Here is a 72,089-nt window from a genome sequence, read left to right on the forward strand (position 1 = left end):
AAAATGCTCAGGAAAGCGATTGCTCAAAACTAGTCTACAATATATTCTCGAGTACAAGCACGACCGAGAGGTAATATGGATTCAGACCACATCGAAGCACGATATGCAATAGCATTTGTATAGTATTCACAGCAGCAGAAACACGTCGAGAAAGTCTTTTTCAGCGTCAACCACATTTTCCTCAAGAATAAGAGTTAATGAAACAATGGATTTCAGACTGTACTATGAAAAGACCAACTCACCAACCCCAGAAAATTGTTTACTGAATCTAGTTCCAGAAGGTGGGAAACTAGAAAAAGAAAAAGGATTACATCATAAAGTTCATTCGATTGGCTCCGGAAAAAAAATGACAATTTAAACACTGGATATTTCTTCATAATTTATGAACTACAGCTATTTATCTTTATTTTCGTTTTCGTAAAACATTGGTTTATAAAGGTAGTAACACATTTACATTTGAAACAACGAATGTAGCCAATAAATCTACATTCCACTTTCCTTATTGTGTCATTGAAGATATCCAATAAAACACACAAGTTTGCAATGAAACTAAATTCAACCAAGTCCGAATGCAGATTCTCAGCATACACCAGAGACTGGCTGACTCTGAAAGCTACTTTTCGAGTAGATACAAGGTTCTGGTAAATCTAGTCTCTGGGGAAAGTTTTGAGAAGAATCTAGCAAATAATTGGAAAATACATGGGCGCTGGGGTAAGCATGATTGTTCTGACAGGAAGAAACAGAAATATTATGAAACTCATTAAGTAACGAAACAATTCACAAAAAACGACCCTACATTAACTTTGATTAATGATCTGTGGCAAATTTTCAAAACCAGGTGCAGGATAAATTTATGAAGCCACCTCTCCTAGCCTTCTATCCAAACTCATCTCAAAACCTAAGCGGCAGGTGTGATAGCTGAAATATGGAATGCATTATTTAAAGTATTAAAACACTTAGATATGAGGACACCGCTTGTGTCACATTGAGGTAAAATTGTAGGTAATCCGGGTTTTCCTGCAGGGAAAAAAAGGGACTAGTAGATCGGCGGGTATAAGCGCAAAAGACTTGAACGTGAATAGAATTCAACCTGCGGACCTAATTCAAAACGTAACCTTTTACGACTAACCACATTTAAAACAGGGGCAAGCAAACCTAATGAAACTACTGGAGATCAGCAGATCAATTTTAACCTAAAACAGCAAACCGACTAAATTTAAAGTACAAAGAAAAACATGAACATTATATAACCTACAGGAGCCAAAAGACAAAATGTAACCTACAGGAGAAAGCAGACCAAAGGACCAAATGTAACCATCTGGACCCTTGAACGAAATTCGGCTGAGAAAGATCAACTGATTAAATTCAATAGACTACAATGAATGAACCAAACAACCCTATGTGGATCAACGGACCAAATGTAACCCTGCGTGGACCATCGGACTAAAGTGTACAAAGTGTAACCTGGTACCTTGACTAATGAATCAAATATACGATAACTGACAAACCTAGGCAGACCAAATTTCACCTCCCTGGACCTACTGTCCGTATTTAGCTTAAGAGGATTAACAGACCAAATTTAACATACACTGGCCAGCTTTAAGTTTAACTTACGATAAACACCAATATGGCCCTACCGACCAAATTAAAACATACTTAGAAAACCTTAAATTTAAGCCACATGGCCCACCAGACCAAATTTAACTTCAAAAGGCCAATGGACCAAATTTAACTTCAAAAAGCCAATGGACCAAATTTAACTTCAAAAAGCTAATGGACCAAATTTAACTTCAAAAAGCTAATGGACCAAATTTAACTTCAAAAGGCCAATGGACATAATTTAACCTATGAGGACCAAATGGACTAAGTGTAACCTGTATAGACAAAGACCAAGAGACCAAATTTGTCTGTGAACCAATACACCAAATTTAACCTACAAGGACTAACGACCAAATTCAATTCAACAGACCCAATGTGACCAATGCAGAACAGACCAACTGTAATCTAAAGGGACCTACAGACTGATTATCCTACATGGGCCAAACGACCAATACACAACTCATGACAAGTGAGAACTTGAAAAAAAAATTGCTATTGCTTTAATTAGTTGAAGCCATTGTCTAACTGAATATTCAACTCTGTATTAAGTTCGAACGGCTTCATGGACAATGGTTTGAAATATGATATATTCTAAATATGACTCCACGAGCAAAAATATACAAATATCAGAAACCAAAGGGTATTGACAAATAAGTACGAAGCGGTGGACGATTGACTGATTGATTTATGGTTACTAAAACTGGCGGTACAACAAAGCGGTGGACGAAACATTCACTGTTTGGAACATACAGGAATTCACCTAGAATTATCACGTGTAGTTTAATGCATATCTTTTAATGGAGCTCTTACATTTTTTAACGGATTTGCATATCATTAAAGAATAAAATATCCTAAAACTCCATTGAAAGAAGTCAAGTCAAAAGTAGGAAGACAAATGGCTGTGAAATTAGATACTTAAATTAAGCACAGGGAGCAGTAACTCGCGAGAGTAAGACATTCATAAAAATCGATTGGGAGAGTTTTGTGCTTTTTTCTTAAATGGTTAAAACAAAATTAAGGCGTGGAAGGTTGGCAGAGGTACTGTCTGCTTCAAAATTCTCCCCCCCCCCACCCCCCCCCAACCTAACCAACCACCAATCCGCAACCCACCTCCAACCTCCTATATTCCTCTGCAAGCTTGAGATTAAATAAACCAATTCTCTCTCCCTCGATTCCTTCTCCCAGTTAGTAACCTCTTCTCACTAATCTCCATTTGTACCAAATATTGGAGTCTGCCTTGTTTAGCTCGAAAACCGCTTAAAATATGAACGAGGAAGGAAAGGCATTACTCTCACCACAGTTACATGGTAAACGGCTTCCTACATCTGCTGCACGAGAAATGCATTGCAAATTACTTCGTTTTACCGTCAAACTTACCGTTGAATGCAAGTCTTGACAAGAAGCAAGTTCCATCAATCTTATTTCTACCGATTTCGGCACACACCTACGGACTATTATGGAAAGTACATCGTAACTCTCCAGTTTTGTGAACAGTGGTCTACCCCTGTTCATGTGTTTCTGCCAATAGGTCGATAATATTGTTTAAATGCGTCTTCTGCTAGATTATGCTTGCAGGAAAACTTTTTGCTATTATCTTTTGATGAGCAGCTCATTAATTCATTACGCCATCTACCCAAGAATTAAAGTCCAGCAAGTATGTATCAATATTAGCGTTTATTTTTAACCTATGCAAACATTTCATACAGTTAACTTTTGCCATATATTTCATCTAGCTCATTTTATTTAGTCGATATATTTCAACTCATATGGTTAGTTTTTATCCAGTTGGATTTTACTTGGTTTATTTCTGTAATTAGACAATACTTAAAAAAAAAAAAAAAAAAAAACAAAAAAAAAAAAAAAAAAAAAAAAAAAAAAAAAAAAAAGAAAAAAAAAAAAAAAACCCGAGTGCGCTACTCACGGAACAAGCACAAGTTAACCACCTCGAGAACTCTGGTACACAGCAGGAACCTAACCAACTTAGTTAAATCCTCCTAAGTTTTGGATGGAAAATTTATTCTCCAAAATTTGCTAATCTGGTATTCATTCACAAGATAAGAAAGCAACATACCACGACTACCTGTTTATGCCACACACGCGCGCGCACACACACACACACACTCACCCACACATCACACAGTTGGGGGATTGCTCACCAATTTCATTCCAGTTTCGTGATCATAACTAACATGCACTAGTATGAAAAATGTAAGATTACTGAACACATGATAATGATCATCAGATATAATAGTTTAGAATGACCTAATGACATTTGTTTTCATTTGACCGTCGTCTGTACGGGGATTTTTAATATTAACCGGAAGATCAGAACAACGATGAGCAGTTTTCGTCTCTCTCAAGTCATAAAATTCGGGAAGACCAAACTTGTACAGCACACTTGATGGCTGGGTGAATTATCGTTATACCTTTGACCTTCTCCTTATAACCAATTCCTAAAAGCCTTCCTTATCATATAAGCTCTCTTACAAGAGACATATTATAATACATGTGTTGTGCTATGCCTTGTATAACGAGGCGCACTGTGAGGTTATTTAGACCTGCGATGTTATACGCAAGTATCGTGTGGTATGCTTCCCATCTTCGTCTGAGATTGCGACGATAATTTCTAAGTCAGTATCTTCTTTGGGTATGAAGGCGGAGATGTTTCAAACTCATGATGATAACTTAACAACAATGTATTTGCGAAACTACATCTCTTGAGTAGAAGGCAAGAAGGTGGTTATGAGAACCTGATTCTAGGAGGGGAAGTAGAGTTCTAAGATACAAATGCATTTACAAATCATAGGAGAGCACAGCTTAGCTCAGCATACATAACATACAGACAGACGAACATGTGAGAGGAAGTCACGTAGACGTCTATGGGTTATAGGTCGATAGGTTCTCAGGCGAAAGCACTGTGACCTGTTTGACACAACAATGGATTTGATTATCACAGGGCGTCGCTGATTCAATAAGCCAAAACCTAGCTTGCATCCTATTTATCAACCTTTATCACACTCCTTGCTAACTCAACAGTGACCCCTTAGGTCATTATCTTATTTATATATGGAATATAAATACTGCTAAATGTAACCCTTACACATGCACTATACAGTCCGTACATATCTATAAAAAAACAATAGGTTCTCTGCTGCAGACCACAGGCCACAGGTCGTTCCTTCGGACATACTCCAATTAAACTACAAAACTCCTCAGTTTTAAAAGGGAAACCAGTAAACATTATGCAGGCGCAACAAAGAAAGAAACGAAACTTGCCTTTTCCCAACTTCATTATAACTGCAAAATTGGCTCGGGCAAACTTGCCAAAGAATTGCTTTGGGACATAGTAGTGACCGGCCCGCAAGCACAGCTGTCACTCACTAGTCACTACTCTTTCCAACTTCCAAAGTTCCAAGCCGGCAAGCCGTTTTCTCCCAAATGACGATAACTATCCCCCTTCAACCAATCACGGGCGTCCATGCCAATCGCTTTGAAGCGGGTGTGGAGAAATCAACACCGATTGGCTGGGGAGGGTAATTGTCTCTATACTGGTTGGAATAAAACATTAATTCTACATCTTTTAAGCCCAAGTCCAACACCGTTAAGCATAAACTTTGTGGAAAATTAATGCATTTTAACTAGAACAAAAATATAAGTTTTGGAATTGAAAAATTATAGCTTAGGAAATAGGGCTTTTTTATTTTTGCAATAGACGGAACTGTAGATGAATTTGCAGTTTTAGAAAAAGCAAACTATTCTCTTAATGCACGTCAGGTACTTCGAACACCGCTATCAATCGGAAATTACATACTACTAATTGTAAGTTTGTTTTTTTTCTCTTATTTTTTTTTCTTTTTTGAGCTCTCCTATCAGCACTTGCTTAGTCCTCTCGTGTACCAGTATTTATGCGTTACATTTTATAGCTTTCTTGAGTAACGTGTTTTCGTCAGCTCTAAAAGTTACCGGTTTTGCCTCGATCTGTCCCTCCATCTTTTTAGTTTTCGAGGTAACTCATTGAATGGGAGTGAGTCATTATCATGGAGTAGGTGTCGCGTGCTTGAGATGTTTCAAATATCTTGATTGCATCTTGCACCATTAATCTGCATTTCGTCATATTCCAACGCACAGTTATCCTTTCGATGGTGTATAACTTGATATTTCTTTCATATTCTCTATCAATGTTGGTTTTAGAGGCAGCAAAAGTGCTTCCTCAAACAAGGAATTAATGCAGATTGCCTAAAACCTTGGATACAAAGACAATGAGCTGGTCTAAGATTATTTTCCCGCTGTTTGGCAACTACATAAACAGTCGTATATTGTCATAAGTACTATGATTAATGAAACGATCTATAAGGTAAAAGTACAAATTCTACCTGATCTCCCCTGTCCTGAATGAATGGTCCATGAAAATAATCCATAAAGCCTGCATTAACTGCAGACTCCTTGAAGGAATGATGGCTTGGTATGTACATACGTATACAGCCTCAAAGATAAACCAAATCTAATATTCCGTGACCTGAATACTGTATATAGCACATTAAAGGATTTGTGAATGTTATTAAAAATGTTTAATTCTAAATATTCAAGTAAAATATAAAATTCAGCAAAGAAAGTTTATCCCTGTTGAGCATTTGCAGTAATAAGTTTCAACGAAAAGTACCAACCTAAATTGGACCACGTTTTTCATGTGGTTGATTCGTTGTGCCCAAAATGGAAATGATATCAAATGAAACTTGGAAAGTTAGTTGGAACTAAGTACAAATTTCAATGCGGTAGTCAAACATCTGAAGAAAAAAATTATAGATTTTTTACTCAAGTTCTGAGATACTTCCACGTAAGTCGTTTGTTTTTAGCTACCAAGATTTACAACGTGAAAAAAACAGTTTAAGTAACGCGAAATTCTATTCTACAGGAAACGTCAATTCATTAATGATTAGCTGTCCACATATAAACGTTACTGGTTACTTTTGCGGAATTCGTCAGAAGGTTGTTTTCCTTCGTGAGCACTGTTTGGAACTTATGTTAATTAAGCCTTTCCTTTCTTTCTGAGCAGCCCAAAAACTACTCTAGAAGCCAGAGAACAACATTAATCACATCCTTATAAACTAGAGCATAACATTCATCTATTCTCCGGCATACAAATAATATCAATGTATCACTTACTCAAGGCTGTCAGCCTACTTTCTATCTGTGTTGAATATTCCCCCAGAAAATGTCTTTTTACTTAAACTGGGTTTGCTGGTATTTGATAAATATTTGTAAAACGTGTCTAGGCAGCTAAGTGCATACTTCTAAAAATGCCGATTCCAGTAGTTTAATTTAGTTATGCGGATTAACTGCGTATTTCAATAAATTATGTTCATAATAAAGTAGGTTGGACTTGTGCAAAACTTTGATGGAGGTCTACTGATCGGAGACTATAGGTATGTATTATTGTTGTCGAAAGTATTTAAACCACAATACTTCTGTACTATAGGCCTAAACTGAAACAGCCCGAAAGTTCAAAACATATTCTTTACCGATTTTTTGCATTGCTGGTGGAATTATTTCCTTCTTTTAATAAATACTTTCCAAATCCCATTTAGGTTTTACGCCAGATTACGTGTAGGTTACAAGTTAAGCAGTAGATGCTCCATATCTTCCTTCACTTTATCTCGCCATCTAATGTTCTGTCTCCCTCTCGATCTTCCTCTAACAGGTTCCTCCCAAGCCCTCTTCACTCTCTCCTTGTCATCCATCCTCACCACATGCCCATACCATCTCAATCGGGACTCTTATCACCTCTGTGATCTTTACGAAGCCTGCATTTCTTTTTATTTCATCATTTTCCAATCTCTCAAGCAGCGATATTCCCAAAATCCACCTCAGCATTCTCTTCTCTGTTCTCTCAAGCTTTACTTCCTCCTTTCTTCACAGAGCCCATGTTTTTGCTCCATACATTAACACTGGTCTTAGCACTGTTATATATCTTGACTTTTGGCTTGATTGGCATTTTCTTATCACATACCACTCCAGCTACCTCTCTCCACTTCCTCCATGCAGCTTTTATCCTACTGTCAACTTCGGTCTCACATCCTCCCTCTAGGTTTAAGGTAGATCCTAAGTATTTAAACTTTTCTGCCTGTTTTATAATCAAGCCTCTTCTTTCTTGTATTACTATTCTGTCTCTATCTTCCCTACTGATCAGCAAAACCTCAACATACATCCAATAATAACAATCGCAATTGGCCTTGTACATTTTATCTTTGTTTAAAGTTTATCTAAGATGAAAATAAAATGCGCTGTTAAATATAAAAATACATTAAAGACGAAGGATCAGTATTCAACCCTTCAGAACCCGACAGACCCGAAACCAGATCTGAACAACCAACCATGTCCTAAAAGCTTCTGATGCAAGGAACTCAAAGCAGGAAAACCCAAAGAGGCTCTAATTACACTGTCCCTCTATATATTACTACTTATAATAGAAAACCGACCGTAAGAAGCTAGGGCTGGTTCTGGAACAGGCAGGGGGGCTGAAAAAGAACTATTAGAATTCACTATCCTATTAGTACCATTATCTCTATTTTGGTTAAATTACTAGTCAGGCTAGAAATATGCTTAACATACTAGATGATAACCTGTCCACTAATTTCTTGAATAACTAACTAATGTTTCGTTGTCTCCTGACCAAGACAGACATCTCTGACTAGTATTGCACTGAACCTTCCTACACGAAATAACGAAAAGAACATCGATCATGTGTGTGGGTACTCATCCTACGCTTGAAGGGCGTGCAGAGCCGATGAGCACCAACATATCGAGCAGTAGAAGGCTCGATCGTCGAACTGTAGATGAAGCAGAAGCAAAGGCGTTTGCAGACGGCGACGACATTTATTTCCTAACTTATCCATAGGAGTACAAAGTAGCTATCCAAAGTGAAACGGGAGAAATCGTATTTTGTAACCAAAATGTGAAAACTGAGTGGGGTCGGGCTAAATGACCAAAAGTTCGCCTGATGTGGGACTGATCCGCACAGCATGGCGAACAAAAAAACAATTGAGGAATGAGAGACAGGGCCACTGGCTGGTATTTGCGGCAGCGTTGGCCAACGGTAACCACAGGTAACTCATTTGACAGATTTTACCTGCAGTGTTGGTAACGCTGACAGGTAAAATTACCCACTCAGTGGGTAGATATGTGGGGATATAGTTCGGGCTGGTCAGTGACCAGGGATAATTCAGGTGTTCAGGGAGTGTATTGCAATATTACAGTTTAATTACAGTCGACCGAATAAATATTACTTTGAATTCTTGTTCAGCAGGTAAAATAACATAGGAAAACGTCAACTGCCATAGCCTACTGTACCGCGGAATGCGGGCTTAGAATTACCCCCATCTTAGCACATCCAACCAGAGCTGTGATCCACTGTGGGTTCCAAGAGTAGTGCCATGGCCCACAGGAATCCTAGAAACTATTACCCAGAAGCTCGAACTGTGGTATACTGCACCCAAAATGGCCACTGGAACAAATTGCAGCACTCCCATCATGTCAACTCGTTGTGTTGGGTCCTCATATGTTAATAGGTAAATTAAGAAAATAACACACAGATAAAGTTATTTTCCTAAGTTCACAAAGCCCGGAGCACCCGAGATCACATATCGTCGGACAGAGATGACACCGACCACTCAGTTCCAGTGTTGAAGACTTCTCAAGAACCTGGCTGCCTGATAAATAGGGAAGAGCGGGGCTAGTTGCATCGCAGGTAAGTTGCATCAGTGGGCATAACTGGCAACTCGGCGCCTGTAGTAGGCTGACAGGCAGTTCAAATGTGTGTTGGTCGGTGCGGACACAGCTACGAGAGAGAGAGGCGAATTGTGCAAGAGCTCTTTAATTTATGATAAATTTACTGATTTCGACCTCGGCAAGTATTTTTTATCAATTTCACTATTTTTCTTGTACCTCATGTATTTATATTAGTAACAGTGTTTTGAAAATATCTTTATAATTCTGTTCTATATGCAATTATTTTCCTTACAAATTTGCATTAGAATGACCGTTAGTACATATCTAGCTGGCGATCAAATTTTGATTGTTGTCAGGGGGCAAGTTGAATCATTGGCGATGGGGCAAGTTGAATCATGATTCAACTTGCCCCATTAGTAAATTTATTACATTACTTTTGATTAAAATATTCTTATGCATTCAACTCGTTTTATTAAATTCAGAAATGGTTCAGAACTACAAGAGGAAGACTGAACGTGGTTCAGCAACAACCCAATTAATGCAGGAGGCTGCTGATTTTGTTCGAAATAAGAATAAATCAGTGAGAGAGTCCGCACAACTGTTTGGTGTCCACTACTTAACCTTACAACGATTTATTCACAAAACCTCTGGTAACACTGCTAAAAACAATGCATGTGTAGGATATGCCAAACCAAGACAAGTATTTACATATGAACAGGAGGAAGAATTAGTGTCCTATCTGAAAACAGCAGCAGCAATTTATTTTGGTCTTTCTCCGAGAGAAGTCAAGGAACTGGCTTATAAGTGCGCCAATGAAGCAAAGATAAAAATGCCTGATAATTGGTGCAATGATAAATATGCTGGAAAAGACTGGTTTTCAGGTTTCATGAGGCAACATGGACAAGTACTATCAATTAGACAACCTGAAGCGACAAGTTTGGCCAGAGCTACAAGTTTCAACAAACATAATGTAGAGTTATTTTTCTCCAAGCTGTCTTCTCTCATGGATAAATATAAATTTGAACCTCAAGACATATGGAATGTTGATGAAAGTGGAGTAACAACTGTTCAGAAACCTCGTGCAGTGGTTTTGTATTTACTTATCATTGAAATAATATCTCAAAAATTATAATTTGCTTATGATTCAACTTGCCCCTCATACTGATGCAACTTGCCCCGCAGATGGGGTAAATTGCATCAAAAAGATTTTTAATTATATATCACAATTAAAGATAAGAAATTATTTTTATTAATATTTACGCATGTGAACTCGATGCTGAGGTCTTGTATATTTATATATGACAACTGAATTTCAATTAAATGAATGTTACACAATTCTGTAAAAGGAAATGTAAAATTTGATGCAACTAGCCCCGCTCTCCCCTACTTAAAACGAGCCCAGTGACCACCGACATGCTAGTTACGAACTTACATGTATTCAGTGATATAATTGGAGCATTATACACTAATTATATTAAATGCGACAAGATACAACACCTTATTAGTCCAAACTTGAGATTATCAATGCTAACTATTCATAACAGGGGGCAGTAATATTAGTTCATGATGCCCACTTGGTACATAAACTTAAAATCAAAGGTCCTCGTATGGGTTAGTACCGTCAGTGCATCTCATGCGGTGCACTGTAGGCATTAAGTTTCTTCACAGCATACCTTCAGCCCTAAGCTGCAACCGCTTTCACTCCTTTTACTGTACCTCCTTTCATATTTTCTTCCATCATACTTTCCACCCGTTGCAGCGCTGAATGACCTTATAGGTCGGAGTGCTTGGCCTTTGGCCTAAATTCTATATGCAATATAAAAACCAAAGGGGCTGGTTCGAAGGAAAAACTTTTTTTTTTCGTAAATCTGGTTCAAAACTGACAAAGAGACTCCTATATCAATAAATGGAAGCAAATACAATGGGTAAAATTATGAAATTTTTAGTTCAAACATGTTCCATGAACTATTTTCACCAATTCCCATTAATTGTGAAATTTAAGAGTAATTAATTAACCTTCGCGTAGACCCCACTGAATTTTTTTTTTTTTTTGAAATCTGTATTACTGTCTATTGCAAGTGTCATCTGTTAACTTAGTTTTTCAGAGCAACGAATCCAAGATTTTTATTTTTCTCTATCAATGACAGTAAATCCACATATGGCCTGTATCACTAGGCATTGGATTTCAATATTTGGAGAAACTTTGGAGAACCATCAACACAAGAAACTAAAAGCCGAAATCGCTTCTATAATGATCAAGCTTCAGTCTATGGATCGGTCAGAATCAACAGTTATTATTTTTAATTTAGATGAGACACCACAAGCTAGATTTATTACACATACAATGCCTTAGAAGTGTTTTGAGATATTACCATTGCTAACTGCCCATAAAATATTACCTTGATCTAGTTCATTTTTTACCCTATAGTATTGAAGTTTTCTTTTACCAAAGGTGGTGGCTGTAAGAATAAACAAGGCATTTTATCCTTTAGCGATTTTACCCCAAAACCGCCACCTAAAACAATGGAAAGAATCGTCATTTCCTTGGCTGCCTAAACCCTTGAAGAATTTAGTCTAGAGAACTAGCTAACCTCAAAATGTTATAAAATCCAAAGGACATTCCACCATTCAATTCTGAATCTTGGGAAAACAGAATTTAGGCCAAACTCCTGAGGATCTTGACATGTTTTAATCTAATCTTCCAATAAAAAAAATAGGAATTACTTTGAAAAGTAAATAGATGTTTGTAATGATCACAAATCTCTTATAAACACACAGTATCAAGCATTAAATTCCCAATTTAATATCTCATATCAAACCATCTGTTGCACAGGAGCATTGGCTACCTGAAAAGGTCGACAGGTCTTTGGAAAATAAAATAAACCATATTTCCTGCATCTACCTCTTGCGTGGGGCGGCCGGACGAATAAATTCAAGCCTTTGGTCTGCCTATCAATAAGCTAAAATCTGTCGAGCCATGTGCTTTCACAAGGCTTCGTGACAACTGGAATACTGAAAAAGAACAGTGAGTACATGCGCGACTATGGAACTCATACATAGATTTAATGACGCTGTGGATGTTTTAAATGGTTTCGTATACCAAAACTTTATTCTGTATTGAAAAACGCTTTTCACATTCTTACAACGGTTTAACTTAAGAAGGTTCCACTACGAGAGCTGAATGTTCTAATTTTGAAGTAGGGGAAATATTCAAAATATATGCCCAGTAGTCGATTTATGGCAAAACTGTTAAAACTTTTCTTTCTCCCACTTGTCAAATCCAAACAATAAAAAGGCTTTAGCAAATCACGGCAGAACTATTGGAAACTACAAGGGGTTTTTTGTTTCACCATTCCTGCTGAAATGATCTATAGTTATCTATCTTACATAATTATGGACAGTAATGATCTCGGAATATTCGGGTCTCCGATGAAGACTCAAGTCAATAGATTACTCAAGCCACTAAAAAAACTAAATATGGAAAATAGATTTTTATAATAGCTCTATCTCTAGCTATAGTTGATCAGCGAAAGATTAATAAAGCTGAACACTTAGTAATGCAGCTAAAAGCCTGCGATTATCAGCCAAGTAATGGTGCATTACCATTGGCAAAAACACCGTCTACAACCAAATCAACCCTCCAAACTAGGCCCCTAACATTCCTTTTAACCAAGTACCTTCCCGACGAAGTGAATGAAATATGATAGTGAGGGAAAAATCTAACTTCGACTTTGTAAGCCTTGATGGTGAAGTGTTAAATATGTAATGTTTGAAAGATACCGTATTATCTACAAGAACTGTTGAGAACACTAAAACTTGCTTTGGACTGAACGATGCATTACCACTTGGATTAACTTAAAAGAAATTTAGAAAGCGGTGTATGTATTAGGGCTTGTGCCTTGTATGATAAGGCGCCCTATGAGGTAATGTTAGACTTGCGATAATTTTACGCTAAGTCGGTTGGTATTGCACTTCCATCTTCAATGGAGTGTCTTGGGGTTTGTAGATCACTTACGAAGTCGGTATTATCTGTTGGTTTATTACGACGATTGTGTTTTAAAATCATGGTTCGGTGAGGAGGTTCTTGTAGAAAACACGAAGTATAAAAATAGATATATTCTTCTGAAGTTTTACATGATGAAAATCAGGTATGATTGTACAAGTCTTCTAATGACGATAGCTTGATCGCTTTTCTGCCAATGATGATGGCTACTTCTGTTCTCTACATGATAAAAGCTTAGGTAAAGAGATACAGGTCTTCTAATGACGATAGCTAACTCTGTTCTGCTCGTCTACCATCTCTGTTACAAGTTATGAAGGAACAGACAGTAGTTCGAACATATGAACATACATACAAATGACATAGTTTCATACGAACACACAATCAAAATGAGACACGCTACAGATCACGTAGGCCGTTTGAATTATAGATCGGGGTAGTTGTCTCAAGCAGGGAGCTTGGACTAATATTTATAAACAATTGAATGACTACAGGTGACGGCATGTTATCTTAGCCTACATACTTATTGTATACGTCATCTTTAGCGTCTCTAGTCTGATCACATTCCTGCAAGCAATCTTTTATATATATGGACTAACATTCCATATTTTTATTATGTAAACACTTACATCAGCTCGGTCAGCTACCAAAACCAACTACTGAATATTACTCAAACTTGACTTGCATTTGACTTATAGGAGTGTGATACAGACACTATGTGAATATATATATATAAGTAAATAAAAATTCATTGTGTACATGAATTGATTCAAGTAATAAAATATAAAACAATGATATTGGTAAATAATAGTGATCACGTGATATATAATGATACAGTTTTTCACTTCATCTCATTAAGATACATATGCTACAGAAAATACTAATGTACTCTGATAATTGCATAGAATGAAGATTAACATGATAAAAATCATATTTTAACTGATAAAAAATTTCATATATGAATTGATAAAATTATTAATGTTTATGCTGATTGATTCGTTGATTTTTATGCTAACTGTTACATATCTGATTCATTAATCAATATACTAACTCATATATAACTGCAGATATTGGTAAGATAAAAGGTAACAGATTGATTATAGGCTACCTGATTTGTTTATACATATGTATATGGATTCATATAATTATGAATAATATATGTGCACTTTAAATAGATTCCTATTGCGTACACGCAAAGATATATTTCGATTCCGTTATTTATGATCATTTATATAATAGATTCCTATTGCGTACACGCAAAAATATATTTCGATTCTGTTATTTATGATCATTTATATATATAGGATACATGATACTTTATATATATAGGATACATGACCGAGGTTATACTACTTCACTTTAACTAGTGTTCGAACAACTTTTCGTCCATTACACAGTTCCAGACAACCACCTATAGCCAAATGAAACGGCCGATTTCACAGGGTTAAAACAAGGGGAAAAATTTGCCTGGGGCGGGCCGTCCAACGTTCTATTTTGCGCTCATACTTATTCTCTGCATCCTAAGCAACACGATTACGTTCGCGATGAATAAAAAAAACATCCCCAGCACGAGTCCTTCGCCAGCAAAGTAGAGTTGAATATCCTTCGGGTCGTAATTGTCGGAAGTATGTCCCTTTCGTAGTCGATTTCCGACAGTCGCTGGAGCGTTCCGCATCAAAACGAGATTAACGACGAGATACGGTGTCGGTCGAAGAAGTCCATGAAATTCCTTTCACATTGTAGGCGGTTGTTACTTGACTGTAGTCGTCCGCGCTGCGACGAACGATTTTTTGAAGTTGCGATGTGAAACTCTCTCGTACTGCAGGATACTGTAACCAGGTTCCATTAATCAGCCTGCAAGTGAAATTATACTTGTCACAAGGGCAAAGTAAATTCAGACGACATCCAAATACAGGGGAGGGAAGAGAGCCATTTAGACCAGACTAAACCCACATGAATTCGCTGATATTTTGGAATTCAAAAGAGTCCGCTGTACAAACTTTTTTATCCATGGCATTAACAATGAGTGAACCTATCCAGGTCTATGATGACTTGTAAAAATATCCATAATTATAAAAAATAAATATATATCATCACGAATCTCAAAGAAAATTCGATATTACTGGTAGTAAGTTACTAGACAAAGAAGTGGAAAACGGAGCTAATTGTAAGATTGCCAGGCAACATAAGAGTCAAAGAGAATATTAATCATGATTCTATGTGCCCTAACAAAAGTTTCATATTCAATTTTCTCGCGCATATCCTCTGAGGTTAATTTTTTAAAAACTTTATTAATAGGTAGGAGATGCAACGAAAAAAAACCCACTATGTAACTAATTTCTAAATAAACTTTGGGTTTTTCAAGAAAATGTGACATTTTCCCATGAATGTTTTACTTGAATTGTAATAGGCTAATGTTGCAAGTAAAATATTTCATTATATAGCTTGATATTTCTAAATGTCTATGAGGTTCAGAAAAATTAATTCATTTTGTTGTTATAGAAATTCTATTTGCTTATTTTGTTATTAATTTTAAAATGATTGCAACTCCTTAGCTAAAGTTGCATTGCGCATACGGATAGACATGTCTGCCTTGCCCATGAGAAGTTCGGGCTAGGCATTCCTTTCTCCAGTCAATCTGCTTTTGCAAGCGCGAGATGAAGCCTGTGTAAGCAGATTATTGAGGTTAAAAGGAACAAATACTGATACGGCAATGATGACGTCGTCACTTGGCAGGAGATTGCTCTCAGCCAGCTAAGAGTTACGTTACTTGCTGTAATAAATACGACTTTAGGATAAATTTATTATCTTTTAATACTCGACCCACACGAAAAGAATGTCTGAAAAAAAAACAGTACCAAAATTGAACAATATATTAGTTTCATGTTGGAAATCTGCATAATTGTAATTATGTTAAATTAAATATTCCTTATTCAAACTATATGAAAAAGGTTTCCATACAAATTCTATATATATTATTAGCCATGTATAAGATTCATATAGGAGTTATTTCATAGATAACATTTTCACTTCTAGACTTCCTGACTTTAAAATCTCTTTTATTTTATTTTATTTATTTATTTATTTATTATTATTATTTTTTTTTTTTTTTTTTTCATTGACTACGAATATAAATCACCGGGACAGACAATATGTCAGTAGGTTTTGGATATGTGTTTGAACTTTTAGCTTATTTGTCATTACTAAAGCGTTAAGTTAGAGTTCAAATCTTTACGCATATATATTTGGATATTTAATTAATCTATGGTTACGTTTTGCTTATTGATTTTATCGTGATTCCTTTTTTATTATAATTTGTAACCCTTCCGACTTCTTACGGAGTGTATTATATTGACTCCACTTGTATCCATATTTATTTTATTTTTTATATTTATTTATTTATATATTTTTTCATATATATTTGATAAATTAATGGTTGGCTGAATATGTGGAAAGTGTTCTAGCGGCGTACCGTATAAGGCTACTTGCGGCATCAATTCTATAGATACAAGATATAAAAGATGAAAGGTATTTAAAACCGCGAGAACCGCTATAATCCAGTTCGGATCCAATATCACGAGTTGTAACTCGTAAGACATTGACACTTCCTATTTAATTATCAGTTATTCTACCAAACCGATTGAACTCTGGGTGATAAAATATATTGGTTTTCTTAATGGAAAGGAATTCACACAACGTGTTAAGGAGATTATTATTGATTTACACCACCCGAGTCACAGATTATTGTGTTGAATTCCATATTTACTGATTTAGCACTCATAAATATTCCTAACGCACTCAATTGCGGTGTTTGTTCGTGCTATTAATTCTATATAACGTGTCAAGGAACTATTAACACTAAGAAGTGTTTATTCCCCTCTGTCAGACTCGTAATTCTGTTAATAATTCTACGTATATTCTTTCAAGGATTGATTTGGCACAGGATAGGCCCTTAAACTGACAGGCGTCTTAGTGTGTCCCTTGTTTTCATGACACGTGTTACAATCAGTTATGTGCTTTTTATATATGTAAGCATTGTAGGCCAGTAAAAAAAAACAGTGATTTGGCTTTCTGTGAAATAGTAGGGAACCTGGATGACGGAATGCAACCAGTTTATGACGATTGGTATGAAAGAGATTATTATTACTACCTGGTCGTTAGTCATCTGCTGTGTTCTTCGGGTTTTCCTCGTCACAGACCTACATATAATATTACATTGATTACATTATTCTGATACACATACTTTAAATCTACTTTTGCTTTAGGGTTTCTGCTCGAAGTGTTTATTGGTTTTGCTTAGCTGCTGACCTTGTTTCCGTTCGAAGTGTTTATTTGGTGTTTATTGTTTTGCTTATCACTGTTGACACTTGCTTTGTTCAGTTTGTAACAGTTCTGCGCTCCAACCCAGATATTCAATGCTCGCGATCTCTTGGGTTTAAGGAATTTTCTTGTTTAGATACGGTTTTTAACAATAGGCACGGCTGTTTCTATATCTTTTAGTCCAATTAATGGTTCCTTGCTGTATGGTGCGGGATTGCGGGATAATGCGTCAGCTATGATATTTGCTTTCCCAGGTAGATATCTTATCTTGGCTCCAAAGACCTGAATGATCATTTGTCACCGAGTTCCTTTTGGACTGTGATTAAAGCCTTTGAAAAAACTCGGTAAAGGACTCATGTTCAGTAAGGACTTTATCAGGATAAGCCATAGATTATGAACTTAAAACGTACTAGTAAGTTAAAGATACCTAGCCCTTCCTTGCCTATTACTGCATATTTACTTTCAGAGGGCTTTAGTTTACGTGAATAAAAAGCTATAGGGAAGAACTGTTTATCATATTACTGAAGTAATACCCTCTTACCCCTTGGTCTGAGCGTCTGTTGCAATAAAAAAAAATTCCTTATTTAAATCAGGGATTTTTTAAGTTAGGTGAGCTGCATTTATTCCGCTTTAAGATATCGAACGCCTGTTGATGCTTTTTAGACCATAATAAATCTACGCTCTTCTTCGTAAGATCTGTTAAAGGAGCTGTCATGATGGAAGAGTTACATTATTTACATACGATTGTAATACCCACTATTGCTCAAAAGTGCTGTATCCCCCTTTTACGTTAATAGGTACCGGAAAGTTATGAATAGCCGACACCTTACCATGGATTACTTTAAGACCTTGACTAGACACATAAAACCTAGATAAACATGTTCGGTTTTTAAAAACTCACATTTATATATTTTACTCTGAGACTAGCTCTAGTTTATGTGAATGTACTTCTAAGGTATTAGAAAAGATTACAAGATCATCCATATAGGCATGTAGGTTTATCCCCTAAAAAAAGTCTCCAAACACTATATTGTAATTGGGGCGCAACGTAAGCCGGAGGCATACGTAAAAATTGATAATGTCCCCTGAGTGCTGAAAAACGGTGTATGAGGTACAATCACTTAGGTAATGGTATCTGGTAAAAGCTTTTAAAGTAAGTCCAAGCTGGTGAAAAATTTATTCTAACCTAACAGAGATAAGATGTCGTCGGTACATGGCACTGGAAACTATCGGGAGTCGTTTCCTTTTTAAGCGACAGAATCTACGCAGATACGCCAGTCCGATCTTTATGACATAACGTTTGATGGGAAAAATTATATGGGCTATTTGATTTCCTAATGACTCCTATTACTAACATTTTTCAACTTCGTCATTTATCTCTATTTTGAAATTCCATGAGAGTCTATATGAAGGTACGTACGTATATAGCTTTATGTTTGTCCTTAGACCGTATTTTGTGTTAAATTACATCCGTTTTTTTCCTCCGAAAATCACTCGCTAGTGGAGAAACTTCCTGGTATTCAGATAAAAGATAAAAAAAAGTTTCTGCTGAATCATCTCTGCTTGAATGACTTTACTGATATTACTTAGATAGAATATAAGAGAGATTCATCCACGACTGATTGGCGGGATTAAAAATTAGCAACAATAAAAAAAAAAATGCGATATTTATATGTATAGGTTTTGTGGATTACTATATTAACTTGTTGCTGCGAGTCAACTGTGTCTAGGGAGGGCTTTGTTCGCGGAAATCGTTATATTTCAGAGTGTCGGTAAGGATTAAAATTTCATTTTCCCAGCAAAAGTCTTTTTACACGCACTAAGACATTCGAGGGTGCATGCTTCTCGAGATTTTGCGTGCAAATTGCGACTGCTGTTATGGGAGAATTCTGTTGGGTCATTTGAAACAATGTTACGATTTATGAGACAAATGATTTGTTCTTTTATATAAGTTATTATTTGATTAACTGTCTCATTTTTGTTCAAACGGATTTATATGTTTGAAAGGTTTATAGATTTTCCTTTGATAACACCTCCTTATTTTGCAGGATGTAAGATAATATTTTGTATACCCACCTAGATGAATCTTACAATTACACTAGATACAGATCAATGTTTTTTATAACTATAGAGGTATCTGTAAACGCTCGCTTATCCGGACTTCTCATTAGGGAAGTTCGAACAACAGACGGTGAGTCCGTAAATACAGGATATTACGTGTACTAAAGGAATAAACAAGATATTCTAATTTTTACGGCGGCGTACAGTGGGCGGCTTTATCCACCACTACTTATAATAACTTACGTATTCAAAAAAAAAAACGAAAACCTGCTCTGAGTTACTTTATAACGGTCGTGTGTTTTCATAGGGAAAAATCCTTTTTAATTCAAAAGATATCGGTATGTATGATCCAACATCGCTTTTCCCCACTCTGCTAGAGTCGCTTATTGTGTGGAATTTGCTTTGCTTTGAAAACTTCCGGCAGTTTTGAGTGACTTGACCGCTTGACTAGGTGACACAGTCACCGAGTTTGCTTGTTTGATTCTGAACGGGCTACGTTTCTATTTCTTTTTTGTAATAAATTAGGATCCTTCTCTTTATTACCATCGGCAACGTATTGTGTGTTTTAGCATTATGTTGCTGGTTACGTATAAAGCAATGGAATGACGAACTATTAGGAAACTGAGGCGATTACTAATAAGACAAGTTATCACTACTGCATTCAATATTAACTGTTTGTACTTCATTCTTTGCTAAAATTTGAAATAGTGAGGGATCCTGGTCAGCGCATTTAGCCTGATGAAAGTTTTTACAGGCATGGTTAATTCCTTGCAATCCAGCCATATTTTTAAAGTTAAGTTGAGTCATTGAGGTTCGATATTTTATATAACTCAAAAAACTGCAAGGCTAAAACTGCGATCGGGACTTTGCCAAAGGAGCATGTTTATTGTCATGACCCGAAATAGTGTTACCTCTAATTTATATAGATTTGTACGGGTGGTTCCACTTGTTTTTTGTGTGTTTTTCCTAATCACTACGGTGCTTAACGACCCTATCCATGCATCTGTATAAATACAGACGTCCACTGCGTAAACGCATATTCACTGTTTAATATGATTTGTTACGTAAGGGATTAATAATCACCCAAATGATAAAATTATCATAGTATATGATTATGATATTTCAGTAGAACTTCTGGAAACAGACACTCAATGATAAAAAACTCGCAGTAGCGAAATCTCAATGATGTAGATAATTTCTGTAAAAAAGTAAGATAAGAATGTCTCGTAACTTCAGCCACAGGAATAACGAAATTCGACCTGCAAAAGGAAACACTCAAAGTTAATCCAAATGAATAAAAAAATTGTACTTAGCTTGCTTTTGTGGGAAGTCACGGTGTTCCGATAACGACACACGGCCGTTGGTCTCCTTCTCTATTTAGCGGATGACCTGGTTGGCTTGAGTTTCCTCCGTGCGCGTTGTTTCGATGATTCGAGCCCTTGAAAGATCCGATGCTGCAGACGCGTTCGGTTTGTTTCTTGAAGTGCGGAAACGCTCACTAACGATGTTTTCCTTGAATGATTCTAATGAGAGACGAAGCTTCCGTTGCCGTAGGAAAAGGACACGTCGGTTTGTTTCTTGAAGTTATTCACTAAACGATGATACTAAGTTGCTTGACGAATCTTGTTGTTTTCTCTGAAGTCGCTCACATCAACGATTGATACTAGGTTGCTTGAAGAATCTGCTGCTTTCGTCGTCGTTGACTTCATGATTTATTATTCTGTTTTTTCTTCGTAGGACGTTGTAGAGTTCTTCTGGTCCACTGCCACCAATATTAGGGCTTGTGCTTGTTGATAAGGCGCCCTATGAGGTAATGTTAGACTTGCGATAATTTTACGCTAAGTCGGTTGGTATTGCACTTCCATCTTCAATGGAGTGTCTTGGGGTTTGTAGATCACTTACGAAGTCGGTATTATCTTGTTGGTTATTACGACGATGTGTTAAACTCATGGTTCGGTGAGGAGGTTCTTGTAGAAAACACGAAGTATAAAAATAGATATATTCTTCTGAAGTTTTACATGATGAAGATCAGGTATGATTGTACAAGGTCTTCTAAGACGATAGCTTGATCGCTTCTGCCAATGATGATGGCTACTTCTGTTCTCTCTACATGATAAAGCTTAGGTAAAGAGTTACAGGTCTTCTAATGACGATAGCTAACTCTGTTCTGCTCGTCTACCATCTCTGTTACAAGTTATGAAGGAACAGACAGTAGTTCGAACATATGAACATACATACAAATGACATAGTTTCATACGAACACACAATCAAAATGAGACGCTACAGATCACGTAGGCCGTTTGAATTATAGATCGGGGTAGTTGTCTCAAGCAGGGAGCTTGGACTAATATTTATAAACAATTGAATGACTACAGGTGACGGCATGTTATCTTAGCCTACATACTTATTGTATACGTCATCTTTAGCGTCTCTAGTCTGATCACATTCCTGCAAGCAATCTTTTATATATATGGACTAACATTCCATATTTTTATTATGTAAACACTTACATATGTAGTATTCCAGAAATCCTGTTCTGAAAATCAGATTAGTATTAATTTTGCATAAAATTTATGTCATCTCTGAACTCTACCAACACGTACCACGTCCATCCTAACATCCTTGCGTAATTGTAAGTTTAGTTTGATACCAAGATTTCTTTGCCTTCATTATACCACATTTTCATTGCTGTGTGTGTAGCTCTCTGACATGATACTGAAAACATTACACTTAAAATATCTGACGGTTCACGGAACATTTAAAAATAAATAGTGTGCTTCAGAGTATTATAAACTGACAAAACTCGTGTCGAGATAATACAAAGTCTCAACATCTGCTAGACAAGCCGCAATATATGGCTCTGATTTCGCCGTGGTTAGTACTAGCGGGTCTCACTATTTACAGAGGCGATCGAAACGGCCCACGAAACAACCGAAACTACCCTTGATATAATTGTAAAGTTGTTTAATTACTTTTTATATTTGTTTTTTAATTGTAAACTTGTTTCAACAGTAATTAAACATAACATCGACTGGCATTTGTTTTGTATTGTATGTATGGTGGCCGCTAGTTTTTGCAACTAGCTACGTAGGCTACCTAGCCATTGTACTATTACAGTACGTGTTATACTCCATTGTGATCACGTGACAATATAATTAAGCACTATTATTTATTGAATAAACCCACATCTGGACATAGTATTAAAGTAAAACATGACATTATTAACAGATAAAACTAAGTTTTGTCTGGCCCAACTTTTAGTTAATTTATTGCCCACCTAATTATTAACAGTTTTGATAAAACTGAGGTTTGTGATGGCTTCCTCGGACTGTTAATATAACAAGTAGAGTAGTATCTTGATGGGCTTCTTAAATAATTATATTACTATTATTATATTAAAGTGGATCAATGGCATCTTTGCCTTCCTCACGCTTCCCTGTTAATGGCTATACTGACCAGGCTTCAGCCTATTTTCAAAACTATTTTTAGTAATTTGATAACAGGGCTTCTACACGCTTTACCTGTAATTACCTGGGCAGTGCCTCCTCATATCAGCATAAAAAGGCTGAAAAGGTTCAGATTCTGTCAGTTTTTCTGATTGGTTAACAATGAAAACGTCCTAAATTGACAGCCAGTTACATAAAGTGTGACAATTTACGCCATCTCTTTAACGAGGCCAACCAAACCATAGTATTTTGGAGAGAATCAGGTATGTTTGTAGATGGCAGTTGTAGATTGGCTAATTGTCGAAACAGTGGCCTGAAGCACCTGTCTTCGAATGGCAAAACGTCAAAGGTATTATGTAATTCCAAAAAAGTTTGTTACTGGCTGAAATCAATAAGAGTTAAGCCACAAGAGATGAAACAGGTGATTTGAGTGGTTGTCGATAACAAATAAACAAATGAACAAACTCAGGATACTGATGATTGGTGTAGAAGGCAAATATTAAGATGTCATAAATTACTTCCAATAACAGAAGTTGAAAGGTGGAGCCAACAACCAAAACAGATTGGTTCTATGCGAACGCATTGAGAAGATAAATTTACCACCTACTAGAATGAGATTTACGAAGCTTCTACCTAGTAGAATGAGATTTACAGAGCTGCCCGTGCCCATGAAAAGAATAACATTGGACTTAAAACTTTTTCAGGTAAATCGCTAACGTTTTTCTTGATTTTTATAAGAACTAGGCATTTGCGACAGATAATATTATACAGAAATACTACAAAACACTTCCTTAACATAGTGAACCAAGTTAAAATACGCTACACTATTAATGTCCATAAATAAAAGAATACCCAAGATTCAGCTATACTTATTAAAATTCATATTGGGAAACCCTCTTAGAACTTTAATACTACCTGACCTACCGCCTCTGCCAGCTAAGACGACTGTACCTTGCGCTTGCAAAGAATTTTGGATAGACTTCACTGCCTCAAGAGTGAATGGTATTTCTATGTAAGCATTCCGCATCGTTCGTCCCCGCGAATACGAAAGCCACCAGGAATTGGGGCGTCAAATGTATTTCGCCGTGTTTAGTACGAGCCCCTGGGGGTTTATTATAGTCGTCCGAATAAATATTACTTAAAATTCTTGTTCAGGAGGTAAAACTGCACAGAAAAACCGCAACTGCCATAGTCTAGGCCGCCGCGGATTAGTAATATAGATCTACCCACAAAGCTTGACAACACCAAATGACAAGTAACAGAAATAAAGGTTTCACAAAAATCAAGGTTTATTAAAAGTTACTTTTCAACAAAAGCCATAACTTCAAGAGCCACCCCTACCTTCGTTAAGCCATATAGCCGAAGCCAAGAGCCGAAGGTTGTAATCTCACGGTATATAAGGGCACCACCATTTAAAATTTAAAATTCAAGGAACTCTTAGAAAATTACTCATGAACAAACATGTCGAAGGTAATAGGAAGAAAGTACTACAATTACTTTTTCATGGCTTGACTGAAGGGAAATAATCTGAATGAGACAATTCTTGTTATTTTAACTAAATTGATGGAAATCTGCAACTTTTTTAGATCATGCCCCGCAAAATATGCTTTCAGATCACTAACAACAGATGTAAAACTAATAAACTAAGCAAGGTTACAAGTTTAAACAAGCCTCTGACAAATTATGAAAACTCACAGCATAAGTGAACACCCTTATTATCTATAAAAAAAAAAAATATTTAAATGCCATCAAATTTAGTTAAGAAATAATTAGGAACTATATAATAGTTATTTTTCAAAGATAAATTAGCGCTGGAGAATTATGAGCAACATATACCTCTGAATGTAATTAATTCCAAACCATATTACAGTACTAAAATAAGCTAGAAAATTTTATTCGGTTTAGACTTCTCAGTCACTGTCAACCCTAATTTCATTGGTGTTAATACTTACGCACTGTTTTACAAGGCATTCAACTATATTGTTGCCTATGAATCTATCACTGTAGACCATAGGTTTAGGTAAACGCCATTGGCCATACTACAGGACATTTTTCAAAAATATTTTTAGAACCCTCCCACGGAAGGCCAAACCGCTACCATATTCCTCTAACGAATGTCCCTCACAAGTGGCGAACCATCCAGCTAAAATTCCCATCGCCACTGTAACATCCTAACCAAAGTTGAAAGCCACAAACACCCATGAACAAAATAAACAAACGCAACCCTAACTCACCAAAACTTCATCCACTAACGGATTATCTTTGAAAATAGGAAGCTCTTTACACCACTCACTGAAAAGAACAAAATAGCAGCTAATTACAAAATAATGTTCGACTTTACCAGTTAAAATAAAAGGACCCACGAAAAAGAGCATGACAGTCAAGTTCTCTGTGGCTCTCGAGTGTCCTGCAAAGAATTAACGCCATCTGTTGTATTGTAGGTTATTACTGATTTTCCTCTCTCTCTCTTCTCTCTCTCTCTCTCTCTCTCTCTCTCTCTCATTAACGAAGACAACTAAATAAATAAGTTAATCAAACAAATGCAAGTCTTGGAATACTGAATGTCGATTACCTGCAAAATATACAAAAATCTTGTTTATTATTAGACGGCTAAATGGAAATACGAAATGCACCGCAATTCCCTACACACAAATTGAATGCCATTGAAGAAACTTTAAATGTAGAAAAAATAAAAGCAAAAACAGCTGAGATTTCTTAATGTAAGAAAAATAAAAGCAAAAACAGCTGAGATTTCTTAACAGCCAAAATCATGTTCTTTCAAGATGAGTAAATTATTTTGAAAATATATTTGATTTAAGGCAATGACTATCGTACTCTCTCCAGTCTATGCCCATCGTCCTCTAGTCCAGGGGTTCCTAACAAAGGGCATCCATACCCCTTGGGGGTATGAGAACCACATGCTGAGGGTATGGAACTTGATCTCTGGAAATTTGTATATATTTGATCTTAATGTGCCACTGTACACATGGGTACATTTTGTAAACAAACAACTATATAAAATTATAAATGCTTTTTATTTTCTTGTATGTTCTGTTCCTAGCTATTCATACCTAAAGTATGTATTAATCTAAGTACCTATATTAAGTTATATTGTCAGCAAATAGGACTTAAATAAAGGGGGTATGGAACCATACTGGGCTATTCATTGCGGGGTCTGAAGTCATCAAAAGATTAAGAACCCCGGCCTGCTCTAGTCTAGTCTTGGAGGTGTTCTACTTACGTTTGTTTGGTCACTAGGAAAGTTCGCATTTGTCTGACAGTTTCAATCTTACTAAAAAACTGTAGTGCAGTTGCTATAAAGAAACTTATATATTATTTATTGGTGAATAGGCAAATGACGAAAACTGTCTCACGTAAGAGTATTATATGTCGTTTTCCTAAATCTATATTAGTGCAAGAATTTAATACATATATACGCCCTACACACACACACACACACACACACATATATATATAATATATATATATATATATATATATATATATATATATATATATATATTATATATATATATATATTATTTTGGACATTTGAAACCTTGGCCAAAGATAGAGAGTCAAGTTAGACTCGGGTTGGAGGTCGTATGACGTCATCGAGAAGTCTTGGTGAAGATGTTTTCTTTTCGTATATGCTATAATCAATAAAACAACATTAGAGTAGTGTAGCAAATTGATAAATTTGGATTTTAAGCTGAGAATTTTATACCACCTTTCTCCAACACACGGGCACTCCAGGTGAAGACGAAACTGATACACTTGATTCCACGCATTACTCTAATTGTTTATACTCTTTTTCATTTCATTCACAATACTAGAGTGATCCGTTATTCCGCTGCTTTCATATCACAACAGTCCTGCTAGGAAGCGTTCCACCCACCGGGTACTACATAATTCACTGCTTAGTCGGCATATGACACGACCAAGTTTGTGGAGGATTCCAGTGCATTTTCGACTCAGCAGTTCAAGACTAGAGCAGTGACCATTTATTCCTCTCTGGATTTGCCTCACCCAAGGAAAATTTGCCTGTTGGACATAACATTTAGACTTTGCAATTACAATAATTCAGATTTTATTGGTAAAATGTCGATTATTTTATTTACGCAAACTTATAAACTTATTAAAACATGTAAAATGTTTAGGTTAATAAAACAAACTTGGCTGTAACCTTGTCCGGCATGCTGTCATTATATTGAGATCAACTTATCCGACATAAATTACACAGAAATGGTGGACAAACAAATATGTAGCTAGAAGCAAAAATAGTCGTATGTTCACATAGATTCTTACTGTGAAAGAACTTAACATGGACCTCTTTCTTGTTGAGTGTTTGTGTAGTTATCTGTTTGTTTATGATTGCTAATACTTGTTTATTTCAGTACTACTTCAATTATTTTTCTTACTACTTCACTCTTCCCCATTCGCTTTTCCTCTTCTTCTCAAATACTTTATTAAACGAGGGAAGTTCCCCTTATATATTCAATAAAATAATTAATAATAAAAAATCTGGTTCCCGACTCCTCAACATACTGACAAATTTTGTTACTAATAAACCATTTTCGCTAATGGGATGGATCCACGGGAAAACAAGACGAACAGCCACTGCATCGTCCATTCTTTAGCTGTTGAATTGACTCGGAATCCCCAGGGCATAACACTTCCACAATATCTGCCACTATATAAATAGCCCATCAACAGCACGCTTACCTATTTGCCTACCTCCCTGTACATATGTACTACCTCTAAGCTGCAATCCGGGTTATAAAGGCTATTCCGTTCCACTCATTTTTTCCCTCCATCTGATGCTTTTTCGTCATTCAATCTGTCCACGCGACCAGACCATTATCATCTTCATAAACTGTTTTCACGTCTGTTTTTTCCTTTATGGTCTTACACGCATAAGATGAGTTTCTGAAACTTCTCTGTCCACATGACCAAATCATCTCATGAAATTCTGATTCACCTTTCTAGCTATGATAATGTTTAGACGGCTTCGTCTTATCTTTCTTCCTCTTTCAACCTTCCTTACTCTGCGGATGTTTCACAAACAGTAATTCATACTATACCACCACACTTGAATTCCATAAGTAAATGCTGTCAGTTATTCTTATTCACATCCCAACTGTTGCTACTACTGGTATTCTTCCTTTCATTCAGACCTTTGTATACAATGGTTCCATCCTCACTTCACGCATTCTGTGACTCACCACTTCTGTCATTGCATTGTCATTCTTTACATTTACTTTCTAAATGGTTATATGAATCCACCACTTTCATTCGCCTACCATTCTTACTGACATTCATTGCTCCATTTTCCTGGTTTTCATTTACCCAATAACATTGCTCTTGCTCTTGCTAGCATGACATTAAATTTCCTCTTATTGCAAACACCGCCATACTCGTTCACAGTGCTTGAGGCTTCTCTTCATTATCATCAGAGGCATAATCATCTTACTCGAATTTCATATGCATCATAAATTTTAAATTGAATAATGTCCCTTTTCCTTACCATACACATATGTATATACATCCCCTGTCCTTTTCAGGGCCTCTCATCCCACATTCCACAAAAATACTGAACTAAACGAATTCAAATTTCGTCCAAAAATGTCATTTGCAAGAGGGCTCTAGGAAGCCTGAAAAGTTCATTACAACAAAACAATGCCTTTGAAATTCTTACAAATCTGAGATACTACATCTCTTCTGTATTCTAAATACTTTCAGATATTTCTGTCTTAAGTTTTCGCAAGCAAATGGATCTAGTAATGGTTATAAAAAGAGCATCTACAAAAATTATTATCAGAAGGCATCGAAGGGCGTTCCTGGGTCTGAAATCAAGGAGGAATCAGGGGAGTGTCACGACGTCGTCTCCCGCGCAGCTATTTCGTATCTTCCGACAGGCTGTCTCTGTTCAGCCAAGCAACTGCCATCTCTCCAGTGAAGGCGATGGCAGCAATGGTCATACCGGCTGCCCAAATCACAGCAAGGCCCTGGAAGGAAATTCGTTTTGTGTATATTAGTAACAATTTCAAATAAGCCGGGAGACAATGGTGAGAATATATTTGTAAACTCACGACAAGCGTAGGGACTATTTCGAGAGACTGAATGAGTATATGATATTCGAGTAATGTTTATGAGAAATGATTAGTTTTCTAGGCTTCCTCGAAACAATAGATATCTGTAACACTTTGAAACGCTATACTACTTCCACAAAAATCTTGAACTCGAAGACCAACCCGATGAATCCTCTTTCTTTTCAAAAGACTTAGCTAACAAAATGACCGTTGACGTCATGAAGGGAAACTTTTGACAGGGAGCGTCTTACATGGAAAACTATTACAGTGCTATGAGAAAGTCATGTAATAATTTGCCTTCTTTGAGAAAAAAATCGTTTCCGTAATTACAAACAAAAGTTTTTAAGGGAACAGTATATAATACAGTTTAAATTCACGATAAAAAAGCTAAAATGGAACCAAGAACCGAAATCCCCCAGATATTGTACACACACCATACACATAAAGTGATTGATTGAATATCTGGTGTCATAACGACAAAATGACTTTTCTTAAAAAAATATAAAATGGTATGAAAAATACATTTCATACGTTATCAAACTAATTGAAGTCATAAAAGCTCTCGTGACAGTACAGTGTGCCATTCAAAACAAACTACATTTTGTTAATAAGTCCAGCCCCTTCTATGAAATTAAATATATCACCAAGGTAACAATTTACTTCCTCTCTAAGAACACTAGAGAAGAGGTAATTGCCGTCGCCCTCCCGACATATAGAGAGAAATTGGCTCCTTAGGTCTCCAAGACTAAGACACACAATACCTGCTATAGGAGACCTGGGGTTGATTGTTCATAAGAAATCCAGGGGTTAAACCCGTGGTGTGTCCAATCCTCAGGCGAACAGAGGGCAGTTTCCCATCTTCTGAGTGTGTTATTGCAGATCCATGAGAGAGATGTCTAGGTAATTTCCAACATTTTCTGGATATTGACAACCTAACTTTCCCATGGGTTTTGATAGGCCTCCCTTTTATTCGCAGTGTCTCTCTGAGGCTTTTAAGCAGCTGCTCTCTAAGCATCTTTGTGAGTTTTTCGTAAAGGTTTTGGTACTTGCGATGCTCTCTTGTCTATATCTAACTTCTTGCAGAGTGCTCTTGATGAGGGTGCAGACTTACATGGTCGGTCTAGATTTTAGGGCAGCCTGTGACCCTCTGAATCACGAAGCTCTTATCTACAAAACTAAGATTATTGGGAATTGATGGATATTTTATTAATATTTTAAATGGTTCTTTTAATAGGCAGAACCCAATGGTCTGTGTTGATGATGGCCAGTATAGCAGCTTTAGGAATGTCATTTCATGTGTCCCTAAAGGCAATGTCCTTGAACCTTTGCCATTTATTATCTATACTAGTGACTTGTTGCAAGGACTGGAGAACAAACCTATTGCATACGTCGATGAAGCTACTATTGTAGTAGTCGTTCCTTCTCCTCGAATGGAAATCTGTCATGGATTTATGGATGGAGTAGGCTTTGGGGCATGAAGCCTAACCCTTCTAAAACTCAAAGTATGATAGGTAGTCTATCCAGAACACCTTTGCCTTTGCATCATGATTTAAACTGAAATGGTACGGTTTTAAATGCAGTGACTCTCTTGAGATTTTAGGTGTAACATTTGATAAGAAATGAACTTTTGAGAAGCATGTATGTAATATTGCTTCCTCGGTTTCTCAAAAAAGTTGGTATCTAGTGGAAATGTTTGAGAATGTTTCAGGATGAAGTTATTATATCTAATGTTTTAATTTTTCTTCTTCCTTGTTTGAAGTACTTCTCTCAGACTCTTGGACAGTTATGTCATCAGTCTAGTTTATTTTTCCAACTCTTAATATTGCTTTGTGGAATAAACGTAAAGTGAGTTCATTATGTGTTTTTGCATAAAATGAACTACAACGACAAACATCCTTTGCATCATAGGCAGGTTGCTGCTGTTAATCTGTCGTTTTCTAGCAACAGGACTAATACTACTAAGTTTGCTAGGAGTTTTATCTTCGGTAAAACTAAAATGTGAAACAGTTTGCCTAGCGCAGTTGTGGAGTCTTTTGATCTCTATATATTTAAGCTGTGAAGACAAGAGAGAGAGAGAGACAGGTAGCTGGGTACTGATGCTTTATTGCTTCTTGTTGTTTTAGATTTAGCTGGCCTTATACCAACACGGGGTCTTGCTCCTAGAGCAGCCCGTAAATGCTTTATTGTTGTTGTGTTGCTTTAGATTTAGTTGGCCTTATGCCAGCACGGGCTCTTTCTCCTAGAGCAGTCCGTAACCTTATTGCCCGAGCGCGGGGTATACAATGACAGGTGCGGACGGATATGTGTCACAGAGCTTGAAGCACTTTTAATCAAAACAGTGAAAGAAGCCAGGAAAAGCTTCTCAACGACGCTGGCTAAGGAAATCTGTGCAGAGACCATGAAATATGAATTTGATATCCATGACTGCCTCCTCGTCGAGAATTATCGCTATCTCCACGATCATAAACTGTTAACTATTTAGTTGGCAATCATCTTTTTCTACTGCTAAACAACCTTCCTTTCCCCTCCGTTTTTCGGCCGCCTCAAGTCTAACGACGAACACATTTTCGATTTCCTTATTGGCTATATAGTACCTCTGACTCGCCAGGACTGAGCTACTATCGATCTTTTTCTCCTACTGATGGGTACCTTAGGGCTTAAAGGGGTTTGTAACCTTGCCTGTTCACCTTTCATTTCACATTTGAAAACCCATATCATTTCACTTGCATAATCCATTGATATCACAACAAAGGCTCACCACATATCCTTAAAATCACCTTTCCACCTGCAAAATATTCAATGTGACCTACGGGCGGCTCTGTGAGCAAGAGCCCGTGCTGGAATAAGGCCAGCTTAATCTCAAACAACAACAACAACAACAACAACAGGGGTCCGAATGCAGAGATCGACAATTTGTGTTTCTTTACAGACATATGAATGATAATGTGCACAGACGTAGTCTGCGTGTGTACATATTTATATTGGCGGAATGGCCAGAGAATTCTACATTGAATTATATACATTTGAACTTAAGAAGTCGTTGTAATGAAATAAAAAAAAGCACTGAAAGATGTTATCTTTACGAAGCGAGCAACAAATTCATTCCTGCTTCCTGTTGAAGTATCCTAGATTTCAGGAGTATCAGTTTTATTTTATATTCCTTGATATTTATATATTTATCTTTTCATATAACTTTTCTATCTCCGCGAGCTGACTTCCCTTTGGAGCCCTCTTGGGTGTATAGTCTGTTGACTCTGTCCATAAGGGTTTTCTGCTAAAGATTAAACAAAATAAAGCAAAAGTAAAGGAGTCAGTCTTTCTGTAGCATCTGATGCAGTACTCTTCACCAAACTGCCTGTCCTTTCATTGCCTATCATAATATGTAGTCTGGTACCACATGCATACACATAAGAGATTATTGCCAAGATGCTAAGAAAAAGAAAAACAATAAAGACAAAAACATTAACCAGATGTTATGCGCACTAAACATTACTGTCATTACCTAATGCTACGATGGATGAAAATAGATGTAACTACAAAGCAGACGCTACGCATCTACGGAAAAAATAATTTACCCAAATGCTGCCAATGCCAATGGGATCCATTTTCACGACTTTCATTGGTGGATTTGCACAGGCCGTTATGTTGTAGCTGTTCCTGAAGACCCAGAACTTATACAGACCGGCTTCTACTATACGGTGAATTCTGTTGGGAGAAATAAAGATTATAATAAAAAATAAAGAGCACGTTTCCACAGACTACAAGGCGTGATCTATGGTCAAATAGAACGTTTTTTCACCAACGAAAATTAAAATAGATACACTACATTTTATTAGAAATAATTGTTCTGTGGTGTTTAACATGTTAATTATTTATTTATTTATTTTTTAACATTTTCATTCTAATAAACGAATCATAAATATCATATCCTAAAATTCCTGTATCTTTAACTCAACGCAAAAGACATTTTTCAGATCTTTTTAGACATTTCCATGCGGGTTTCCTAAGTCCCAACAAGAACAACAACAGCAAGAAGATGAACAACAACAAAGTAGTTTGTAAGTTTAACTCACCCAAACAAATAAAAAGTTCCCTTTACGAAAAAGAGGAACAAAAGTCAGGTAATATATATATATATATATGTATATATATAATATATACGATATATATATATATATATATCATATATATATATATACATATATATGTATAATATATACATATATATATCTATATATATATATATATATATATATATTATATATATATATATATATATGTATATATATATATAATATACATACACTATCACAGAATATCCGCTGCCTAATCTCTGTGCTTACTTAGAACAGGGTCTAGAATCTTATGCTGTGTGGGTAGATAATAGATAAAGTCGTTTGATGGAATGATGCCCTGTAATTAACTTAAGCCTATATGAATACCTCAAACTTGTTTTAATGAACTTAGTGTGATTTCTTGCATGATAAATAACTTTCAAGGGATCACTGTTGCCTTTAGGTACTCAGCCGTATTTTATCTGTTATGAAAGCTCAAGTATCTGGCTGCTGTGACTTTGAATTCTATGATTGGTAAGTGAAATAACCAGGCATTTGGAACGCTCCGTCACAATATATATATAAATGTAATAGCCACAATGCCCTCTTAACTTCCCAAATTCTTTGCTCTTACTTGGATACGCTTGCCACTACAAAGCCTCGAGATCCGACTTCGAACCTGCGATACCATAATCACGACGAGGTCACCTTGCCGACCTGACCACGAGAAGGCTTTTACATTTACATATGTATCTGGTAAAATGACCAGTAGATTCGACACACACACACAAATATATATATATATATATATATATATATATATATATATATATAATTATATATATCTATATATGTATATATATGTATGTATGTATATATATATGATATATATATATATATATATAATATATCTATAATATATATATATACCACATACATACATACATACATACATACATACAATCTTAAATGCAGCATACAAGTAAAATTCAAGAGAAAAACTATTTCTCTGCATATTTTAACAAATATAATCCCATTGAATAATAAACCCAATAAAAGGTGAGGGATGAGCAGTGGTTCATTTTCTGTTCCATATCCCTGTTTCCACAATATTCGGAACCGGCCCTAAAATTTCTTACCGTTAACACCCCTCTACTATGAGATTCAGGGCCTCTGTAACACGGTTTTTTTCGCAATAACTTTTTATCTATGCATTTCATAATATAACGCTTATTCAGAATACATATTATATCAACACATAAATTTTGAGTGTATTCTGCACTACGTAGGTTGAATAAATTTGGTACTTATAATGTAAAAGTGACCTTTTTTGAAGACGGGCCAACTTACTCAGAGAAAAGGTTTCGAACGCACTCGTTACGTAACTTATGACATCATTTCTTCCCTCTTTCTCGATGGATGATTGGCTGTACGTAACGAAGGCTAAACCTCTGCAACAATGACATACAAATTTAAATACAAGCAAAGCAGTACACCTTTCTGAACTCTGGCCAACCTCCCCACTGATAATTGTCATAATGAACAAACCAACAAAATATGTTAATAAATACAAAAACACTTCGATTATTAGTCTAACTCCCAAAATAAGTTTCCAAAGAAATTACAGTCTACTTTATAGGTCACAATCAGATTGACAAGATGTAGGGAATAGTTGGTAATTACCAAAAACATAGTAGACAAGATGATTTGATAACTGCTATATCCAATGTCAAGCAATTTTTATTTATTGGCTATCTACCTATTTACTGAAAAAAAAATAGCCGGTACCGTATATTGGCTTTAAACCTTCACCAATAATTATCGTCAGAATGGTGACTTCATGAGGCTCCACCCACTTTCGCCTCGTTATAATTCCGGATAACACTGAAGGCTACCATGGGCATTGTTGGATTAGAAAATTTAACTTCTGGCTATAAAAACTAATTTCTCGAGTAGTTGTAAGAAGTGCTAAACGATCCTCAAGGATCCCAGCAGTTGGTTTAAACGTTTAATTCATGTATATTACTGCTATACTGTTGCGGCACTATTGCTACAGTAGTATTACTACGCTAGCACCCACATCTATGTATCGTTCCGCCATTCATAAAGTCTTTGGGTTTCAGAGCCGATGGCATTTCTGTCTGGTGGATGGGCGGGGCAACATTTAGTCAGAAGGTGTTTGTTTACCTTGCTTACGTAATGAATGTTTTTCGACTCTTGGCTCGCAATCATTGGCCATGGCGTCGGCTAGTTCATTTTTACTCTATAAAAATCAAAACTATCGGGTTTAGGTTATTGACAATGATGACAAAATTTGTGTGTGGTTGTAAAATATACATATGTCAACTTTCAGCTATATCCGATGCTTTGACAAGGCGCAAAGTCCAAAAAACCGTGTTACAGAGACCCTGAATCTCATAGTAGGTACTTTCCTCTCCAAAGCCCTTTTGCTGCCTTTGCACCGAGGAGCACCCAGGAATTATTGCAACTTGCTACACCTTGCAACAAACAAGGAAAGAAAGGTAACCACATACCCGAACCTATTTTACCCAAATCTTGAGTTACACTATGTGCTCTCATTATCCACTTCGAAGATAGGCCTACAGATATATCTATAGCGCGATCATTCCTGTGTTGCATATCAGAAGGAAACGGTAATTTGTGGCTCCTCTGTGCAAGAATGCAGCTTCAGCTTGCTGATTCAGACTTTTACGAGGCTGGAAAACATCCTCCGACCTACAACCACGGCTATCAAATCATCTGCCTATTATGGTTGCTTCTTCAAGATAGTCTTCTAGCTATTAATATTATTTCCTAGCTTTCCTATTGCGTCAATTAACGCGCTTCCTGATTCAAACCTCTGCTATCTACTCACTTGCAAGCCAAAGTTTTTTTTTTTTAATGTATACAGTATGGAAAGTCCTCCTTTCACCACGGCAAAGAACTAAGAAAGAATATCGATATATCTATTAGATTTAACTGTTGAACTGCAAATTCCTTACAACCTTTGACACAATAAATACAACAAGGACACTTCACATCACGGCAGAGAGCAAACAGTTCAAAGGTACATACAACGAAGTTAGTAAAACCACATCCTTTAACTGAGTGAGCGAGCATTGTACCGTCTTTATTCTCAAAACAAACTGAAGGAAGCTCTCTTACCTGGCATTGATGGCTGGTGTGAGTGGGCTATTCTTCCGGTTGACCATGGAATGCTGCGTCGGGATGAACTTCTCTTTAGCTATGTAGAAATCACATCTACCTGTTGTTAAAGCGTTAAAAGAATATTAGACAAAATCATTATATTCACACAAACATAAATCACAAAATGTAAGATTTAAAATCTGAAAATTATAATACTGCAAGCAAATCTATTAATAACAAAATCATAACTACAAAAATTTAAAAAAACAAAATCCAAATAAATATGAAAGTATAGATATGCAAATTACTTGCAGAATTTATTATAGAAAGGTATAAAAACTCACCATAATACTATATACCACCACCCTACCTGTCTTAGTGAAGTACTCGTTAAAGTACAAGAGAGAGGTTGTGACGTCGAATATTTGGATGTGGCCTTTGTCTCTAACGAGAGAATAATAGCTCATGAAATCTTTCATCTTGAGGTTCACATACCGTCCGGCCTTTCCCTGGTCGTCGAGATTCCTGAGGTCTCCTGAAGGAATCCTCTGGGGAATAAGACAACAGACGGTGCAGCGAAACTTGACATGAAAGGTTGTACTTGACTGTTCATGATTTTAATGGAGTAATAACATAATTTTACCGTTAATCGAGATCTCAGTAATGTGAAATTACATTGTATACAGAAACGTTTTTGGTTAACTTCATTTTGCCTTCTTACTTTTGTAGTTTTTATTTCAAGAGCATATCGTGACAAAACACAATCGTCCAGTTACGGAATGATATCAAAACAAGCATTACAACATGAAAAGTAATGTTATAATGATGAAAACCAAACATTACTTAGCTCATGCATGTGATTTGTCACAGACGAGTTTTGCTGCAAACAAAAAATCCGAAAGGGTTGATCGTTTAGACCTAAGATAGGCTGAATCAACTGTCAAGCCCCGTGCAAAAACTTTAGCAATATCTGCCGCTTCATATATACTTAAATAGTCAATGGCTTGAAACGCAGTGCATCAGTCATCCTACTCAATGTGCCACTTGCCTATTCCATGCAAACACTTGTGCTTCCTTGATACCAAAACACTTATTTCTTATATTTCTTTCACATAACCGAGCCAGAACTTTCTCGGTCTCCTTATCCTTCCTCTCAACACTTATGGATCATATTTACTTTTCACTTACTTATCTCAGTCAATTCTATCCATGCTACAAAATCACTACCTATGCTACAGTCCTCGTCGCATCTTGGTAGCATCTACATCCCAACCGTTCAATATATAAAAAAGGTGCAATTAACTCAATATCTTTCTAAGGTTTCAACGCTTTGCTATCCTTTATATCCATATTTTTTTCCATAGAGGAGTTGGCTAAATTCTTGTATACATTCTAATTGCTGCAAACTACAAACAATCGTCTTATCTCACAAACCATCCCTTGGTCAATGCCGTGTCATTGACCTTTCTCTCATCCTACCGTTATCAGTAACATTTACTCCCAAATACGATTATGAATCATACATTTCCATTCATCCACAACCCATACTGGCATTCATTGCTTCATATTAATCCTTGCAACCTTACGCTTAGAACGTTCAGTTTCGAATTCCACCTGATTACCCGGGAAACCTGCACTGACATCTCTCATCACCACATTCATAAAACTATCAAACAGCCACGGACATATCGCGCCTTTTAGTGGATCCCTTGTACTCTTACTTAATCAATCACATCTCCATCTTTACATATGAATACAGGCTTTGCTTTTGGCGAGAAAAATCATGATGGCTCTAACTCCATTACTTTCTACACAATACATCCTCAACAACTTCCACGTCGTATTATCAGTTCTAACATGTACTTCAGCTTGGCCCATGGATACTATGAAGATCCTTCTCTTGTATTCACAAACCTTCCACATAACTCCTTGCCAAAACAATGAGCCATTCGCCCTCTTCCTTGTAGTAACCAATTTTTTCCCAAAATCAATCCTGCTTTTATCTGACCTACTTGTTAACTAAAGCTTACCAATATGACTTCCTAAGTGTACTACGTAAATAATGTCATGCCCTTGTAAGTGTTACAATCGCCTCTATCACCTTTTTCCTCATAAAAATGAAATCTTTCTCTCTGACAAATACTCACACATCTTGGTTAACTATTCAGTAGGACTACTGCTCTACCTCATCAACATGCACTTAATCTCAACAACCAGTATCCCATTTACATTCTTCAACTCTTCTAACTTACATTTTAAGCAGACACTTCCACAAACTTGCTAAACTTAAATTAATCCCTTCCACTCTTACATTATGCATGTCTGCCTTTCTTATATCCTCTGCATTAAGCAACTCTTCTGAGTAATCATTCCATCGTCGCTGGTCCCTCCATTCGTATCCCTTACTCTGAGATTCATTTGCTCACTAACCTTCCTCTCTGCATTTATTTCCCTAAACAAGAGAAGAAATAGCTCATGATTAGCCTACCCCTAAGATATCTGAGTAAGAAGTATGATATTCAATTATCAACTTCCTGTTCGTTGCTTCGATGGCGTCCCTGACAGTTTGAATTGGATGCGGGATGTATCTCAGGGCCATCAGTGACTGAAGGTTTCCCACATAACAGAAATTCAGCAACAGGGCCAAGATTGCCCACGAGCCCAACAAAGGTCGATTCCAGTTCTTTTTCACTTTCTTGCGAATAGCTGGAAGGTAAGAGTACGGTACATGAACTTTATTTATTAAATCAAAACATTTCTTTCGATTTTTTTTTTCACTTAAGGAGCAGCTTCTGACTTTTGGCTGCCAAGGTTGTTTAAAAAGAGGCTCTAATTTTCACATACACTACTTCTGAAAGTATGTTACAACAGCCACCTGTGGATATCATAAACGTAAACAGAATCAGGACCTACAGAGAGGTTTGACTAGCGCATTAAACCTGGTCCTATTTTTATCATTTTTTCCAGTCTCTTAGTCCCCAACTGCATAGCTTCTGCCTGTTACTTTTCGTCCGTTTCTACTTTTTCTTTTCAATGTCGCCTGTCATATGAAAACAAACTCTTTGGGGAAGCTCCATGAGTCTATAAATTTGAGTAATTGGTCTGGTTAGACAAATAATATATATATATATGTGTTTGTGTGTGTGCGTGCGTGTGTGTGTGTGTGTAAACAACACAACAGTCAACGTCACATTCTTACAGTAAACTTCCAAAATATCAACTGATGCATTCATCGAGGTCCAGCAGCAGGCAACAAGTAATGTTTGTTTCATTCCTTTTGCAAGCCAGTGTCTGTAGTTTTGTCTAGTTAGTCGCATGACGAATTAATGCAGACATTAACTTTAGTGCAGGACTAGTTGGCACGTACTGCAATTATAGCAAAAACGGCAGCCTAATAAAGTGCCATCCATAGAATACAAATTTAGTGGATTGCAATGAGCACAACACTATTAAGATTTCACGGTTCACGCAAAACACCCATCAATTTTACGATCTGAGGAACATTCACGATAGAGGTGATTACTTAATGACATGAAAGGGTCTCCATGATCGCAAATAATAAACAAATAATTAACTGAATCTAATTCAATTCCAAAAGTGATAATCTAGTTCCTGAGAAATCCATAACCACAGCCATGGCCCACGCCAGTCAACTGACCACTAAGGGATATTTCACTGCTGACGTCAACAGAAATCCAACGGGGGACAGAGGTACCAAAGCACTTTGGAAAGTATAATAAACACTAGATCATGTTGAACACGGGGCAATCCCATTTTCTTTGTCCTCTAGCCCGCTCCATTTTGGTTTATATAACTCGTCAATGACAGACAGAAAAACAATAATGAAAATAATGCTCGTTGACCTGCATTTGTCGGTCGTGCTGTGGCATAATTCCATGTTACAACGGTCTTCCGTTCTGCACCTAACTGATAAATACTATATCTACCGAATGTGACTTGTAAGATTTGTAAAGAAATCATAAGAAGTAAAAAATACCAAAAGTAAACGTACATGTAAATAATCTATATATATACATACTGTATATATTATGTTCTTCAAACAAAGTCTATATTGATGAATTACCGCCATTTAAAATCTGTAACGCAAACAATTTGTAATTTTTCCTCCTAAAATATACCCAACATTCAATGTCATAACCGACTTAGTCTTTTCTTAAACGTTTCTCTCTCTCTCTCTCTCTCTCTCTCTCTCTCTCTCTCTCTCTCTCTCTCTCTCTCTCTTTGCATATCTTCACACACAATGCTGTACAGTGTTTCTTGCTGAGGCATACGAAAAATTCATAATCATCCAAATATTTCCATATTTTACAATGCCCATAAAAGGAAAATGGCATATCGTGACTTTCCCTAGACACTTGACTTCTTTTCAAAATCAACGTGATGCCTTCGCTCTGATAATATTTAAACGCCGATATATAAAAAAACACACACACACACACAAAACGGAGCATTCGAAGACTTCAAAATCCAACAAGGCTTAGTAATCCACCAATCTAAACTTACTTTAGTATCTCTCAAAATTAAATTGGTCGTTGCTAATAACGAGGCCCATCTGTGGCAACATTTTTGTAAAAGTCGACAATGACGTTTTGCGTCAACTCCCCAAGATGCAAACAAACGAGACAATATATACCCACTAACTTTGGTTAATTGGAGGTCGAATATAGTCGAATAAAAGGCTCCCGAACTTGTGCACTAGTCTCGTAGGTGGATTCTCGGTGAGGTCAAACACGAAATGAGCCAGACAAATGGCCAGGAGGCACAGGAAGAACGCTCCCCACACATTAGGGTTGAAAGGCATAAGAAAACCCCAGGGGTCGATCTTGTCGCTTCCTCTGGCTACCATGAAGGACAGGGTGTCAAAATAGAACGGAGTAGAGAAGTCTACGACCTGGTTTCGGCTCTCAATGACCTGGAAGGGTCCCAGCGCCATGTCGACCTCCTGAGGAAGAGTAAACAAGCTGAAGTGAGCATCAGAATGAAAGGAAATTGCTACTATTGATGTAATATTCAAATTAAAACTTTCTTTAGAACGGGATCAGACACCAAGGCTTTCTTTGAGATGGCTTATAAGCCTGTATTAGATAATGCGGCAATGAAATAGAATAAAATTATATTATTTTCAAGAAGTAAACAAAATTAGGCATAAAATTATACATTAGAATTTGAGAACATCGCCACAAAGGTAAATTTTCTCTTTCAATCCTAAAACCTGAAAGCTGATTTCTAAGACTGACCCATAAATCAGTCAAATACTAATCAAGCTGAGGAGCTCATTGTTTAGTTTATATCAATACCCGGATATGATAAATATGTGGCGACGCCAAAGCCTCCAGTGAGCCACCAATGACATATAAACCAACCAATGAGGCATTTTTGCTTTGTATTACTTTTTCGGTTGTCTGAGAAGAGTGAGTTATGATTTTGCCTTTGTTGGGTTCACATCATTCACCCTCTCTGCTTCTGCCTTGAGTCCTCTTGAGCCGTCCTAGGTTAAAGAGCAAATCATTACATCTCCTAGACAAGTGTTTTTGGGACAACTAACGTTAAATGCGAGAAACATACACACGCAGACTTAATGATACGTATTCCGTCACTGCCCAACTGAATCATTTAAAAGCCTGTTTCAGTATGTGATGAAGGAGAGAGAGAGAGAGAGAGAGAGAGAGAGAGAGAGAGGGGCGGTTAAAAAAAATGGAGGGAGACTATGAGTCCATTTCTATGTGCTAGATTTTAGGAAGCAACTTGTATTTACTTCAAAATACGACACAAAAGCTACACAAACAATTTTACGTTTTGAAAAATATGATATTCAGATGCATGCAGAGCTTTTCAATAACGTTTGTTTACAGAATTTTGTTTAACATGCAATGGTAACGTTCAGTCACAAAAGACACTGAACGGTTTCTCCAAGGTATATAGAATAAGAAAGTTTATATACCTTGGGTTTCTCAAAACAACTCAAACTTACGAAGTACATAGAAATAACCCCGTATGGATTTCAATCTGACAAATGTAAACATTATAATTCCGTCGATAGACGCAATTCACTTATAACTTAGAGCTCACAATAGCTAACTGTCAAGACAGATCATGCCAATGAATTGGAGATTATAAAGACGCCTAAAAGTTTGCGTAATTTTGGTGATAGTCAGTGAACCTCGCAGCTTAGACCCTAAGCTAGATTTAAGCATATATATCTATATGTATATATATATATATATATATATATATATATATATATATATATATATCTATAATATATATATATATATCATATCTAAATATATATATATATATATATATATAGATTATATATATTATATATATAGTTATATGTATATATATATTATTATATATATATATATATATATGTAGGTATGTATATAAATATATCTGCACCTTACCCATACGTAGTCATTTCTCACAGAGCTACACCCAACTTAGATACTAGTTTGGTGTTTAGCTAGCATATCAGCTCCCAACACTGTAGTTTTGGAGTTTTATGCCTAACAATCTTTCGGTCACTGATTTCAGTGTTTGCCAGGACCACCAACAGTGTTAACAAGGAATACCAACCTTTTCAAACACCTGGCGGATCATTCCATTCCAAGATCCATTGGGTAACCGGACTCCAAAAGTGACATCAGGAGGAACTACCTGCTTGTACCTGCAGATCAGAAGAGAATATTCCGTTTACCAGCTTTGAGCAATTTGTCCAAATTTACCTTGTGTGTGTGTGTGTGTGTGTGTGTGTGTGTGTGTGTGTAGCTAAGACAACGAGCTGCTTCATTTCAGAGTGAAATCCTTCCACTGTGCTTAAAAGAACACATAAACTGTGTTTAAGTGTGTAGATGGAGAGATAGAGCAACTGAACACACTATTACTTAATTCTCATAATTAATATTTTTCCAACCAGGTCATGGGCGACTATACAAAGAAAATAAAAGACAAAACTATATTGCAGAGATTATTCGAATTACTTAAAATAAATAAAATTTAAACAAATACAATTAGTGAAAAGTCAATGTACACGATTGCCAAATCTAAACTGACTGCACATTGTTGCAATGAAAGTGTTTAAATACAAATTTAGTTTTATTGTAAATCACAACAAAAGTCAAAATGAAAATTCTTTTTGTGAAATATCTTGCAATTTATCTCCTTCAACATAGATCACGATAATTTTCATTTCGTTGTTTCGAATTTTGCAACATCCTGTAACCTTAATTGGTGAAAATCACTTAAATCTGGTCCTAGAACAATATTGCTTTCTTGAGACACTATTATGCCTCTGACCCTAAAGAAAAAGACCAAGGCGATAATTCGGTCAAGTTTGTCATGGAAATGGAATCAACCATGAAGAAAACTGGACAAATAATAATAATAATAATCTAAGCACCTTTCATCTCTGTATGTTTTCGACAAGTGTTCAAACTTCAAATATAAATGGTCTACAACCGCAACAGAATCTCTTAGGAAGTTGACATGTAAAGCCAACAGGTTGTAACTTTTTACTTGTCTTTCGTTTTACATCTAAAACTTTTATCGCTTCTGCATTTTTTTAATTATTTAGTTTCTCTTATATTGTTTGTAGCTACAAGAAGGAAGCGAATATCACCGTAATACAAAGGCTTTGGATACTATAGGCTTTTATCAACTTGTTAAGATTCCCTTCCTGGATCTCTGAATCAACACAACACAACAACAACAACAATAATAATAAAAGTTGGAGAAATATACCACAAATGCATCCTGGTAATGTTACAGAATGTTATTAAAAATTATATAACTGTATACTTATATATATAGCGACACTGCAAAGGATTTTATCATTAGGAGTGTAGCCACAGCGTCGAAACTGACGATAAAGTAAGAGAGTCAAGATGGATAGTCCTTATCCTGAGGACGTCATGCATTTCCCCGAAAATAAGACTAAAGGTACTCTATTTTTGTATATTTAAAAAAAATGTATGCATGAATATGCTCTGAGCTTTGCATAGTAAGGACTATCAGCATCGTTATTTTCTTGGCAAAAAATAAAAAGGATGAAAAAAAACCTGACAAAATACGATCTTAACGCGGCGGTGTACAACGATAATAATATTTACGTGAAATTCAACTTCGTGGAGAGAATCTGCAGCACATACGACATCGGACCGCCGATCGGGAAGTTGGTTGGGATTCCCGCCAAAACTATCGCGGATTTCATGTCCTCCAACCTCAGCCGAACGTGCGTAGGCCACGAAACCATCGTTATGACGACGGATGGAGCTTCCTTGAACCTGCAGGAGGAAATGAGTCCATTAGTGATTGCATTACTTTGTTATGAAAATGAAAACGTCTAGGATCCGATGCCTCAGAATCTTACTGACGGGGTTCGCTGGGTAACATCGAGTGTTTCATGTTGAAAGTGTTTCTCTACCACATTTTATCATTAATGCCATCATGACTGACGTCGCTATAGCTGAAAGTCATGGCATCGATGGAGTGCATGCTGAGCTGAACGACCACTTCGCCGTTCCAGCCGTCTCGCCAACAGAAACAACCGAACAGGGGTTACCTGACCAACACTTAAAAGCATCCGCCTTGAACTAGTTTTTTGCGCTGTCGTAACACTCCCTCCATTGTTTTACCATCCAGTAGGACTGAAGAGGGATACGGAGCAGTATCCGAAAGTCTCTCCTAGTAATTTTTAACACTGGACAAAAATATATGTTTAACACTACTGTGGCTTATAATTGTCAATATTATACCCTCGTTACGGAGGTTCCTTAGTTCAGTGCCATCATTATTACTATTTTTCACCAGACACAGAATATATAATTTAGCCAAAGACCAAGCACTGGGACCTATGAAGTCATTCAGCGCTGAAAGGGAAATTGACAGTGGGAAGGTTTGAAAGCCGTAAAAGGAGGAAAACCTCGCTAGAGAGGGTGAAAAGTCAGATGGAAGGAAGAGAATATGAACGGAGGTGCAGTAAAAGGAATGAAAGGGGGTGCAGCTGTGGGCCGAATGGAAGCTGCAAAGACCATTAAGTAATGCCTACACTGCACTGCAAGAGGCGCACTAACTGGGTATTTGGGTGAGAGCGCTGTCATAATTAATCATCGAAATTTCACAGAAAAATTAGTTTCGGTATCGTGATTATGAACAATTTTAGTGTTACAGAGATCAAGACAACGCATAGTACTTATAAAAACATATCGAAATGTAATCCATTTCGATTACAGGATAAAACTATATACACACAAAACAAGAATAAATTTTGAACACACATTTAGCGGAAATTCTGAGAACATTCTACAATATTCAACATTACTAGATTGGAAGACCAATGTTTTTAAGGGGGTGGTTTGCGAGAACATTTTTTTTGCAACTTTTAACGTTTTCCGTTAGACCTAACATCAAGCGGTAAAATTATTTGATTTTCGCATTGCTCTAGAGAGGAAGTCTAACTTGTTTATCGAATTAACGTCAAGTAATTAGGAAGATAAGGGATCTCAGTTTTGTCATAAACATTGCTGCTGAACGAAGTTTGGAAAACCTCGTAGATCATCAGAATTCTGATGTCGCTAATTAATGAAAATCTTCAAGTTCTCAGAACTATATAATTAACGAAAAACGTAGTTGAATTCCCAAACTGTCACCGGGTCCCGGAACCTTCCCTGAAAAAAGCAGGACGCCAAATCTTAAAAACTAACCATAGAATCTTCTTGAAAATAATCTCATTATGTTTCCCACACCCAAAGTAAACGGGAAACAAAGGTGCTTTTATTGAACTAACCGAACCTAACGGTATGAACAAAAAAAAAAAAAAAAAAAAAAAAAACCGTGGCTAGTGCAATACTAGTATATATCACGGGAATTTGCATCGCGGTTCAAACCTTATTACAATTCATTCGCCTTTGTCAAGTGGTTGTGTCTCCGTTGGTGGGGTCGAGTCCTAAATTCCTTCCCAGGCTTATTTTATCTTTAAGCGCCTTTCCATACTTACAGGTCGCCTTCAGATAAGGGCCCGAGGTGGTGTGAGGGAGGCTTAATCACCGACCACCACTATTATAGTAAGTATATACCGCCATAATCATTTAGGCTTCCTTCTTTCCTTTAAACAGTGTAAATTAAGACCAAGGAAATGGAATTTTAGGTTTAAAATAACGCTTTCTAATGATTTTCCCAAAGGATCTAGTACGCTTAAACACGGAGGTAGAAAAAAAGTAACATCTAAAACTTGCAGATAGAAAAACAAGGCATGATCTGACCTCCAGCTTACAATCTACGGTCAAATAGCGCGTTGTTTCACCAACGATATTTTTATAAATACGTTATATTTCATTAGAAATAATTGTTCTGTACTGTTTAACATGCACATCATTCAATTTTTACATTTTCATTCTAATAAATAAATGATAAATGTCCTATCCTAAAATTCCCGTATCTTTAACTCAACGCCAAACACCTTTTTGAGGCCTTTGTAGGCTTTCTTACTCATCCCAATATGAGCAACAACAGCAAGAACAACAATAATAACAAAGTAGTTTATAGGCTTACTCCCCGAGTAAGTGAAAAATAGCTAACAGTCATGGCTAATAATAATAAATCGACATACATTTTTTTTTACTAATTTTTACTAGAAATTAACTTGCGTTTCGACCGAATTCGTTGTTGTATCCCTTTTGAATAATAATAATAATAATAATAATAATAATAATAATAATAATAATATGAAGGGAGTGGACCTAATTTTAATTAAGTTCTGTTAAAAAGTATGGCAGCATCAATGGAATTGATTTTATGCAAAGTCTTTTCAGATGTTCTCACTATTATCTTCAGGGCTGATATCTGGCAAGAGCTGGCCGATGTACATAATCTGGATCAGGAGAAAAGCAATAGTTTAAAGTTACGTTTTATTCTGGTACACGCGGATGTAAGTTAAAAGTGTCGTGGTATATCCGTAGAGTTTCATGACGTCAGCGTCGTTCTCTACTGATTGAGACTGTGGCGTAGTCATTGAGTGGTAAAATCTTTGCAGAGGTCTTTAATAGACATCAACGCTTCTAACCGTGTCTTCGAACTATTTTCAAGGCCATTCATTTTAACAATGATGATAATAATAATAATGATGTCGCAATACCATGAGACACCAGAGTAGAAGAGAAAGAGAGAGATAAGACTGATAAGTATTAGGACCTGAAAATAGAAATAAGAAGGATATGGGATATGCCAGTGGAAATTATACCCATAATCATAGGGACACAAGGTACGATCCCAAGATTCCTGAAAAGGAACCTGGAAAAACTAGATGCCGAGGTAGCTCCAGGACTCATGCAGAAGAGTGTGTTCCTGGAAACAGCGCACATAGTGAGAAAAATGATGGAGTCCTAAGGAGGCAGGATGCAACCCGGAACCCCACACTATAAAAACCACCCGGTCGAATAGGATGACTGTGATAGACCCAAAAAAAAATAATAATAATAATGTGTGTAATATAAATCCACAATTAGTAGGTATATTACTATGTAAAATGAACAAACAAATACTTTCGAACACCGTGCATCAGCGTTAACGTTAAAATGTAAAGAGAGAGGGTAGTTTTCTTATGGAGAGCTTTTAAAAGGGGGGAGAGGGGCGAGAAGGTAACAGCCCATCACCGAAGTGCTGGTTCGGGTGTTGCTAGGTTATTCCAGATTCACTTTTTAGTAATATACTTTACTATATAACAGTGGATTTTTATGACACAGATTGTTTTTCACAAGATTGTAAAATTCTTAACAACTAATAATAATAATAATAATAAAATAATAATAATAATAATAATAATAATTATTATTATTATTATTATAATAAATCGACATCACGATTTTATTACTTGTAGGGAAATAAATCACGTTTCGGCCGAATTTGTTATTTTATCAATTCTGTATAATAATAATAATAATAATAATAATAATAATAATAATAATAATAATAATAATAATAATAATAATAATAATAATAATAATAATAATAATAACTATTGAGCTAATACGGTTCAAGGTTTCCCCTTTTAAGAAGCACAAAGCATCTGTGGGAAAGTGATTGATTATCCCCTGCCGAAGGTTTACTTCGAACTGGACGACGGTCATGAATTTTTTTCTATCTTAATTAAGCAGGTCGTTTCAGTGGCAATTAGTATTAACGTAACCGACGGTGAATATAACGTGGACAGCGCCAGCCAATTGTCCAGTGATAGAAACCCTGAGAAGAAAAATGAATAAGGTACTTCCAGTGACATTCCAGCTGACTTATATAAGAAGGTCGGGCAAATAAGTCTGGGCGAAATGAGTCCGTCACTCTGGAAAGATTTCAGTGGTTAGTCCTAAGCATTTTTTGCAAGGCCTCTATTGAAGTAACTTAACGTTTTCGTTCAAACGCTCCATCTTCAGGGCAGGTTCTTATCTATTTAGAAATTAAACAAGACTGGCCAGTTTTTCTTCTCTTTTCTCCCTTTTTTAATTCCTACAATAAGGATTTATAATTTATTTTCTGTCAAATTCTGAACAGTAAATACACCCCTACAAGATGGGAAATTATGAAGCCTAGATGTGGATTCTCTCTTCCCCTTGGAATGTAAAAAAATCGCAAAAATAAAAATAAAGAATACAAAATGAAATAAATATTCATATAAAAAATAGATTTACATAAAAAACTACAAAAACCTCTCAAAATAAAAAAAACAGACCTTATAAAAATGTTATATAACAATCCACTAAGTCAAAATGATATATTAGCAATTTTGTCTTTTAAATACGCTAGGACAGGAAAATGCAATAAAATGCAATATCTTCTTACTATTATTTACCTGTAGTTTGTATAACCAGAAATCCGGGCAAAGCTTTTAATTCTCTCGCCGCTGTTCTTAAAAATCGGCAAAAGGAGAAGTTCGTAAGTGTTTTGATTCACAATACTAAGTCTACAGACTTAGTGATTCGGATGAAGTATTGGAAGATATTCGACTTTGTCCGATTTCGATCTGGTGAGACTCAATTCGCCCTTCCCCAAACCTAAGTTTGGCACCAAACGCCAAATCGAAATGAAGATGGGACACGGAAGACAGAATCTCTTCCCAAAATCTCCCAATAGCCCCAGATCCTACAGAATAATAGTAACTGCACATGGAATTTCATGAGCGAATTTTTCCAATAGGGAGAGTACGGACACCAAAAAACTTTTAAATATTACCAACCTTTATATCAATTAAATTCATGATATAATGAGAAGACTGAAGTTGACTTAAACAGAAGAGCAAACGAAAAGAGTTCATCCTCCTGTTTTGAGATATATTTCTGATATACTCACACGAATCCTGCAGGATCCTTTCTAAGCGCTTCCAGAATATTAGGATCTTTAAGGACTTCCCTCAGTGGTCGACCCATTGTTCCCAGTTACCGCCAAAGCTACCTGGAGAAAAAATAAAATGAAAATCAAGGCAGCTGACGAAAGCGTTGAAATTGCAGGATCCCGTGACTGCAATGTCTTCTAATGATGCTTAAGGGCAGAAATTTCAGTATTGAATTAGAATAATTAGATAGAAAAAACTAACGCAATGAAACCTGTTCCGTTCGCTGCTCACCGACCGTGAGCTGAAGCTGAACTAAGCTGCCTCATGAGGAGCAGCCGACTATAAAGAAACGTCCCTCGTTAGTCACGTGACTCAGATGAGTCTACTGTTAACTAACTATCGATATCTGATAAGATCAATCCATAGGTTCTCTTTGTTTTAATTTGCCACAGACTATTCGTAAGATTGATGGGACAGTGAAAGTTTCCTGGAGACATTCTTTATTGATTAATAACAAGGCCAGTTGACATTAGGTTCCGGTCCTTTTTCCTTTCTTCAGGAAATCAGGGATTTGACTCTTCAAGTTGTTATTATTATTAATGCATTGAGCTGGCTTTATGCTAGGACGGGCTGTTGCTCCAACGAACAGATCATTGCTTTTGTGTGACTATCAAAAACTGCAGTGCCACACAATTTTTTTTTTTTAATTAAGGCTAGGCTATTGTAACTTGCTTTCAGTCAAACATCCATCGTATATAATTTTCAATACGTGTGAGAGAATCACTGATTTCAGTGTTAGCCTGAGATCCAAGTTTTGATGCCATCAGGAACTTGAAACTTGAAGCTTCTAGTCTCATCGTGGCTGTTTTCAAATTAACTGTCTGAAGGTATAAGGAGAGAACGCAGATCATTAACTACTATGGTTTATGATAACTGGGTAACTTTTCTCAAACCCTTGTTCTATATTGACAATACCCACTTGGTATTAGACCAGACGAACATTGGACGTTGCCCTAATGGGAGAGGTGAATGCCCGGAGACATATAAACGAATGCCTGGAGGCATATAAACGATCTGTAATCCGATCATATGTGCTACTCACAAACAACGGATTTGGAGACACGATAAAATTAGAAATAGGCAAGTTTTATGACCGATACTGCAAGCAAGAAAACACCACAGACCAACACGACTATATGACAGTAGAACAGATAACTATATATTACCATACTAACTTTTACAACGAATATTACATCAACAGCAGCAACACCAAGAAGATTATTAAGAGGGGTGTCAAGCCACGAGCCACCTATACCGGCATAAACATACGGATGTATTGCAAGCCCAACCTGCTTCTTGCATCACTTGTAATGAAAAATAGCACTGCGCACTTTTTATTTGCCCCGAGGAGGAATGCAGTCCATCCAGAGAAAACTAGATTAGCAGGACATCTACTACTCTCCGACGAAGATTACTTCCCCACAGAAACAAGAGCCATCTTCCAACACTGCACCGACAAACACGGCATGACACCATCGTTACAAGACCTGATAAACAACACTTAAATGAAATACAGATGCAATTCATATCGTCTTCTTCTTCTTTATCTTTAGCTTTTCCCAGACTTATATAGGATCGCTGCTTATTAGTCTTCTCCATCTTCTGCGATCATGCACCATTAGTCGTGGTTAATCTAATCCAGATTCAGATGCAATTCATATCGGGACATAACAATAACAGAAGCAGTAAGTATAGCAATAAGCAAAATGAGTTTAAATATCCAAGTGGAAGCAGACAGAGGTTTGCCACCCAACCGCCCAAGAAGCAGGGTTCGCTGTCAAGGTCACTGTCAAATAGAACTACGGCCAATCGCTACAAAAGAAGAAATCAATAATTTCACTAGGCCTAAAAGATATAGAAATAGAATGTAAAACCAGTACAGTAATGTAGTTACACCATGTAATAACATAATGCGTGAATAACTAACCACCCTTGTAAATTAAACATTGTCAATAAAAGCTATGGTAACTCCCCTAATCCTATCCTGCCGTCACCTTAGAGTTATAAATAGAACAGAGGATGCCACTAATACGTACCTACACATACACCTTTTTCCCAATGGAGAAATTAGATTCAGATTAAAGTATAAATTGTAACGTAAGAATGAATACTAAATACTGGTGTATATATATATATATATATATATATATATATACATATATATGTATGTATGTATATACATATATATATATATATATATATATATATATATATATATATATATATATATATACACACACACATATATATATATATATATATATATATATATATATATAAATATATATATATACGTGTATATATATATGTGTGTGTGTGTGTGTGTGTGTGTGTGTATGCGTGTGTGTATCAATACATATACCAGTACTATTTAGTAGCATTCAGTCATACGAGGTGCGGCATATGATATAGTCTGAAGCAGCTTTCTCTATTGAGGAAAAGATATATATATATATATATATATATAATCTATATATATATATATATATAATGTATACATACACACATTAGTATTTACTATTCAGCCATATGTATCACTGCGTGTTATAGGTAATCATGATCGCAGCCTTTAGTGGTTTATGGTTTTGTTACGTCTTCAAGCTCACTAAAATAGGTATTCACCAAAAACAGTCTTCTATATTAAGTACAATGTCTCCTCTTCCTTAAAATATCTGCAGTAGAATACAATCAGTTTTCGTTGTTGATGGTTAGTCAAATCCACTTTTCACATCCAATCATTGCTATTGACACAGTAATAATGTTCATAAATAATAGCAAACTGTAATGAAGTCTACTTCCGGTAGTAAATCTAATTCGAAAATTTCCCCTAACGTCTCAAATTCTAGTTATGATTATACTTCCAAAACATTTGAATTCATTAGTGTGTCAATTTTGAGTTTCCAAGCGTTTGTTGTTCGTTATTGTTTGATATAATCATAACATGTTTCATTGTTTTCCCATTCTAATCTCATTCTAGAAGCTACCGCCGTCAGTGATTGATATAACGATTCAATGTTTATATAACACACACAGTTAAAAATGTTAACAATCTTCCTTGAACTGGACGCGGTCTTAAATTCTGATGTTTCTGATACTATATTAGACACAACGAAGAACAAACAGCAGGCAACTATCTACATTCACAATGCATTTCAAACCACTGGGTCCTGTTTCTTCGACTCAGCACACAGCTGATATGTTCCACAGGAATGGTCTATGAATAACCAACTGCTAGGCCTGTTAGATATCTGCACAGATATATGAGACTTTCTTCTTATAATCCCAATATTTCTCCATAAGTTTACTTTGCATTCATACCTGGTATATTGTTGACCTTTTTCTAAAAACCACATCGGTAGTCTCACACCACGTTTTCCTTGTATGACTATTTTGACCTGATAGTTTTAATTAAGATTTTATGGCAAGCTGGAATAGTATTGTGCCTCAGTAGTCGTGCTTGGCAACGCATCAATCATAAATATGAAAACTGTTCTAGAGGTTCAGCAGTTCTTCTGGTGCGTTGTCCATCCTTGGAGATTCTATGACTGTTCTCCACACGCATTTTGGTTAGCGTTTCTGTATATTAATTCACGAATTCACGACCGGTTGGTGATACACCATGTGTTTGGCTTTGTTTATTCAGAACCTCGCAAAATATTTTTCTTATATTCTTCTAAGTTCCTGCTCCTGAAATCTAGTAGAGACTTCTCAGTCTTTTATGGTCTTTCTTTTTGCTCGGTACCCAGAATTTACCTCCTCTGTGCCAAGGGAACCTTCTTTTAATTTCCCTCTCTCTTCGTCGATTTGGTTCAACAGTCTATTCAGTGCTTTCTCTTCTTCCGACGGATTTTTGTTGCTGTTGTCCTTTGTTTCCCTCTGTGTTATTTTATTCATCGCTATTGGTTATCTACTGAATCTATTTGTTACTGTAAATATTTCTCTTTGTTTTCTGCTCGGTATCCAATTTGATTTTAATACCATTCCTCTCATTTGTTTGCATTTAGTCTAACTATTAATTACCAGATTACGGCAAGTCATAGTTACCCTCTTTGAAACATCTAAGTCCTACGTTCCACTGTGGATACTTTGTGCTGAAATCGAATTCTTATGAACATGTCATCAGTATTTACAAAAGAAGTCAAGTGTTCATGTCCGTTGTGGGCTCAGATTGCTGTCAAATTCTAGTGATGTAGCCAGGTGTTATAACTACATAATGACCTGAAGGTTATCATGAAAGTTCTTCATTTTCGCTGTCTTCTCTCGGGTATATAATGCTACCTTTATGGACAATCCAAAGAATTTACCCCGTTCTCTGGTGACGGCAATCCTTCCATTCACTGAACTGAATACTCTATCGAACAAATTCTAAGCCGTGGGTGCATTTTAGGTTACGTAGCCGCATTTGATTCCTCTGCCCGTGTTCCCACCTACCCTGTTACATACTGGGTAAAATCTTTCCATGAATTCAGTTTATGAGGGTCTTGTTCATCTGGAAGGAACGAATATCAAGCCCAAGGTTCAGCCATTCCCTTTCATCTGGAAGTTTTATTTACTGCCATGATCATCGTTTAACCAGTTAAACCAACGATGAACTCCCTGTGCAGATATTTTACCCATCGGCAGCAGCATCGTATACATTCTACAGTGGCTCATTAGCAGACCATCGATACCTTCCCGCCCACTTCCACCCTACAAGTAAACACACTACCTCGAATGTACGTGAGCAATTCCTAGATGATAAAAGCCCTTTCGTCCCAACATTTATACCAAACTTTTTAAGTGAATGATTGTAGCCCGTGGAATCTCAACCGATTTAACTATTTCTTCTTTGACAAATAGCATTAAAACGCACAACTAGGTAAGACTATTGCATAAATGAATGGAATCAAAAGCTACCACTTTTGTTATTTGACTCCGTTTACCTCTTCATTATTTCGCTACATGTTCCAGTTCATCGTGCTCTGGCGATCCTACAAGGCTTAGGCCTATGCAAAAGAAAGATCAAGAATCCACAGACGCATTACTGCCGCACTTTGTTTTAATTTCTCGTGTAGGTGCACCGACGCGTCAGGCACTTCTTAAGATCCGCATAAGTTTTTTCCTAAATACCAAAGGCTTTTTTTCTCCACGAATTGACAGACAGTTCCTCTTTTCGCATTCTGCTTCGCTTGGACTTGTCCTTCGACCTGTCAGTCAACTTCAGCGGGACAAAGAATAATGCACCATTTTTTTTTTTTTTTTATTTAGGGTCCAAAGGCGATCAGTGTGTTTCCAATCTTTGTTTACCCAACGAATGTGACCTTCAAGTTCTTCCTTCTTTTATCAGACAGGGGAAACGAAAGGGACAATCCGGTTGTCAATTGTTAATAAATGGGTGATGAATGAATTTGACCAGTGGGGATAATAATAATAATAATAAAGCTATTCCGTGAAAACAATGACAAGGAATAAATGTCACAATGTCCCTAAGGCTGATTTTCCCTTTGATTTGCCTGCATTTTGAGACACAATGAATGATAACACAACAATTGCCAGTTTCCGCCTGGAAATTATTGTGCGCGAATAAACGCTATTGATTTAATAAAGGTAACTTGAATACAGGCAGATCAATGGGGGGAAAAAATACACAATTTTCTGTATTCATACTGCATTGTTTGCTTCCTAACATTAATTCCTTATTTTTGAGATTTTATATATATATATATATATATATATATATATATATATATATATATATATATATATATATATATATATATATATATATTTATATATATATATATATATATATATATATATATATATATATATATATATATATATATATAAAGGAAACGTGGAGATGTTAGGAGACACAATGTTAGACTTTTGTCCATAAATCTTGGAAAAAAGATAATCATTTGCCAAAAAAAAAGAAATAATAATAAAAATCTTAAGGCGCAAATAAAAAAAAGAATTTGTTGTGAATTCAAATATGAATATTAACTGTCTTAAGTAAATATCATGGGCATCTGGCGTCACAGCACCAGTTGATGGCACTGTAGAGAAAAAAAATATCCTAAAATTTACTACTTCGAAGAAAAGATAAAAATGGCTGAATGAAACAACAATATCTGAGTAATGAAACCTGTCCCTAAAAGGAAGGAAGGTTGTAAGTCAAGAGAACATTATTTTTAGGTGATTTTGTGCAAATATAGCAAAGATTTTACATTGCTGAAACGAAGGTCGTGTGGGAATAGCAAGAAGCAAGTGCGTATCGGGACTTGGATGTGTGTGTGTGTGTGTGTGTGTGTGAGAGAGAGAGAGAGAGAGAGAGAGAGAGAGAGAGAGAGAGAGATAATCTACCCGATTCTTCAAACTAGCACTCGAGCAACGTTTATTTTTAAACCACCACATTTCTTGGTCCATACTTATGCGCCATTTATATCATTGAAATATGAAACGATCTTCGAGGCATGAGAAACAAACGAATCCTTTACTTTTGGTGTAAAGCATCATGGGTAACTTTTTAATATTTCCTATTTAAATTCAACTAACAAAAATAATATATTGAAGGGAGCCACAGATTACACCTTAAGAACCTCGGACGTAAGGAACAATTTCCCGAACTTGCGACTCTTCCTCTCGACCAATCACCGAGGACTCCTTGGCAGCTTTTAAGGACGTATAAATATTTATCAGGCACCTCCTGAACACACCATGAGCTGCCTTCGCTTCGGTCGTCTCGTATTTGGCGTTGTTTCAACTTCTTTGCTCCTCGTGATATTTTACATTAGTTTTCGTCATCTTGCATATTCAGCCACGCATAATATATATATATATATATATATATATATATATATATATATATATATATATATATATATATATATACATACATACCATACATACATACATACATACATGCATATATATATATATATTTGCTTCCAGCAGGCAGACTTCTTTCTTACAAACGTGCAGTTCAACGTAACTCAAACCACTTCAACAAATTACCTCTTGTTCCATGAACGCTTTCTTACTTCAGCCACGCTGTCTTCCTCTCGACTGGAATTTCTAACCATTGTATTTTGACCTTTAAAGTCATTACAAAATTCTTCTTCTGCTTTGGCAAGCAAAAAGGTTACTATATACCAGTGCAATAACCACGAAATTCAATGGTGACTGCATAAGTACTACAGTTCAGTAGAAAAACGAAAGCCGCTCTGTACAAATAATCACGAGTAAACACTAACAGTACCAAGTAAAGTGCATCATTTATATAAAACCACTTTTCTGTTTCATCCCGTTGTCCAACAGGACAGAAACTCTAGTATCAGTAATTTGAATAACAATATTACGTTCTGTACTTAAGTGTGACTAGTGATCTTGAGCAATATTGCAAAACCATGGGCTATCATAAGCATCCTTTGTCTCCCATTAACGTTATATTTCAAAGTTAAAGAATAAATTCTGTATTCGATTTTCAGGTCACTTAGAAACGGATCTTATTTAGCAGATCTTCATATTTTTACATTTTTCGTTTTTTAAAGGTTACATTAAACTGGACGGTAGTATCTACAGGTTTGTTTGGTGCCCCATCCTAACCTAACCTCATTAGAGATGATGTAACCTAAGCAATTATAGATATGCTTGCCTTAGTCTAAGGCCAGGTATTCACACACACAGGTTTACCTGTCAGTCTCCCTGTTAGTTCATCAAAACTGACGTTAAAACGTACGTGTGGACGGCAGTTTGTGGTCGGAGTCAGTCCACTCACCAAAACTGATGAACTGAGGGAATTACCTAAAGTTCTTTCGACAGGTGATCGCACGTGTGGACGGGTAACCCAAGATGGAATAAGATAAGTTGAGTTACCGCGCATGGTGCCGGGAGCTCAGCTATGCTCGGTGACGTCATCTGGAGACTCCTGAGTGTATATGTGACGCTGTCCTGTAGCTATGATCTGGACCATCAGCCTTATTGTTCATGCTTCGTGTTTGGATTCCTGACATTGCATTTATGAAAGCAGGCTAATATTTATGTCGTTATGGCTATATTTCCAAAATACAAATACATATGATAGGGAATATAATAGCAATGGAAACAAAAATTTACGCATGACATGAGCTTTATTCCTAACATTTCATTGGAAATCTTATTGCAATTAACTCTCTCTCTCTCTCTCTCTCTCTCTCTCTCTCTCATTTCAATCAAGCGATTTTTCAAGATTACTGAACAATTAGTTTTCATCTAATTATACCTTTTCTATGGGATTTCTGCATTCCGTCCCTTATTTCAATCAAATAAATTTCTAAATATTACTGAACAATATTTTTATCTTTTTCATACCTTTGGTACGAAATTTTTCCTTCTTAGAGTTCAATATTTTTATTCTAAAATGAAGCCTATACCTAATAAAGAAGCTCATTACCTCCTCCGGAACATCAATATTGGCGGCCTTGAATATGTCAGTAAGATTTGAAACTGCTCCGACTCCTGGTATTAGAGCATCACCATGGAAAATTTTGAATAAAACTTCCATTTCTTATAAATTTTCTCTAAAATGATTAGGCGGCCTATATAATACTTTCTCTTTACATATGATATCCAGTCCTCGCCTGTTTCATCTACATCAGCTGAGTCTAATGATAAATACTTATTTCTAAATTTGAAAGCTACGAACCCTCCCAAATAACTTAAGGACTCAGGGCTTCAGGTTCTATCTCTATTGAATTTTCTACTTGATCTTCCTGAGTCTCAGTCTCATTGTTAAAAGGCAGGCAAGCGGTTGCTTCATGAGACACGCCCAGAGAATACATAACTCGGAATCATTTTAGCTTGAGATGAACCACTTACATTTAAGCAATCTGTAGTGACACAAGACGCAGCTTCATCATTACTACAAACATTAAGACCCTGACTGGTTAAACTATTGTCTCTACCCACTATGCATAACCGTATAGTCCATATATAAATTCCAAAGGCGACGGATGAGCATGACAATGACCAATTTGGCGTATGAAAGAAAAGAGATGTTCGACTGTGTCTTGACATAGCCGAATTGTCAACAAGCACTCTAATTCCTACAGTTCATGCAACATGTTATACAATCCTTTTACTGATTTAGATGAAATAATAACGTCGTTCTGGAACGGAGACATTTTGTCTTTCACTTTAGCATTACTAGCAAAATCAAGTATTTCGACTTGACGTGGACTGTTCGAGAAAGCATCTTTACTTTTCTTTACCATATCATATTTCATGCATACGTTCATCAAGTCAAACCCCTTTTCATCGCTCCAGTATTTCGATTTGGTGAAAATATAAACGCATAAGCTTCAGTAACCTGTGTGTATGCATATATATATATATATATATATATATATATATATATATATATATATATATATATATATATATATATATATATATATATGCACACACACACACAAGTTACTGAAGCATATGCGTTTATATTTTCACCAAATCGAAATGCCAGAGCGATGAAAAGTTTATATATATATATATATATATATATATATATATATATATAAAATTTTTATTATATATATATATGTTATATATATTAATATATATTATATATATATTATATTATATATAAGATATATCATATAAACATACATACATTTTTCGTAGTTTATCCATATGAAATAAGGACGTATTTCGAAGCAACTAAACCTTTTTAATATAGTTTCAATCTCAATAAATAGTATTTAAGCACACGAAAACATTTTTGCAAAATTCTCTCTCTCTCTCTCTCTCTCTCTCTCGTCTCTCCTCTCTCTCTCTCTCTCCATCCGAATCCTACTCATTCCTCTCAATTCTCCTGGCGCTTCTCTGAATCCTCTGCTTCTTCTCCTACCACCTCCACGAATCTTACTCAATCTTCTCTATTCTCCTGGCGCTTCTCTGAATCCTCTGCTTCTTCTCCTAGCACCTCTACGAATCCTACTCAATCTTCTAAATTCTCCTGGCGCTTCTCTGAATCCTTTGCTTCTTCTCCTAGCACCTCCACGAATCCTCTCATTTTCCTCACGGTTTCTATAATCCATCCGTTTCACTTTCCTTTCCCTTCTAGGAATCAATAAAACTCTAAGAAAACATTTTAATATATTTATTTCCGTTCATGTTCAATTTCCTTCAAAGTTGGGTAAGCAAAGTTATTACAAAATAAACAGACTTTCCATACAACAAACAGTCTCCTCAAATTTTTCGCATCTGATCCGTCTGAGCGAGGTCAGCGCAGACTTAATCACGCCATTCCTTGAAGATTGACAGGAGCTTCTGCAGTTTCCAGTTGTCCTTCTCCAGGCATCTGTATTTCTACTTAGAGCGGCAGCCCGGACCGTTGAGATACAACTAACGAGATACCGACTGTAACCTCTACCGGTATTTAGGAGTAGACTTGTATACTGTGAAACTGACCGTCTGCCGAAAATATATGTGTGGCTTACTTAACAAGCACTACTAATTGCTCGTTAGATTTTGGTTCTAGATCCAATATATGAGATACCAGATGAAACTAATATATAATATATCTGCACACTCTACTGATTATAGAATGACCAGTGACAGACATTTTGGAGGGTGGGTTCCCCCTGACAGACGCACTGAAAAGGGGTGGTTAATTGGATCTAGATCCAACTTAGGAGATACCGAGTAAAATTTACACTACAATAGCACTGCACATCCTAGAATACTGTGGTGGTAATGACAGACGTTTTAGTGGGTGGTTACCCCCTGACAGACGCCCCACAACGAGCGGGGAGGGGGAGACAGGATCTGCATCCAACATTTGAGATACCAAGTAAAACTTGTACTACAATTGCACTGCACATCCTAGAATGCTGTGATGGTAATGCCAGACATTTTAGTGGGTGGTTAGCCCTTCACAGACATAACCTACGATTGGAAGGGAGAGATGGGACACCTTGAAATATTTCAAAATCTATCATAGGCAATATTAATATTAGAAATATGGTATAAGTATCTGAAAATCGTGAGCCTGATAAAATGTAAAAGGCAAAAACTTCAAGAAATATTGTGATGTTTCAGGATAAGAATTACTGCCGGAGTTATTCTTTTTAAAATTCCTGTTGAAGTATAGAATATTTCACTTAATTAATTTCATCACATCTATATAAATACTATGTGCGAGACTTACTATGTGTGAGACTTGCTAATATTTTATATATATATATATATATATATATATATTATATATATATATATATATATATATATTATATATATATATATATATATATATATTATACATAATATTAGCACTATCCTTTGGTTCGGAGTTATTACTTCACACAAAGTATTTTATCTGAATGGGAGGGGGTCACAATTGGCAACAGCTACAAGTATGTGTGCTGAGCCATTTTTGAATAATTAAACCAGTCATATGATGCCACTCTCAATTCCTCTAAAAAAAGAAATGTAAGATAAGTATTCTCGTTTTAATAGCGTCTTTTCTTGCCTATAGTTAGGACACTGCAGCCATGTCGAGGTTCGTAGCCCAACGTGTCTTACCATAACTGAATTGTTCTTTAGTTGCTGTTGGTTCGTGTGGATGAAATAAAATTTTTATCGGATATGGGATTTCGATTGATATTAAGACCAATGTCCTATCATAGAGAGCCGTTTTAACACCCGCACATTCACAAAGAGACGATGTATCACAACACAAATAATTACTGGAAACGGAAATGTGTATGAATTGTTCAGGATAAGCTAACTATAAAGATTAAAACACTTTCCCCCATTTTATTTCCCCTCCCGAAGTTGACGATCATACAACTCTGAGCTCCTGACTCCCAAATTAAGTCGGCCTATAATATCATGCCAATTATCTAATAGTCAGTCCACTTATTTTCGGCTGCTTCACTCAAATTGATCTGTACACTATCACCAAGTATCAGGTACCATATATATTCAGGGAAGAAAATCTAAACTCAAATAAAAATGATACGCAGTTTGATGTTTAAAGCCAGCTGAGTGCGTTTGTCTCTTAACTTCCCGCCGACACGCACCACAGGCCTTCTATCGTTGTTTTTGATTAAGCTGACCTTGTGTCAGCACGGGCTCTTGCTCACAGAGCAGCCCGTAAGACATTCTATCGATGCTGGCTTTGTCGACCATTATTCGGCTAATTTTCTCCCTAGTAATATTTTTTTCTTTATTTGTTCATTATATCCAGTAGACAGGCACAAACATCATCATATATCCTCACGTCATAAAAATCGGACAACCGAATGTGCAAATATGTCAGCTGTGTGCAAGGCATAGGGCGTCAATCACTGGAGTAGCGATCTCCCTGCCGAGAGTGACTTCGGAAGGCCATATTGAAAGGTCTCGGTCCAGCTCTTTGTACTATATTTTATTACTATTACTTTTTAAAATCTTTATTATTATTATAATTATTATTATTATTATTATTATTATTATTATTATTATTATTATTATTATTATTATTATTATTATTCGACCCAATCTCACAGAGAAAAATTACCTTACGAAAACACACCTAAGCACTCCAACCATTGTGGTCAGGCATAAGAATCTGCTCTTGGATTTAAGCAGTGTCAAGCATAAATGGTTTGTGTAAATACAGGACTTTCTTTGCATATGGTAGCGAAGTACTAAATAAACAGTAATGTAGTACAATCACTAAACACCAACACTCACAATGCACTTACTCAGTAAGCACTCACACTTGCATACATTCACTATACACACACACACACACTCATACACACACATACACTTAACATACACTCACACGCACTCTCAATAACACAAAACACTCTGAATACCCAACACTCACTATACATTAAATGCTCACTAAACACTTAAAACACTACATTTACTAAATACTCATTATACCCCAAACACCCGGTAAACACTCACTTAATCCTAAACATTAATAAAACACTAAACATTCACTAAACCCTAAGCACTCATTAAATACTAAATGCTTACCAAACCCTAAATACTTATTAAATACTAAACAGTGAATGATGATTCACTCATTAAAAACTTAATAAACATTTGCATACTAAACATTTGCTAAACACTAACATTCACAAGACATTTACTAAACGCTCACTTAAAATTCGCAAAACTTTCACTAAAACCCTAAACACTCACTGAATACTTACGCACTAAATATTCACTGAACACTACCATTAACAAGACATTCACAAAACGTTCAATTAACATTCACAAAACATTTACTAAAACCCTAAAGACAAAACATTCACTGAATACTTACACAATAAACATTCAATAACATTCACAAAACATCACTAAACCCTAAAGACTAGGTAAACATTCACTGAATGCTGACAAATTAAACAGTCACTAAACCCTAAACTTTCATCAAACATTTACTCATAAAAATTCACTAAACGCTTACTCACTAAACCCTAACAATTCGCTAAACACCGACTCTTAAACATTAACAATAGAAAAAATTGACAATCGCACTAATTTTTAATTTCTCTTGTTTTCTTTACATTAATGCTAGGTGATTATTATTATTATTTTTTTTTTTGTCTAGTTTGCTCTAGTATTTATTCATAATCTTCTTGAGAGAATGGAAATGTTCGAAATAACTTGGTGTGTAGAGAGATTGTTTAAAAAAAATCGACTTTAGTAACAACAATATTCATTCATAAAAGTGATAATACAAAAATGTATCCATGATTTCATTAGCATGAAAGTCGGTTGAAACCAAAAGAAGGTAGTCCTGCTTAGATAAAACAAACCGAGTAGGCTGTAGCGCAATTATTATGATCTGTACCCTGACTATAGCGTATATATTACATATGTATTACTATCTATTTAATGGGTGCGTATTACTCTATTTAACAAATGTTATGTACATAGACATTTTACAGCAATAACTCTAATAATGATAAGAACTTATATGCTACTTTATAGTGCCAGTCTTCCAACCACCGCTACATTAATTTTCATCTCGTAAACAAAGCTAAAGCGAGTAGGGGAGACCGGGGCTAGTTGGCACACTTTTTACAATTTTGGTTATTGCGAATATAAAACAAACATTTTTGCAAAATTCTTACCACCATTGAAAAATATTAACATTCGTCTTTATCATAGAGCAAAATAATTGTTGTTTGCTTTCAACACAAGATAACAATAAGCTTTAGAAAAAAATAACTTTTCATGCCAACTTGCCCCACGGGGTAAGTTGGCACATTGATAATTAAAAGAAAATTACTACATTGCATTTAAATCAAATAGCAAAAATACCCTCAGAATTTCCAAAATACAAAATATAAGGCATTAGTATTACTTCAGGTTGTAATTGTGGCAGGTGTGAGATACATCCTCGTCATAGTCTTCAGGCTCCCACATGTTACATGCCCTGCACTGGACCCACACCTCTCCTGGCTTACCAAACACAGGCTCTCTTCAGCTGAGCTTTCTTCTGGACCAACAGGAGCAGTTCTTAAACTCTGTATCACGCTGATGACTGATCCGAAGCCCATGTGTCTTTTCGGACATCTCTCAATCTGTTACATAACCACCCGTAAAATCAAAATCTTGAAATAGTCTGTAATTCAAAGTTGAAATTCCATCAATCCTAAACCAATTGAAAATATCAGAATAAGTGACAGCTAGAGGTAAAGCCGAGGAAACATTACCAGGAATGTCACAGATGGGCATACTTGATCCTTGATTACCAGTCATCCACGAATCACATGCCCTGTTAACACATTTCTTCAGATGTCTATAAACACTAAAATCTAGGGCTGCAACTTGTGAGAACAATGTGGAGGAAATGATAGGACACTAATCTCATTATCCTTCCAAAAATCCAGAAACAAAACGTAAATTATATAAATAAATAGGCTTATTATCGTTATCAAATAACGTGTGCCAACTTGCCCCATTTATTTTGAGCCAACTTGCCCCATCCCTACCATTTGGTACAAAAACGCTTACCAGTCCACACCAAGAAGCCTTGAATTAATAATTTTAATGGTATAGAATCTTTAAACCATAAGGAAAACTATGCTATAACTGAAAAATAATCTTTATGAATGTATAGATGTTATAGCAAATAACAGAAAGATTAAAATATTTACTCACTACCATCAAAATAGAAAATTGTCTCATAAATTCGAGCTCCTACCTTCTATCTCTATAGAATTTTGCTGGCAATTGAGGAACCACGTGGCAATTACACAGTATATGTATTAGAGTCATCTATTGGTAAACTTTAGTCATTTTGAATATGCCAACTTACCCCTGTAGCCAACTAGCCCCGGGCTCCCCTACTATAATTGAAGTCAGTTGCTTGCTTGACAAAATAATATGACTGAATTATTATGGGCCTACAGATGACTGTTATTTATATGAAACAAATAAATAATTTTTGTGTTAGATCAGCCATTGTCAACCGGGGTTCCGCAGAAACCCGTGAACAATCGCCAGGTGTTCCGTAAGAATTCATGTTTTATTTAATTATTTGTTATTTATAAGTATACATTTTTCGTTAAACATGGCGTGAGAAATCGTAGTCCTATAATTTATTTTATCGTAACATATCGTGCGAGATTTTTGCCCCCTGTTTTATTAAAGGTAATTAATACAAATGCTTACATACATACATACATACATATATATATATATATATATACTATATATATATATGTGTGTGTGTGTGTGTGTGTGTGTGTGTGTGTGTGTGTGTGATTGTGTGTGTGTGTGTGTATGTTTGTGTGTGTGTGTGTGTATTGGGGTTCCTTGGGATGAGGAAAATTGTCTCGGGTTCCTCAAAGTGTCAAAGGTTGGGAAACACTAGATAAATACAAAGGATATAGAAAGGATGAAAATATTTATTAAATATATCACGATAATGTATAATACGGGTCAATAGTAGCCCACTATACTAATCTAGACATTCATTATCAGGGCTTGCCCTTCCCCCCTGCCCACCTGTTAGGGTGTGTCTGTCAGGGGGAAACCACCCACTAAAATGTCGGTCATTACCATCACAGCATTCTAGGATATGAAGTGCTATTGTAGTACAAATTTTACTTGGTATCTCCAATGTTGGATGCAGTTCCTGTCTCCCCATCCCCCTCCCCACTCTTTGTGGGGTGTCTGTCAGGGGGTAACTACCCATTAAAATGTCTGGTATTACCATCACAGCATTATAGGATGTGCAGTGCTATTGTAGTACAAATTATACCTGGTATCTCCGATGTTGGATGGAGATCCTGTCTCCCCCTCCCCCCACTCGTTGTGGGGTGTCTCTCTGGGGGGTAACTACCCATTAAAATGTCTGGTATTACCACCGCAATACTCTAGGATGTGCAGAACTATTGTAGTACAGATTTTACTTGGTATCTCCTTGTTAGATGCAGATCCTGTCTCCCCCTCCCCCTCCCCATTCGTTGTGGGGTGTCTGTCAAGGGGTAACCACCCACTAAAATGTCTGGCATTACCATCACAGCATTCTAGGATGTGCAGTGCAATTGTAGTACAAATTTTACTTGGTATCTCAAATGTTGGATGCAGATCCTGTCTCCCCCTCCCCGCTCGTTGTGGGGCGTCTGTCAGGGGGTAACCACCCACTAAAACGTCTGTCATTACCACCACAGTATTCTAGGATGTGCAGTGCTATTGTAGTGTAAATTTTACTCGGTATCTCCTAAGTTGGATCTAGATCCAATTAACCCCCCATTTTCAGTGCGTCTGTCAGGGGGAACCCACCCTCCAAAATGTCTGTCACTGGTCATTCTATAATCAGGAGAGTCTGCAGATATATTATATATTAGTTTCATCTGGTATCTCATATATTGGATCTAGACCCAAAATCTAACAAGCAATTAGCGGTGCTTGTTAAGTAAGCCACCCGTATATTTTCGGCAGACGGTCAGTTTCACAGTTTACAAGTATAGTCCTAAATACCAGTAGGGGTTACAATCGGTATCTCGTTCGTTGCATCTCAATGGTCCGGGCTGCCGGTCTAACTGGAGGTTCTTGAGGTCGCAGACCAATTTCTCCTTTGCTCCTCGCAGCTGTCGAACCTCATCTTTCAGCTGGCGTTCCGTTCGCCCTGGACACCGGTCTTCCTCTCCAGCGACTCAAAGTGACGATCTCGTTCCTCTAGAAGGCATGCCAGCTCGTTCCTCTTGAGTTTTGCCCCCTGAACTTCACACTGGAGACTGGAGTCCACACTTTTCCTTCCAGAGGTCTTCCATTTCCTTATGCAGGCGCTGGAACCTCGGCTCGAGGTCTTTCCTGTCGGATTCCTACTTTTCAGTCGCGTCTTCTTGTTCCTGGATGAGCCTCGCCATCCGTGCTACTTCTTTATTCTTTACCTGCAGGTCTTTCTCCTTCTGTCGTAATAGTTTCTCGAGCCTTTCAAGCAGGCAGTCTGCCTCTGCCAACTGCACTGTCAGTTCCCTTATCCTCTCACATAGGGCATCGTTTCTCTGCCCAATTTCCTTCGTGTTGTCCTTAAGCTGCTGATTTTATTCTGCCATCTTGAGGATCTTGTCTTCCAGCTGGCGTTTCTCCCTCTTCTCTTGATCGTTCTCCCCTTTCAGAAACAACGTTTCAATTTCGAGCGAGTGAGCCCTGTCTTGCCAGGCCTGCTGTTGCAACACCTCCTGAGTTATCTGGATTACACGAGTGCGTTCTCCCCTTCTGCCCGCCTTCGTAGTCGAGCCTCTCTTGCAGCTGAAGAATTGTCCCGTCCAAGTTAACGCGCTGCTCTCTCTGGCACTGGATGGTGTCTCGCAAGGCCGCATTTATCTCTTTCAGTTCCTTTTCCTTGGGCTGTTCAGCTCCATCATCAGCAGCCAGGAGAAACCCCACAAGCGAATAGGCCGCCACAGCAAACAAGATGACTATTCCTCCGTATTTCGAACAACATCTGGTCAACAACGTCCCAACAACAGCTGCTGCCAAGGCCAGGTAATGCCACATTTTCTTCAAACAGGTATGTTACCTACAGAGGCCATACCCAGTTTATATACTCTCCTCTCTCTCTCGAATTTTCGTTGATTTTCTATATTCCACGAGAGATATTTTGATTTATCAAAATAAAGCAGGAAAGATTCTGAGAGATTTTTAATTGTCCTTCAAAAAATCCCTGATGCTTTTACAAACTTGAGAAAAAAGATCCCGTACAAAAGAGAGAGAGAGAGAGAGAGAGAGAGAGAGAGAGAGAGAGAGAGAGAGAGAGAGAGAGAGAGAGAGTTTCTATTAGCGACTTGTGTTTGTGATAGTTAATTTATCAAAATAATTTTCACGAACAATTTACAATTGTTAACAAATGTCCTCCTACTTAAATCATGCTTCAATTCAATTGAACGTTTGCAACAAGTATGCATGCACAAATACAAACACACACACACACGCACGCGCACACACACAAGCACATCCTTATAGTACCATTCTATACCATCTTTCTTCGCAACTGGAGTGAATGTCACTTTCAAATTATCACAGGAAATAGCAACGCTGTCAGCTCATACCGAAACAACGAAAACAAGTTGAAAGCCAAGCGTTCATTAGGCAGAAATCATACGGTGCCTTCCAGATCTCTTTTAAAAGGTAGATACAACGGCGAACAGATGCTTGGAAGAAAACGAGTTGGTTAGGGGTAACGTACGATGACGATGACTCGGACTATTACCCTACAAGGATAAAACATGAAAAGTGGTAGCTACAGACTTAACCTGTTCTCCCTTATTAGGAAATTATCGTCAGGAGTAGATCATCAGGAGTAGTCGTCAGTTTTTGGTAAAAAGTGAATACTATCCCTTCCTTCTGGTTCGGTAACTATCAGACACAAAATGAACCTTGGAGATTCTATAGTTTTACTATCCTTTTTTATATTTATGACAAACGTATGTATGTATGTGTATAGGAAGAGTGTTATTTTTATTTAGATGAGAAGGAAATTAAGTCTGGGGCATAGCAGGATCAAGTTGTGTTTTCAGGAAACGTTGTGTTGCGTTGCAAGCATATTGTTTTTTTTTTCTTTTTTAGTTTTAGCTTTTTGTAAAAAATAATCTATTGAAATGGTTTTGTCTGTCCGTCCGCACTTTTTCTGTCCGTCCTCAGATCTTGAAAACTACTGAGGCTAGATGGATTTTGCTTTCACTGACCAATGGTTAAATTGAACATAAAGATATGTGACTTAATTAATTAGTAATTTTTTTCTATTAAACTCGAGCAAAAAATGAACTTTGACTAATAAGCTCATCTGTTGTTATATATAGATGTAGATTTTTTTGGCATTATGCCAAGCGCTGGGGCAACTAGGCCATTCAGCGCTGAAACGGAAAGAGACAGTATAAGGTTTGAAAGGTGTGACGGGAGGAAAACCTCAAAGCAGTTGCACTATGAAACAATTGTTAAAAGAGGGTGGACAGTAAGATGGAAGAAAGAGAATATGAACGGAGGTACAGTAAAAGGAATGAAAGGGGATTGCAGCTAGGGGCCGAAAGGACGTTGCAAAGGACCTTAAGTAATACCTACATTGCACCGAATGAGGTGCACTGGCTGCACTATCCCCTACGGAGAATAACTTTGAGAGTTACCATAGAAAAATTAAATGTAGGTTTCGTCAGTTAACACTCAGAGGAACGAATATTATAAAAAAAAATTTATTGGTAACTGACAACATTATGATAATTTGTTCGATCTTCGTGTTCATTTTAACCTTTGCTCAAATGATAAGCAAGTTTTAACTAAAAAATATAGTCCTACGCTTGCAACATGACTTTCCTGAGAACATTCTTTTTCGCCCTACTATGCGGATGATACAATTTCCTGCTCACATAAATAAAAAAATAAAAGAAAAGAAAAAACTTTCCTCGTCACATTTTTGTAGCAATATTTCTCAAAACGATCATATAAGTTGTTTCCGTCAACTGGTCTGGTCACAGAAATGAAATAGGAAAATGTGTCTAGGTTTAGTTCGAAGTTCTAAGTGGTACTAAATGCTTTCACTTGTGGGTATTTCCAAATCGAAGAGTGAAAGGGGCTTAATGTTACCCACAACCATTCGACGAGAAAGCTAACTTTCGCTTTCAATCGTCTATTGTATGAGAGAGAGAGAGAGAGAGAGAGAGAGAGAGAGAGAGAGAGAGAGAGAGAGAGAGAGAGAGAATCCAATGGCGGCAAATCTTACGAATACAGGTTATTTAGTTCTGTGGTATCACTGACACACTGTCCTTACCATCATCATAAATTGGCCTTATCCCTCACTCTTATTCTAAATCGAGATATTTAAATTCCGCCTAATCATATCGGATGAATCATTCCTCAAAATGAGTATGGTAGCTGTCTCTCATAAGCAACCCAAAACTGTACGAACTGCATCTAAGTTCGAGAAGGATCACTTGAAACTAAATAAATTGTTCCAAGGCAAGAGCGTGCAAAGGATACTTCGAGATATCAAGATGTTTTAAAAATAATTTGTTAAAGCTATATTATCTAATCATGAAAGATTTCCGTGGCCCTACTTGTTTGTTTGTTTGTATGGTGTTTTTACGTTGCATGGAACCAGTGGCTATTCAGCAACGGGACCGACGGTTTTACGTGACTTCCGAACCACGTCCAGAGTGAACTTCTATCACCAGAAATACACTTCTCTAACACCTCAATGGAATGCTCGAGAATCGAACTCGCGGTCACCGAGGTGGTGGCAGGTCAAGACCATACCGATCACACGCTGAGGCGCTCCGTGGCCCTACTGACCTCTAGTATTCGTCATGTCTGGGGTATTTAAACATCTTACAGAAGCCAAAGTAATCTGTATTAAACTTATTAGCAGTATGTACACAAGGCATACATTATTAGCCATCATTCCACCTTTTTGTCCTTTCTTGTCGAATGTCTCTTCCTCTTGACAGTTAGCCAAATCTATGCCTTTGTTCTTTTAATGTCTTGAATCTTATACGAAGTTTATGCTACATGTTAAATCTAACAAGTTCAGTAATTTCACTGAGTATGTAGGTAAACCCTTCAATGACAATAAACCTAATCACAACTTTTACCTTAGTTCAAAACAGGGTCCTAACATTTAATTTCAAGTATGATTTTTCCATTTCAAAAGACAACATTAGCTATTGTATTGTGGATTCTAATTCATAAAGAAGAGTACTTTATTATACTATTTATCACTTCCTGTTGTTGTGTACTAGCTTCATGTTTTCACTTATAACATCGACCCTTTGAGATTTAAGGTCCTTAAATTGGCCTGTGACTAAATAAACATGGCAAAGTTTTTCTATTATTGTTTGATGAACCAATTTTCCGGGATGTAAAACTGGTTTTGTCGTCATTTTGAAGATGAATACCTGCCCTTTATTGTATACTATTAAAAAGTGGAAAACAATATAAATAAAAAGTATAAGGATACAAAGCCTACACATAATTGTCGGAAGAAACTCAAGGGTTGAAAACAGGATGACGTCGTTTGACGTCCTCTGAACTGATGAAAATTCAAAATTTGAGATGAAATTACAATTTCTTAAAAATAAATTATAACAATTCATAAAATGACAGTTTCTTGAAAAGTTTAGATCGAACGATTCTCTCTCTCTATCTCTATCTCTCAAACACATCTGCTTCTCTATTAATCGTTTTTACTAATCATTTTCATCAAAATATATTTCAACAACAGAGAAAAATAAATGATCAAACAATAAGTATGGCGATGATGATGATGATACTAACCATTCATACACACTGCGCTATGACGTCAGAAATGCGTGAGACGGAGCCTTCCGTCCTAGCTAATGGCTGAGCAGGAAACCTTCCTCTCTCATTCCCCCTTGGAGGAATAATAGTCTTTTTCCTCCAAGCATTCCTCCCACCCCTTCTCTCAGATACCAGCAAACCGCCCCCCCAACCCCCCACCTAAAATACTCGGAAAGACAATAGATTTGATACGTTTTGCGACACGTGACTAGCAGACTTTGAACGGCTTCACAGATACAAAAAATTTATTTTTGAGAACTAGTGGCCGTATAAAAGGGGAATCGCACAATTCGAAACGCGCATAATTCGGGACTGGACTTTGTGTATATGTATATATATATATATATATATATATATATATATATATATATATATATATATATATATATAATTCGAGCTACAAATATCCTTTAATATCTAATTCGCTCTACCTTCGGCTTACATATATGAAAATATATCAACTCCGAGGTAGAG

General features: G+C 36.5%; 1 protein-coding gene across 1 annotated transcript; it reads right to left on the minus strand.

Annotated features, from left to right (window-relative positions):
• Positions 1-27,346: 27,346 nt before the first annotated feature.
• LOC135213925 (probable glutamate receptor) lies at positions 27,347-44,745 on the minus strand. Its single transcript, XM_064248019.1, has 8 exons — positions 44,578-44,745; positions 43,046-43,136; positions 41,108-41,408; positions 38,934-39,151; positions 36,816-36,993; positions 36,464-36,563; positions 32,819-32,948; positions 27,347-29,159 (listed from the first exon to the last, which is right to left on the minus strand). Exons 1-8 carry the CDS (start codon positions 44,718-44,720, stop codon positions 29,049-29,051), a joined length of 1,272 nt encoding a protein of 423 aa, XP_064104089.1. The 5' UTR covers positions 44,721-44,745; the 3' UTR covers positions 27,347-29,048.
• Positions 44,746-72,089: the final 27,344 nt, after the last annotated feature.

The sequence above is a fragment of the Macrobrachium nipponense genome, chromosome 43 (genome assembly GCF_015104395.2).
Source record: "Macrobrachium nipponense isolate FS-2020 chromosome 43, ASM1510439v2, whole genome shotgun sequence".
NCBI lineage: Eukaryota > Metazoa > Arthropoda > Malacostraca > Decapoda > Palaemonidae > Macrobrachium > Macrobrachium nipponense.

Bases quoted from the DNA above. Each gene is read 5' to 3' on its own strand.
- LOC135213925 (XM_064248019.1), bottom strand. From the start codon at position 44,720: ATGGTTTCGTGGCCTACGCACGTTCGGCTGAGGTTGGAGGACATGAAA. The intron at 43,137-44,577 runs GTAAATATTATT...TCTGATCTGCAG, and splicing joins TCCACGAAGTTGAATTTCAC to GTACAAGCAGGTAGTTCCTC. The intron at 36,994-38,933 runs GTAGGCTAATCA...CTTATTCCCCAG, and splicing joins CTTACTCAGATATCTTAGGG to AGGATTCCTTCAGGAGACCT.